Raw genomic sequence first — 56472 nt, forward strand, 5'->3', positions numbered from 1 at the left:
AATCCGAGTGCCATCACGCTTTCCCCACCAAATTCATTTTCAGGCCACTTTCTATTATCTCAACTGAAGCCTCAACAGATTGGATTCCAGTTCTTGACAAACTGCATCTCACTTTTCTGGACATTCAGCACTGAAATCTCCCCCTTGCAGTTCTTGTGCTGCAAAACTCAGTTTATATTCTTCATAAAATTTTAATAAAGATTCAGTTTACTTCTTGTAGTTGTCAGAACATCTAAAGCAGGGGTGTTTGATCTTGGTGACTTTAATACTGAGGATAAGAAGCATGGCTGGGTGGGGAATTCTGGGACTTGAAGTCTACAAGCCTTAAGGTCGCTGGGGTTAGACACTCCTGATCTAAAGTCCTTTTCCTGTAGGGAAGGTGATTTAGGAGACAGCTAAACCATTTCAGATGGTTTAGTTGAAAAAGTTGAAAAATGCTCTCTTTTGCAAGGCCTTTTTGCCTTCCCTGGCCTGCCTCACGGGAGGCACTGAGCAAATGGATGGCTTGTCTCCATCCAATCTGTTTGGCGATAGGATTGCTCAGCCAACCTTGCAATGAGAGAAAGAACTCTGAAGCACTGCTTTATTGGATTCGAAGAATGGGGGAAATTCACCTCCCCAATCGTCACCGCAAGTTGGCACAAGGTTGATGTTCCGGAGAAAATCAGGGAAGCTTCTGGTTGGATCCATAGTAGGATGAGCATTGCCTGAGCACAGAAAAGGGAGCGAGCACGGTGCTTCATTAGCAATGGCGTATTTCCAACCGCCCAAACTGCAGGATGCATCACTTCACTTCTTGCGTTGTTTCACAGACAAGTGACACTTAAGATGGGCCATTCCTGTCTGCCGCTGTTTGCTCGTTTCCTGCTAATTGCCTTCCCAAATTGGACTGGTGCTCTTGTGACATGAAAAACAACTACCAAAGTATTGTTCATCCAGATAGAGATGGAGGGTGAGAGCAGTAATTACAACCCTGGCGTTCTTTATGGGGGAATTAGAATTAACACCATGCCGTCATCATTCATAACTTCTCCACCCTCCAGCTTGTCTTTTTCACTCCAGTTGCCTTTCCCCGAAGACTGCTGAATGTTGTCTTCTCACCAGTTGAACATCTATATCCACGGACATCTTTACCACTGAAACAGACAGGATTTCAGGTTTTGCATTTATCTGAATTGCTAAAACCGCTGAGTTTTCTGCAGGGTGAAGAGAGTTTCCATTTTGTATTCCTTTCCTCTGTCTTCCTTGTAGCTGCTCCAAGAGCTTCTCTACCATGACTGGGTGGGCTTTAAATCAAAGGAGGATCTTGAAGACCAGATTCTGGTGAAGCAACTCTTGAGGCTGCTTGGATTCATTGGCAACCAGTAATGGAAAGAATAAGAAAAAAGATTAGAGAATTAAATGCATGCAAGCAATATGCAGATAGGTTCCCTGTTATCTAGATACTGCCCAATTATGTAGGACCAGTTTTGAACTGGGAAAGGATGGGTGAAAGAAGAAAACTCCTGAAGTTGATTCCACTTTGCACTTCGCACCTCTCCTGGCCTCCTTCTGAAATTCCAGGAAGAAATGCAAAAAGTTGAATTCTACTTTGCATTTGGGTTGACTTGTGACTTACTAACATGGCTGAGCCATAGAGAAGAGCCAGAGAAGTTCTTGATGAGAATTTCTCAAAACCTTGGGCTGAAGACTCGGGCTGAACTTTCACCTCTTGTGAGAATTCAGGACTCTTCTTGCCAGAAACAAACTCCCCGGCATTCATCTTCATGTTCTTAAGCAGCAAAAAGCATGGACAAAGAGCCACACTCAACACTTTGGTTGCAACTGCGGCTTTGCCCCAAACATCCTTTTTCACTCCACAACCACCTTATAAAGGACCTCAACAATTGAATTTACCTCCCAAATGCCATCCAAATCCCCCCCCGGGGGGGGGGGGGCTCAGTAACTCTTTCAAGCACAGCCCAATCAGATTCTTCATCTCATCCATTCACCTTCTCCATTGTGTTCCTGTCCTTCTGCTGTTTTCAATTTTGCATAGTCCCCCCCCCCCCCAGTCCTCATCTGTTTCTATCACACCCCCAGATAAGTGAGTTTCTGCTTGCTTTTGGTCAATTCCGTTGCTCTTTTAGTCCAGGATGCCTTGATGGATCTTTGGGGATGAGAGGAAGTAGAATATGCCTTACAGCTTCTAGCTACTAAAATAAACGACCTAAGCGATACTCCTGTGCACATCAGAATTTATAAGGGGAACTTCACCCCAATGCTCCTGCCCGCTCCACGCCATCAGTTTGCCCTGAGAAAAACATGACTGCAACCAGATAAAATAAACTAGAATTAAACTTTTTACAACTGACTGAAAAGAATGCTGAAATTTAACATGAAAATTTTGGACTTGCAGTGGAATCTCCATCTAGAGCAGGGGCTTACAACTTGGCAACTTTAAGACTTGCGGATTTCGTCTGCCAGAATTCCTTAGCCAGTTGAAGTTCACAAGTTTGGAGATCGGAGGGAGGCATGAAGAGGAACCCTACCGTTGCAGAAAATAACAGGCCTTAGATGTCTCAGGATCAAGGAGAAGTTTATTTGGCAGCCAGGTTCAGAAAAGCTAATCAAAGGCAAGCATGTAACTTCTGAACAACCCTTCTAATGGAAGCACGTATTCTTATACTTGGTCAAAAGCAGCACAACACGGAAATACTTAACCCATTTCTGATTGGTTACTGTCTTGCTTCCCCTTTTGTCTGGGCCGCAGGTATTGGAGCATGGAGCTCTAGTCTCATAATGGCTAGATGGCTTTGTAAGAACTTTATCTGAACTCACACTTCCTGTTCTCTTGCAAGCTTCAAACTCCATCTTTTACTTTATAATAACAAGAGGAAAGGGTCCGCGAGAGGCTATCCAGCCTGACCCCATATGTTCATTCTTAATGTCCAAATCTCACTTTATGTCCCACTTTACTACTTTGGACTGTTACGCTGCAGGCCTCCCCCAGAATCCTTGAAGCCTTTTCTTCCAGTTCCCGAGGGAATGAGTCTGGTGAAATTCTTGTAACAGAGGCGACTAACAATAAATTTACTATTGAGACTCTCCACAGGGGCTTCTGGTTGCTTTTGCCTGCATGGTGAATTCATGAGAGTTTCATGTGAATTAGAGATCTTGTCCAATTATTGGTGTTGGCAGGTGACAGCACTTTGACATCAATTCCTGTGGTGGCATCCTGGGAGGGGTGCAAGTCCTTTGCTAACCATATTGTGGCTTATTTGGCTTGGGACTTTAAATGTTATGTATCCCCAGCCCTGGTTAGCCAAACTTATTTTATGACCACAGTTAAGCAAATTGGGACCATCTTTCTTTTCCTTGCCACTTTGCAAAAATACGCTCAGATGTAAAGCCCGTTTAAGATTAGGGATGGTTGCTCCCCAATAAAATAATTAAGTGTCCTTTTAGGCAGTTTAATTAATCCACTTATTTCCCGGCCTTTATTTTTGCCACTTGCAGCAAGTTCATTTGCATGTTGGTTGCTAGTTGTTGGTTCAGAGGGATGTTGGGTGTCATTTGAGGGCTGCTAGATGGCAAGGACTTGAATACATGAATATGTAGCCATGCGTAATCGGCAGCTGATGCTTCGGCTTCTGACTGGATCAGATTACCAGTCATAAGAAGAAAAGCCCTCATCCAGGCAAGGAGAAAGGCTCCGGGACACCTCTCTACCCGAGAAAATGCCCTTCCTGCTTCAAAGTGGTCGAGACAGGCTCTCCTCCCCAGTTGCCTCCTTCCGATCGGTCCTGGTGCCCCTGGCTCTCCTGGGACCCCAGCAGCCCCTGAGCCAGATGGAGCCAGAGATGCAGCCATGCATAGACCACACTGGACTCAGACCAGGCTGTCCATCAGCGCCAGTCCATACATGAAATGCCAGAATAGCAGGCTAAATCAATACACGCATGTCCACGAGTTGCCCCAGCCTGTCTGCAGTTCTCCTCTGGGTCGGGTCTTTGGGGGAGCGGAGGTCATCTGCTCCAGCTAGTCTTTCCTCAACGTTTCTCAACTTTGGCCGCTTGAAGACAGAATTGAAGAATTCTGGGAGTTGTAGTCCACCCGTTTTCAAGCGGCCGAGGTTGAAGAGCACCGCCTTATGGCGCGAGTTCAGATTCCGCGCTGTCAGCACAACCTCCCTCCTGAAGAGGCCGCCAAACGCCCCGCTGGAGAGCTGGTGGGACCTCCGGGACGGGCATCGAGAGAGAGGCGGCAGGCGGCGCTAGAGCAACTTCGAGCAAAGAGTGGGCGGAGAGAAGGGAAGCCAGGGAGACAAATCCATATAAACAGTAGACAGCTGCTTGGATAGCAAACTTCCGGGTACACCTACCAGGAACAGTCCCGAGAAACTGCATTTCCTGACGTGTTGAATAGTGCTCCAATTGAGGGCGGCAGCAAATCCCAATTTTAAAGGAAGGTTTAATTAAGTTTTCCTGCACGTTGCAGAGTAAATTATCCTTGAGGTCCCTTCCAGCACCAGCACCATGTTCTGACCCAGATGCACCTGGTGGGTCCCCAATAACTAAGCAGGGTCAGGTTAAGGTATTTCCCTGGAAGGGACGCTACGAGGAAATCCCGGGGCGGGTCCCAGAATATTTTAAATGATTTAAGGCCTGAGGAATGCAACGTCTTCTTTCCCGCCGTGGGCAGAGCAACCAGGAATTGCTGCCTTATTTACACTCCCGGCAAATCCCGAGACTTTCCCATTGAGCCTTTCTGAAAGGGCGCTCGAGAGAGAAAAAAACAGAAATCAGCGAGGAGCCCGGAAATGACTGGGCGGCCGTCTGGCCCTGCCGTCCCGCGCGGGGGCGGCGCTCTAGGCTTCCATCTTTGTGCGGGCTAGGGGCGGTTGCTAGGCGGCGCGCGGGGCCTAGTAGGCCGCAGGAGCGGCGGGGCGGCGTGGCCGTCCGGCAGCCGCGTCGAGTCGGGCTGTGCGGCGTCATGGCGGCTTTGCCTCCGTCGGAGTCGCGTAGCGCGGAGGGCCCGGGCAGCTGCGTCCTGTGCTGCGGCGAGCTGGAGGTGGTGGCCTTGGGCCGCTGCGAGCACCCCATCTGCTACCGGTGCTCCGTGCGGATGCGGGCGCTCTGCGGGGTCCGCTACTGCGCCGTCTGCCGAGAGGAGCTGGCCCAGGTGAGCGGCGCCCGACGGGGAGGGCGCCGGAGGGCGGGACCGGCAACCGCCAGGCCGACCACGGCTCGCAGGGCCTCGGCCTCGTCACCCAGGGCCAGGAGGCGGCTGGGGCGGAGAGCCGCCTCCTCTGGGCGCAGGTTACCCGGCGGGCGGGCGGGCGGGCTGTGCGGCGGGGCGCCTCGGGGCGGGCGGCGCTTTGGCCGGGCTCCGCCTGAGCTGCGGAGGGCGAGCCTTGAGCCGAGCGGCGCCCCCGGGCGAAAGGGCCTCCTCGGCTGGCCCCGATTGCCGCCCTGGGACCGGCCTCGAGGCAGAGGCTGCTGCCGTGGCGGGGCCGGCCTGCCTGGGCGCTCGGGGCGGGGGCGGCAGGCTTCGGGCCCTGGGAAGGAGGCAGCAAAGCCGGGCGGGCGGTTTGGGAGGGACATCGGCCGGGGCTCCCCCTCCGGCAGGATCCCTGCGCTGCCGCCTAGGGGAAGCCTTTCCTGCCTCAAGCAAGCCCGGCGCCTCTTTCTCTGGCCTCCCCACCGTTAATGGCGGCCCAGTTTCTGCCCTTGGCCTGTTCGCTGCCTCTGGGTTCCTGGGCGTCCCCTGGCTGGGGGACTGGGACGGCTGGCTGCTTCCCGGTCCTTGCCCTTGAACCTTGTCCCGCTTCCCTCGAAAGTAAGAATCCCCAGCCGCTCAATGGTGGATCTGCTCAAGACCTGCTGGGAGTTGTACAAACACACCGTAATTCGTCTTAATTGACACTATAAAAGAACTTTTCGTGATCAGATTAGGGGAAACCTGTGGGTCTGATTTCCTTTGATTTCAGCCCAGGGCTTGAATAGCCAGTGACGTTCGGATTAACCAGGTAGGTAAACATGGCATTTTGATAGGTGGCTGGGAAGGTCTGGTCAGCCGTTCTGATCCAAGTGGAGAGAGGTTTTCAAAGGGGTGTCCCTGGATTCAGTCCGGAGACGGGGGCTCTTCAGTGTTTGCATTAATTGCTGCCCAATTTTCATCAGTTGAAGAGTGGGGAGAAGCTTGTTAAACGAGTAGATGATACAAAGCTGAGCGGGATAGCCACAGACGACAGAAAGACAGCTCCAAAGGATCAGTTAGAGATGTGGGTTGAAAGCACCAGTGAACATTAATGGACAAATACAAATACTTCATTTACAAAGACAAAATCAAAGACACGTAGCATAGGAAATATTTAATCCATCTGATCAATGTTGTAATTGTTTTAACTAGTATTATGACATTTGCTTCTCTAAATAAATACAGAATAATTTGTATTCTTTTCCTGTACTCTATCTTTTCTAAAGGAGCCTTTTTGCTTAGATGTGTCTTTGCTAGGCAAGCTGGGAATTGCCATCTAGCGCATTTAAAGGGGACTGAAGTGGAGGGAGGAGGCCCTGTTAATGCCCTGGCTGTTATTCCAGTCCAACTTTCTCTAATCATCTCATCCTTGCCACCCTCCTACTCACAAATTGAAACCTTCCCTTATGAGAATTGGACCTCACAAGGTTTCTGTTAGTGCTCATCTGAATTTTATCATCCGAGACCTACAAATGTACGGTTGTCAGATTAGGCAGGGATTATTTTAAAATAGTCTTCTCTATTCAATTCTATAATTGCTGAATGTTTTCAATATTGACATGGGGTTTGGCACACACCTCCTCAGGTGTGCTGCTCTGCTGGCCTTGGGACCCTCGGTCTCGCCCTTAGTGAGTGTCAACAGTTGATTCTGTTTAATTAGGGCTGCTGGAATTCAACAGGATGACATTGTTTTGTGTCATACTGAGGGGTCTTAAATTGATCCCTCAAGTTTCCCGAGTTGATCCCTCTCTAAGCAACTGAAGTCTTTTCTTCTGCACTGAAGAGCTCCTATACAGCCTCTCCTTGTTCAGTGGCTGCGTCCTTTACCACCATTCACAAACACAATGGTATTTTTTTTAAAAATCATCTTCTGAGTCATGGGTGCATTTATGCCCACATTTCTGCACACCTGATGAATACATACACAAATAGGAATGAGAGTAACATTGATACTGCTCATTAGAGAACTTAAATGGAATGGCAGCAATCAGTCTCACGCTCAGATTTCCCACACTCTGTTTCTCTTTTTCTCCTGTCTTTGCTTAGCAACCATTTCGCTGCCAATTTAAGGACCAGATTTCAGTCACGAAACAAAAAGAGAATAAGACGTCTTTGCCAGCCCCAGTGCAGAATCAGCCTTTTCCTTGATATTTCTGGAATATTTGGGAAGCTGCTTGATACTGTAGTTATTTTAGCAAAGAACTATGAACATGAATGGAATAAATGGCAGTGGGCTTCTAGCTATAGATAGCAATAGCAGGAGCACTTATATACCGCTTCACAGTGCTTTACAGCTCTCTCTAAGCAGTTTACAGAGTCAGCATATTGCCCCCAACAATTTTGGGGTCCTCATTTTACCAACTTTGGAAAGACGAAGGCTGAATCAACCTTGAGGCTGGTGAGATTCAAACTGCCAAATTGCAGGCAGCTGGCAGGTAGCAGAAATAGCCTGCAGTACTGCACTCTAACCACTGCGCCACCGAGGCTCATAATAAGTTAAGGCTCAGACCCATCCTTGCCCACTGTAACTGGCAGAGAGTCTTCAGAGACTTTCTCCCTGTTTGTTCCTCCTCCCCTGCTACTAGGGAGTGCTGGGGATTAGGCTTGAGATCTCTTACATAGCAGTCTTCAGTTCTGCTGCTGAACTGTTGCATCTTTAAGGAAGAGAAAAAATAAGGAGGGAGCATCGTGTGCAGCCTCTGGACCACTCATGCTGGTGGGTTGAAGGACGAGTTCCTTTCAGTCTTTCTGTGCCTCTTGGTGGAGAGGGTGTGTTTTGTGTGGGCTCCATTTCTGACCTGAGAAGTACTGTATGCAAAAGACGCTCAGTTATTACGAATGGTGGGTGCCCTTGGCTTGTGGTTCCTGTTTTTCTAGAAAAAGTTTTCTCCCCTCTGTAGCTTCTTTTGCTCCTGATTATTGTCCTCCTGTCATCTTCTATGACTTGTTCTGTCGGGGGTTTTCCCCTTGTGCCTGATTAAATGGTGTGTCCCATTTATTCCTGGAAGAGTGTGTCAGAGGCATTTCCTTTTACATCATGTTTAAATTGTGGCAAATGGAACCTTACCAAGCTCCTCATCTCTAAAGGAAGTGGGGTGAACAACAAGTGGATCTCTGTAACTTTCTTTTAGGCTCCCATGAAATTGATGAAGTGATATCTGGTTGTCTCTTCAGAATAGTGAAAGCCCCCCCCCCCCCAAATCTTCAACATATTACAATACAACAGCAGAGTTGGAAGGGACCTTCTAGTCCAACCCCCTGCCTAGGCAGGAAACCCTATACCATTTCAGACAAATGGCTATCCAACATTTTAAAGACCTCCAGTGTTGGGGCATTCATCACTGATCACCACTTAATCATTCACCACTGATTAATTGTTCTAACTGTCAGGAAGTTTCTCCTCAGTTCTAAGTTGCTTCTCTCCTTAATTAGTTTCCACCCATTGCTTCTTGTTCTACCCTCAGATGCTTTGGAAAATAGTTTGACTCCCTCTTCTTTGTGGCAACCCCTGAGATATTGGAACAATGCTATCATGTCTCCCCTAGTCCTTCTTTCTCTTAAGCTAAACATACCCAGTTCCTGCAACCATTCTTCATATGTTTCAGTCTCCAGTCCCCTAATCTTCTTTGTTGCTCTTTGCACTCTTTCTAGAGTTTCCACATCTTTTCTACATCGTGGTGACCAAAACTGAATGCAGTATTGCAAGTATGGCCTTACCAAGGCTTTATAAAGTAGTATTAACACTTCACGTGATCTTGATTCTATCCCTCTGTTTATGCAGCCTAGAACTGTGTTGGCTTTTTTGGCAACTGCTGCACACTGCTGGCTCCTATTTAAATGGTTGTCCACTAGGACTCCAAGATCCCTCTCACAGTTACTACTATTGAGCAAGGTACCACCTATACTGTACCTGTGCATTTTGTTTTTCTTGCCTAAATGTAGAACCTTACTCTTTTCACCATTGAATTTCATTTTATTAGATAGTGCCCAATGTTCAAGTTTGTCAAGATCCTTCTGTATCTTTAGCCTATCTTCTGGAGTGTTGGCTATTCCTGCCATCTTGGTATCATCTGCAAATTTGATGAGTTTCCCCATTTATTCCCTCATCCAAATCATTGATGAAGATGTTGAAGAGTACTGGGCCCAAAACAGAGCCTTGGGGTACTCCACTGCATACTTCCCTCCATGTAGATGCAGTTCCATTGAGGACTACACGTTGAGTGCAGTTGTTATATGATTGTTGTTGTTGCTAACCTGAGGTATGTGAGTCTTCATTGAGTTAGTGTGATTGTCTCCCTTGGATAACTCCTCTGACTTTCCCTCGGAGGCCAGCGGGAGGGAGGATGAGCTCATTCCTGGCACATCAAAAACTGGGTTAATTAATGACTCTGTAACTGCCAGTTGAAAGAGATTTGTGGGACCCTTCACAGGAGGATTCGGCTGGGGACAGCTTGCAGGTCAGTGAAGAGGAGGAGGAGCTGCCTTCCATGGTGGATCCGAGGGCATGCAGGGCAGAGAAAAAACAAGGGCAACAGAGATTTGCCAGATTACTCCAGTGCAGCCCTGCCCATCTTGATGGGCTACATCGGAAAGCTATTTATCACAGTGGGCAGAGGGAGGCATTGCTGGGAACAACATGTTGAGTTTATCGCGCTGTGTGTTTATTCCTGCTTGACTTGGAGACGGAACCTCTCTTGCCAACTGAGCTCTTGTGGATGTACTTTTGGTTTTGCCTGGTGGATTTAAGTTTGTTTGATGGACTTGTTGGAGCAACTGTCTATTGTTTTATGGACTATCTGCCATTGCCTTGTGGACTAATCTTGGCCTGCTTGTGGCTGGATTTATTCAGGACAGTTCTGAAGCCGGAGTGAAGGGAACTGCTGGGGAACATCAATGAACTCTCTAAACCATAATTTAATGTGTGTGTGGGGGGGGGGGCAACACAGTTTTGGGAGAATGAGATTGTAAGGGAGTGGGCTGCATACAACCCACACAACCTCACATCTGTTAGGGCCAGGCAGGGCATCCATTCCTTCCTCCACAAAATCTGTTGCACAGAAGGCAACTGGGGAAGTTGACTACAGGGTAGGCTTTCTCCAAGAAGTGGAATTGTCCTCTGCCTTTCCACACGATGGAAACATGGACGGTTCCTTTGCAAGAAAGGAGGGATGAGTCACTCTCCAAGCCTTCATCAAGAAAAGTGTTTGGAATCGGAGGGAGGGAAATAGAAAATGATGACGCCTTTTCTATTTCCGGTAGAGAAGAGCTCAAAAAGAAACTTCCATTCTCACACTCCCAGCCTTGAAGACAGAGGGATAGCATCAAGAACACAAGAAGCAGTAGTACCGCTTTATAAGGTCTTGGTAAGACCACACTTGGAACACTGTGTCCAGTTTTGGTCACCACAATATAAAAAAGATGTTGAGATTCCAGGAAGTGTGCAGAGAAGAGCAACAAAGATGATTAAGGGGATGGAGGCTAAAACATATGAAGAACAGTTTCAAGAATTGGGTCTGTCTACAAGGGGTCTGTCTACAAGGACAAGGGGTGACATGATAGCAGTCCTCCAGTATTTGAGGGGCTGCCACAAAGAAGAGGCAGCCCCTTATTCTCCAAAACACCTGAAAGGAGGACAAGAATCAATGGATGGAAACTAAGGAGAATTTTCCTAACAATTAATTGTGAGATTAATTAATTAATTGTGGGAACAATCAGTGGAGGGGGTTGCCTTCAGAAGAACTGGAGGTTTTTAAGGAGAGACTGGACAGCCATTTCTCTGAAATACTACAGGGTCTCCTACTTGAGCAAGGGACTGGACTAGAAAGACCTCCAAGGTCCCTTCCAACTAGCTTATTCTATGTTGCTAGTGGCAGTTGTCCCCCACGTTGCTGGAAAGTGTGAGAACTTATTTGCTCTGTGCTTTTTCAACGACAACTGCCCAAGTTTAACCTCCTTATTGCAGCCATGAGACAAAGCTCTAATTCATTGAAATCCAAAGTTGAATTTTTCAAGGTGCCTTTGTATTAAATAGCTGTGCCCGGTGAGACCACCGCTTCTATCCTTCTGGGCCTCTGGAGAGAAATGTGTACTGTGGACCTGTTCAGTTTTGTTTTTCCTCCTGCAATGTGCGGGATAGATTAGGATGGCAATTAATAGGGATTTGAGTTCCCTTTATTCTTCCTCTGAATGATGATCTCTCTTGGAAACATGAATTCTCTCTCAGAGGTGCCCCATGGAGCCTCCTTGTGCCACTAGCTGTTTGGGACCTGGACATTCTGTGTTCCTTACCTCTTCCTGCTTCTCTCCCCACAGGTGGTTTTTGGGAAGAAACTGCCAGCCTTTTCAACAATCACACTCAGCCAGTTACAACATGAGAAGAAATATGACATCTATTTTACTGATGGAAAAATTTATGCTCTCTATAGGTAAATGTTCTGTAGCTTACTTTCTTGGGGTAATACAGGCACACTGGCCGGTCAGCAAAAGAACGACAATGACTTTCATACCAGCTACATTTGAAAATTGTCTGCAGACTGGATGGAATGAATGAATTTTCCAGGAGATGCTCTGGGCAGCGCTGGCAGAACCTGTAGCAACTCTTAGACTCAAGAAACACGTCTCTCCAATTAGTATGATTAAGAAAAAGATAATGTACTTATACAAGAATTCCAACAGATACTTTTGCTTTCCAATGTGAAATACTCCATGTTTACATTGAAACTTCCACCTGTCCCTCTGGCTACTAGCCTTTTTGTCAGTGGGTTTAGGAGTCAGAGGCAACTAAGCAAACTGAGCGGAAGCTGCTCTTGCATTGTGCAGAAAGAATTATGCAAAATAAACTTACTTAGCTTTTGTATGCAAAAGCTTTCATTATGTATTCATTTAATAAACATCCACAGACCATATGAAAGGAAGGAAGGAAGGAAGAAAGGAGAAACGCACGTGTGCTCGCAGAGAGAAGGATGCCCCAGTGCGAGAACTGGTATCAGTAGCCGAAGCATCCTGCAGCATGTGGCTCTTGTCCTCATGTGTGTTTTTCCCCTCCTAGGAAACTCCTGCAACATGAATGCCCTCTGTGCACGGACTCCCGGGCCTTTCCCGCCATTGTGGAGCTGGAGCAGCACATGAGGAAGCAGCACGAGCTCTTTTGCTGCAAGCTCTGCGTGAAGCACCTGAAGGCAAGTGGGGGGGAGTGAGGCTGGGGGGGGCTGAGGGGTGATCCGTTGCTACTGAAACCGTGAAGGACGTTCCCTCTTACCTTCCAGATCTTTACATATGAGCGCAAGTGGTATTCCCGCAAGGATCTTGCTCGGCACAGAATCCACGGAGATCCTGATGACACATCTCACCGGGGGCATCCCTTGTGTAAATTTTGTGACGAGCGATATTTGGATAATGACGAGTTACTAAAGCACCTGAGGAGAGACCACTATTTCTGCCACTTCTGTGATTCTGATGGAGCTCAAGAATATTACAGGTCTGTGACTCCAGCTGACCACCAAGATTGACGCTAGAGAGTAAGAAAGAAGAGGCAGCTGACTTCCTAATGCACTGAATTCTAGAAAGGAGAAGGCACAGCATAATCAGTCTTGTAATATTTGCCATATTTATTGAGCCAGTCTCAATGAACAATAGGTTTAGCCTTCTGGTGGAGTTGATTTCCTGGTGTGGTCTACCCTAAGTGCAGCTGACAGCAATCTTGGTGCTGTAGTTCCTCCTCCTCCTCCTCCTCCTCCTCCTCCTCCTCCTCCTGTGATTTAGAGGTGCCTGCCTGAGTCACTTCCTCTGTGTGTTGTCTCGTTCTAGACATTGAAAATATTTCAGTAACTTCTGCTGCTGCTTCTACTTCTTTAAAATTTGAAAACTAGCGTGTTTCTTTTGACCCCCTGAAAAAATGGCTAGGCCTTCTTTTTGGAGGGTTATAATTATTGGCGCACCTCGCAGCGGTGGCACCGACAGCCCCGCCCAGTAGGAGCCTGCTGCAAGGCCTACTTCTTCTGCGGCCGCTTGCACGCATCGCCCCAGCCTTTGAAAATGGAGCTCTGCTATTGGCTGCTTCTTGGCCTTCTGGCAGGCATCTGAAGCCGAAACAGAGGCCAGGACAATGCATGCGAGTGGCGGCAAGGGGCCGCAGAAGAAGGTGAGGCAGGTGTCGGTGTGTGAGGCCTGGTAAGGAGGGGAGCTCCAAACCCCCCCCATCCCCACCCTAGCTTATTTTTTACCTGTCTGCCTTGCCCCACCACTGCACCCTGGGGTGGGCGGGGTCTTAAGGCTAATTTTGTGGGTGGGGCTTAATTCGATCGCATGTGCTCAAAAACGTGATAGGGCTTCTTTTCAAGGTGGGTCGTCTTTTTGGAGAAACACAGTAATAAGCAGAAGTTTACAGGAAACAGAATATGTAAAGTGCCATTATAGTGCTATTTTATTGTAGTGGAGATAATTAATTCAAGACTCTAGATTTACAGGAAAAGGATTTGGACGTTGAAGGAGAGACAGTGGTGTGGTGTATTAACAGAAACTTAGAATCTGGATGCAGTAGAATCTCCGGTCACAAACGCTTCTGACCACGTCCAAATCGGGTGCCAACCAAAAAATCCGCTAAATGCTTCACTGGTCGCAAACACATCATCGGGTGGCGATCAAACACCACCGCAGTCATTTCCCCTGCTGCACCATATATTTTTTGTGCACGCATGCGCAGTCAGTCTTGCTTCCGGTTACAATCAAATCGGGTTGCGACCGAAGTCCTGAAACAGATTACGGTCGTAAGCGGAGGTTCCACTGTAATGGGAAGCAGTTGTTCTTCTGGACTCTGCTGCTCTCCCTCAGTCTCCCCGTGGAGTTCTGTGCCTGGTCTTACTTCCAGAGCTGACAAACAAGCAGGTTCAGAGAAGGGCTGCTCCGAAGGTGACTGGAAAACTGGACCTATGAGGCGCACATTAGGAAGCTTTACGTAGTGTAGTCTGTGGATTTAGCAGATCCTGCATAGGAGGGAGGTTGGGGTTGGACTACCTGTCTTCTGTCCCTTCTAACTTTGTGGTAAAAACATACCTATGAAAAGCATTTTAAGATTTGTACTGAAAATACATTCCTGAGGTTGCAAGATGGTTGCAGAAACTGGCTTCAGGGTGATTTCCCTTTCCGTCACTGCCTCCATCTGAGAGCAGCGTGGAGGAGCCCACAAGCGCCCCATGGGCTGTATCTCTCTCTTGCAGTGATTATGAGTATCTCCGTGAACACTTCCGGGAGAAGCACTTCCTCTGCGAAGAAGGTCGGTGCAGCACTGAGCAGTTCACCCATGCCTTTCGGACCGAAATCGACTACAAAGCCCACAAGACAGCTTGTCACAGCAAAAACCGGGCTGAAGCCAGGCAGAATCGGCAGATTGACCTGCAGTTCAACTATGCCCCGAGACACCAGCGGAGAAACGAAGGTAGGCCGGGATGGAGGGAGGGCAGGGAGTCTCCTGCGGAAGGGTCCCTTTTTTCTGGTGGGCTCTTTACTCTCTCACCATTCCCTTCAGAACTTTACTTTCTCATAGAATAGAGAAAGTAGAGAATGCCTGCTCAGGTGTTCAGTGAAAAATGCCAATTTCTTTTTCCAAATCTTAACTTTGCCAGTAGTCCTCCACTTATGACCACAGTTGGGACCAGAATTCCCATCATAAGTAGTTGTGGTCACTAGTGGAAACCAATTTTATGACAATTTTTATGGCTGTTAGTAAGTGAATCTTGTCGTTAAGCAAATCCAGCTTCCCCAATGAGTTTTATTTCAGAGATCAGCAAAAAAAGTTGCAATTGTGCTGCAACTGGATGTAAATGTGAGCCGTTGCCAAGCGTCCAAAGTGTGATCCTGGCACTCCAGAGGTGTCCTGTGTGCAAGTTTAGACCGAAAGGCGTATTTTTCCAGGGCCATCGTAACTTTGAACCAACACTAAACAAATGGTCATAAGTGGAATAATAATAATAATAAATATTTATTTCTTAGCCGCACCCTCTCCCGAAGGACTCGGGGCGGCGTACAATGAAACATATGAAATAAATATGGACAAAACAAACATATAACAGAGACATATACCGAGACATACACAAGGAGGAGGTCGGCTGATAAATAAAACAATTAAAATACAGTATTTAAAAACCCCTAGATAATTAAATATAATTAAAATACCCAGTAAAAGCCCGTCAGGAGCGATATGATTAGATCAAAGTTGAGCCAGGCCAGCTGCTTGGAATAGGTGGGTCTTAAGCTTAATACGAAAGGAGCGGAGGTCAGAGGTATTCCTAATATCTGGAGGGAGGTCATTCCACAGGGCTGGGCCCGCCACAGAGAAGGCTCTACTCCTAGGCGCCGCCCCCCGACACTGTCTTGTGGACGGCACCTGGAGGAGGCCCTCTCTGTGCGAGCGGATTGGTCGTAGGGATGTATGGGGCAGAATACGATCCCGCAAGTAACTAGGTCCTGAGCCATGGAGCGCTTTAAAGATTATTATCAAAACCTTGAAACGCACCCGATAGACCACAGGAAGCCAGTGCAGCTCGCGCAGGAACGGTGTCACATGGGAGTACCTAGTACTCCCCATAATTACCCGCGCGGCTGCGTTCTGGACCAACTGTAGCCTCCGGGTGCATTTCAAGGGAAGCCCCATGTAGAGAGCGTTACAGTAGTCCAAGCGAGACGTCACCAGCGCATGAGTGACTGTGCGTAAGGCATCCCGGTCCAGTAGGGGGCGCAATTGACGCACCAGGCGAACCTGGTGGAACGCCCCCCTTGCCACGGCTGTCACATGGTCATCCATGGACAGCCGGGCATCCAGGAGGAACACAGTCTGTAGCATTTCAAAAGTTCATGTTTCCATCCTGATGGGATGAAGGGTTTGCCTGGTGATATTGGGGGTGCCAGGATGCCAAAAGCTCCTGCGCTAACCTTCCGACTAGAATAAATACAGTATGTTAACTAATTTGACTTGCATGTAGGGCAAGCCTAGAATTCAGCTTTCTTTTTTGAGATGGTTTTAGTGTTGTGTTTATGTTCCAGGGGTTGTAAGTGGTGAAGACTACGACGAAGTGGATCGGTATAACAGGCAGGCGAGAGGAAGCAGGTCAGGATCCCGAGGTGGGCAGCAGAACAGGAGAGGCAGCTGGCGATACAAGAGGTAAGAGCAGCGGTGGTTGTTTGGCTGTTTTCCTTCAGGTGGGCCGGGACTGGGAAGGACCTGCTGGCCTTCAGGAGGCCCTCAGGACCAGGCCAGGAGCTGCACAGAGAGGCCAGCATAGAGGAAGCTTGCAGTAAATCCTTCTCACTTCTCATGGCATCATCCATTTTATCCTTTTTTGTTTGTGCCTTGTGCTCCATGTTAACCTACAGCAATGTTTGCTTTAATGGAAAACCTGCTTTAGATGATAGTTTGCCCTTCCAGTTTTAGGCTGCAAAACCTGCCCTAAGCCTGATGTTCTGCGTGCCACTTCTGGGCTCTGCAGCCCAGGAAAAGCCCCCCGTAGCTTCTGCCTGCACAGTTGCCCATATTTTGGCCAGCTCTTCTTTTTCGCCTTCCTGGATAGTTTACAACTGCAGGCCCAACACAAGAATGGAGTAGGGTGATATTGTGGCTTGGGGAGGAAGGGCAAATTTCTACTGACACACTTGGACGAATTCTTGAAAAGTATGAACTGTGGCATTTTGGGTAACCTTTCTGGTAATCTTTGGAGTCTCTTTATCAGAGTGATGGATAGCATATAGATTTAATTAATAAATGCATATTGTCCAGATAACTGATAAAATGCTTTGTGTTTGTTGGACTCAAACATTCAGAAGCGGATAGGCAGATGCTGCCTGATTCGCTGTCATTCAAGTAGGGGACGGTGGGAGGGGAGGTTCAGCACAATTGGGTGTGCAAGATTGTGTTCTTATAGTAATTTCAGCCGTCCTGTGGAGTTATTTCCAAGTCTGGCCCATCAAGCAGGTCTGACAACAGAGGACATTGGTTGGGACTGCACAGATACAGATGTAGACTTAAGAGTTGGAAGGGACCTTGGAGGTCCTCTAGTCCAGCCTCTTGCTCAAGCAGGAGACCCTATACCATTTCACACAAGTGGCTCTCCAGTCTCTTCTTGAAAGGCTCTAGTGATGGAGCACCCACAACTTCTGGTGGCAAGCTGTTCCACGGGTTCTCGCTGTTTAAGAAGTTTCTCCTTTGTTATCATATTTTTCGGAGTATAAGACACACCTTTTCCCCCCAAAGAGAAGGTGAAAATATGGGTGCGTCTTATACTCCGAATGTAGCTGCCTGGGCCGTCTGGAGAAGGGGGAGGTGAAGCGGGCACTGCGCAGGAGGCGAGGCGTAAGACAAGGTGGCTTGCTGCTCGGACTCCTGCTTCTCCAGGCAACCCAGTTGTCAGCTTCTGCTCCTGGCCCGGGAGATGGATCTGGCCAGGAGGAATATAAGCCCCATTTTGGCCATCAGTATTGCTTTTGGTAGTCAACTAATGGTCAAGGCTAAATTGGTGCTAGATAAAGGTTGATGGAATTTGGGGGGAGGGTTAGGGTTTCTTGTGGCAACTGGTCCAGGATGTGAGTGACAGGTGCAGGCACACAATCTAAATTAGATAGTTGTTTTTAGTGGTCTGTAGCTGGGCCAGGACTTAATTAAGGACAGGACTGACCCTGTCAGGTGAGACCTATGAAGTGCCTTTGCGACACTCAGTGCAGAGAGTAGCACACTACGGGAATGTAGTCCCCTGGGATCAGGCTCCTGGTCACCTAAGCAGCTGGATTGAGTCACTCTGGACGATTGCCAGCAGAATCAGCTTCAGGGTCAACATCACAGCTCCCCCCGCCCCAGTGCTTGGAGTTTGGGCTGGGCTTGAGCCTGCATTCCAGGTGCATGTGGCCACAGCTTTCCATGGTGACCGGTGGGTCCCAAGTGGTAGATATTAGAAAACGGCTTCTGGCCAGAGGATGTTGTGGAGGCTAATTTCACTCTCTGTGCAAAGTGTTAATTATAGGGGTGTGCCTGCTGATTTGTGTTCCAGAGATGATGACAAGTTGAAAGAAAGGGCATTTCCCTTTTGCTGTCTTCGAGGGGGCAGCCATTGGATCTGGTTTTGTCTGGTCTCCCAGCTGGATTCAAAGATGGGGAGAAGTCTGGGTTCATAATTTCTTCTTGGTGTTATCCATCCCCTTCCTTCCACATAACAGGTTGCCTTTCCTGCATCTTGCCCACAATATCTTAGCATTGCTTATCCCCCATTATTGTGGCCCAGTAGCGGCCGGCTGAGCTGTTGGTGGACTCTGACAGTTCAGACCGTTATGGGACTGCTCTGGAGGATGAGGAAGACTCTGGAGGGTGTTTGGAGTCAGAGCAGGAACTAGAGAGGCCTGTTGGCCACCAGGTGGCATCTGAGGCAGGGAGCAGTGAAGAGGAACAGAGGGAGGTTGTCCCTGATGTGCGTATGCGTAGAGCTGAGAGGAGAAAGGAACAGCTGTGGAGACGATGTCATAGAAGGAAGTAGGGACTAAGGTTGTGGCCCCTCGCAAAGAGTTTATAGGTGGAGCGATGGGAGGGGAATCTTTGCAGGAAACAACAGTCCATTTTACTAGCTGTTGAGAAAGCATTCCGTAAGTTTAATCTTGGGTTCTTGAAGATAACTTTCTAGGCTCCTAGCCAAGGGGTGGCTTTATCTATGTAATTAGTCGTGGCAGACAGCCAAGCCTGTGTCTGCATATTCATTGGATATTCACGGGACAGAACCCCCTCCTGGGAAGTATGGGAAATACCGCTCTCTGACCTCTCTTGGTTTTGCTTGAAAAATTCTGCAGAGAAGAAGAAGACCGAGATGTTGCCGCAGCTGTTCGGGCCTCAGTAGCTGCCAAAAGGCAAGAAGAGAAAAACCGGGTGGAGGACAAAGGGGACAGCTGTCGCGCCAAGAAGGAAGATGCCAAAGATCCTGAGCCAGCAGCCTCTAAGCGAGGGGTGAAGCCTTCAGCCGAAGAACCAGGTGAGTCCTCGCTCTGTCCCCAAAATCCGCCCTGGGCTTTGTCTCAGACACTGGGCTTCTCCGTGTTGGCGAGGTGATGGCCTTGCCGTCTCTTGTTGGAGTTCTCGGTGGCCTTTTGGTTAGATTGTGTTCTCTGTTTTTCCCAAGTTCCTAAGGAAGTGGCTCCCAAGGCTGCCTTAAGCCAAGATGACTTTCCTGCCATTGGCTCACCAAGCGTGAATTCTGTGCCGAGGTGAGTCTTTGGTAGCGTGGAGAAATAAACTGGCCACAAGATCAGGGATTCTCCCCAACAGATGTGAGCAAGGCCTTGCAGAAAGAGGTCAGACTCTGGTCTTCAGAGGCCACTTCAAGACTCCTCTCCCTTCTCCGGTTGTGATGGTCCTTTGCTTGGTCCTCACAGGCCCCCCCTGTTTCTCCTGCTATGTTTCCTTATGCCAGCTTGAAGCTTCAGATCTGAATTGGGAGGCAAAGGTCAGTGGGTGCGTTCTGTAGGAAGCCTCCCTCTAGCCTTGCCAGCAATGGTGAGGCGGCTGCTGCTGCTGCTTTCTCCCGCGGGGGAAAGAACTTGGCCTCTCGTGCTTTCAGAGCTGCCCCAGAGACTAAAATTGCTGCCCTCTGAACCATTGTGCCTTTTTAAAGCCCCGTGGAGTGTTTGCCTTGAAACCTTCATCAATGTCCTTGGCTCTAGGCTGCCCTTCTGCTCCCTACCCTCTGAGCCCCCTCTCTCCCCCCCCCCCAACCCACAAGAATAGACTGGAATCACGGAGGGGTCCCTTTGCCTGAAGGGTGCAGAGGGAGGGGTTGTCCTGCATCAGTGCTTTCTCTTTCAGCTCATCTCAGTTGGCGCCAGTAAAGCTTGACGAAGAGGACTTTCCCAGGCTTTCCTTCTCTTCTGCTCCGCCTGTGGTCTCTGCCCCTCTGCCCTTGTCGTACATGGCTACAGCCCAAAGGACGGGCTTTCAGGAGGAAGACTTCCCTGCCTTGGTCTCTAAAGTACGACCAAGCAGTAAGACGGTGTCAACCCTCGCCTCGGCCTGGAGTGGTGGCTCCAGTAAGAACATGGCCCGAGCCATCACGGCCACAGCCAGCCAGCCGGCCAGAAAAGGGCCCCCTCCCGGCAGCAGCAAAGCCAGCAAAAAAAGCAAGGTGGCATTCCCTGGTAACTCTCAGGACGGCAGCGGCAGCATTTCCACCCAGGAGATCCGTAGTGCGCCAACCATGGTGGACGTCTCCTCCTTGCTGGCAGCTTCCAACTCTCAGACTTTTGCCAAAGTGGGTAAGAAGAAGAAAGTTGGAACTGAGAAGCTGAGAACAGCCTCACCCCCCGTCTTGCAGGAGGTGCCAGCTACCCCCCACTCTCTCGAGAAGGTAGATGATGCTGAGCAGCCCTCGCCCATCACTGCTGGTCCCAACACATCTGCCGCTCTGGTGAACGGTCATTCAGAGAAGCCCAAAGAGCCCCCTGGCCTTAAGAAGCCCCCCGGAGATGGCCAGTGCCTGTTGCCTCAGGAAGACTTTCCAGCCCTTGGGAGTGCTGGGCCACCTCGCATGCCTCCACCCCCAGGTAAGGGCTGCGGGTGCTCCTCAGTCCTGGGTTTGGGGAAGGGCCTGGTGGGAGCTGTGGGAGGGCAAAATGTGGCAGTTGAATTTGGCTTTGGGAAGCAAGATGGGTTGAGGACATTTGGGCCTTTCCTCGGCCCTTCATTGAGAGTGGATACAGCTGCTGGGTCAGGCTTTGACCCTTCACTCCGGGTCATCTGCCTGGGATCCTTTTACCAGGAGCCACTCTGGGATCTTGCCACATGGCTCAGGCATTCTCCACCACTGAATTGCATGTGCTTCTTACACCTCTTTGCTTTACAAAATCTTTACTGATTGGGATTTGGATTGGGCAGGGGGGAGAGACGCAACAAGAGCAAGAGTGGTGAACAACAGGCACCTGCGGGGGCTGTCAGTGCCTGCTCTAACTGCTGTCTAACTTCCTCCCTCCTGTTTTTTAGGTTTCAATTCTGTGGTGCTACTTAATAGCCCCCCACCCCCTCCTGGGCTGTCGGTGCCTCCTAGTAAACCACCCCCTGGCTTCACTCCTATTCCAACCACCAGTACTTCAGAAAATGCCCCAGCTTTGGTGAAAGAGTAAGTATGAGAGTGGCAGGGCCAGGTTTCTCGGCTTCGGGCCATGGGACCAGGAAGGAAGGCCTTTGGGGATTGGGGAGAGGCTCTCCCCACAAGGATCAGCCTGGCTTTTCTCCTCAGTGTTGCAGAGTTTATCTTTATGCTTGTCCGTTTTATATTTATACTTGGCAGCTTAAACAGCTGCTGCTAATATTTTGCAGCTTCTTTATTCAATTTCAAAAAATATCAAAAATGATAAGGGAGCAAGGAGGCTTCCTTGAATTTTGAGGACTGCATGGACAGATCTCAGATTTTTTTAGAATAGAATAATTATTTATAATTGTAATTATCCAGCACACTATATGAAACCAATCAACGAATGTATAGCACAGCTGCCGTTATAACTGCAGAACTGGATTATAAAAAGTCAAAAAAGAAACCCGCTGGAACACCAAATGGAAAATTTGACTTGAAAATAAAATTTAAAAAACTACGAGGGGATGTCAGCAATCTGAAGTATTTGAAAGGAGGAAAACTAAAAAACAAAAAGCTGAAAAATTGTTTACACAAAAAATACAGCCTGGAGGAAAAAACAATAACGGAAATCATGGAAAAACTAAAGCAATGTGTAATAGCAACAACAAAGAAAATTGAAAAATAGGAAGAACCAATAAAACAATATCGTGACAAATTTAAATATGGCATGGATTGATTACAAGAAGGCATTCGACTCATTACCCCACAGCTGGATTAACACCTGTCTGGAAAACTCATGGACATGGCTTAAGATTGGAACCATCAAGAAAGAAACGGAAGGTTTAATACTGGCTGCTGAAGAACAAGCACTACAAACTAATGCCATGCAAGCAAAGATACAAAAATCCACTGACAATCCAAGCTGCTGACTTTGCAACAACAAAGTCAAAACTGTTTCACTGCATTTAATATGTGAATGCAGCAAAATTGCACAAAGTGAGTACAAAGCTAGACACAACTGAGTTGCTAATCCATTGGCCATTATGTAAAAATATGACTTACCTGTATCCACAAAGTCATGGGAGCAAAAAGTGGAAAAAGTTACCGAAAATGAGAAACGGATCGTCATTTGGAGCACAACACGCCAGATATCACAGTTGTAGAGGGCCAAAGTGTACAGTGTTCCTGGAGATGCCAGAGTCGAAGAAAAAGAACTAGAAAAAAACCACGAAATATCGCAACCTGGCCATCGAAACTCCATGGCTATGAATGAAACATGTAACAGTGATACTACCCATTGTCATCGGGGCACTTGGCACCATGTCCAAGAATTTTACAAAACACATCAAGAAATAGCAGCTTCCTGCAATAACACCAGTGGAACTGCAAAAACCTGTGCTGCTATATTTTAAGAAGATAATTAGTTGATGCCTAGGACGCTGGTAACAACCCGTATCAACCATTAGCACCAGTCAGTGGTATTTGTGACACATCTTTAAATGTTCACTTGAGTTTCTTGTTTAATGAGTAAAAGAAATAATAATAATAATTTTGTCAACATCATACCATTGCAGCCTTCTACAACTTCCTGGTTCTAAGGCCTGTAGCCTTAGAATTTCTGTGTGGTCTCCCATCCAAGTACCAATTTGCTTTGCTTCCAAGCTCAGACAGTTAAGCAACTTCTGTCACCTGCAGAGAGTTTCTCGCTGTCTCGGTCTACACGCCATGATGTACCAATTGGCACCTCCTCGAAACAAATCCATAGTTTTTCTGGGAGATGTGTGACAGCAGCTGCATGAGCTTGTGGACAAGTGCCCCCCAGGGCTTCCTTGCTGTCACCATTTGAGTTTCAAATCCTCCACAGCTCTAACTTTTTGTGCCTGGTTTTGTAAACATTTTACAGTGAGGATATAGGTCATTAAAATCAAGCCAGTGTCTGGTCTTTCCCTTTCTTATAATGGGTTAGAGGGATCTGTCACAACCGGGGGGGGGGGGGGGATATTGCAGAGAAGGAACCCTGGCACAACAGAATCCTGAGCGCCCCCCCCCCCCCTCAAGGAAGGCCCCTTACAGCAGAACGTTGACAAGAGTGCTAGCTGTGTTGCTGCTCTTTGGACAGGCATCTATCTGAGATGTTTGGATTCTGGCCCTGGGCAAGTGGTGGCCTCTTCCACCTCTAGGAATCCTGGATCCTGGACTCTGGTTTAGGAATTTCTGGCAGGGGTATTCATGACGGCTTCAGAGAACAACAGCAATAGATTACTTGGCGTTTCTCTGTAGAGATAGCTATGTTTTTCTTTTTCTGAAAACAGGCCCAAACTCTGTCAGGGACCCTATCTGATCCTGGAAAACTTCCAGCAACGGAACATCCAGCTAATTCAGTCCATCAGAGAATTTCTTCAAGAAGATGAATCTCAGTTCAACAAATTTAAGATGTACTCGGGGCAGTTCAGGCAGGTGAGTAGCCAGGAAATTAATTTCCCAGTAATTTCATAGCAACAGCTGACGCCATGTGGTGTCTTCCCGGGAATTGTGAATCTGCCTTTAGATGAACATTTCTTTGTCAGAAACTATTCATTATTCTGGGTAGAAGTGAGACTGGCATTGTGAGCAACCAGCCAGCACTCTGGAATATTGCTTTTCCAAGAGGCTGATTGGCCTTTGGGCTCTTTAGGGGTTTGGCATTATCCTCAGAAATGGGGCCAGAGCTTGTTGTGCCTCAGCAGAAGACCCGGGGGGGGGGGGGGACTTTTGCCCTTGATCCTGAGCAAGATCTGTAAGCGAGAATCTGACCTGCCTGCTGAGGAGGAGCCATGCTTCAAAGCGAGGCCCGGCAAGAGGCACGCGGTTCTCCGTGGCGTGGGTGACAGCGGGGGAGACTTCTCCCAAGCGAGCCTTTCTCCATGCTCAGAGGGTGATGCCCCTTAACCTCAAGAGGAGACGGAGAATGACAACTACTGGGGCTTCACTAAGGTTGAAACTTTGGCCCAGAAGTGATGCACTCTAAATGTCATTTAGAACCTAGCAGGAAAATTTGCTATCTGTTGTTTTTATCTGCTTCTACTTCATTAAAAAAATAGAAAGCGATGATGTGCTTCAGATTTATGAATTACTTTGTAAGTAGAAGAGAGTTGAAACTTTGACATGCAACAAACTGCAGTTGGGGATGATCCGCCTCTTTCTGAGTTCAATACATAAAAGGTTCTGGAAGCTCTCAGGATTGAGGCATTCTGATTCCAGAGAGGATCGGGAAGCTTTTTTGCTTGCTTTTAGTGCCCTTCTCTGGTGGTTTACTTCTGGGTCTTGTCTTCCTGACATTGTATTCCAAGGAATGGCTGGAGTTTCCATGGCAAATGGTATCTGCCCTGGTCCTGGCCACGACCAGCACACAGAGACAAGGGGCTGTCTAACCTGCAGGACCTGCATCACCTCGGCTGCTCTTTGCCCTCTTTCTAGGGGCTCAGCATCTTTTTTGTATTGTGGCACCCAGAGCTGGACCCAGTATTCCAGCTGTGGCCTCAGCAGTGCAGCATAAAGCGGCACTAACACTTACCATGATCTTGGTTCTATCAATGCTGCCCCGGTGACTGCATTGACCTTTTTGGCAGCTGCAGTACACAGCTTGCTGGGACGGAAGAGGTGGTCCACTGGGACTCCTAGATTGCTGCTGTTCCAGGTACCGTGCATTCTATACCTGTGCGTTGGTTTTCCTTGCCTAAGTATAAAACCTTCCTTTTTGCACCACTGAATTGTGTTGAGTTCGATATAGGGCCCAGTGTTCCAAGTCTTCTACAGTGTTCCAATTCCTTCACCCAGCTTAGTGTTGTCTACAAATTTGATGAGTTCGGTCCCCTTGCTTTCTCCTGCCGGAATTGCCAAATCCTTATGCAAAGTGGGAGAAGGATCTGTTACTGGATGATTTCCTTGGCTATGGAGAAAAAACTTCCGTGGGATCTCTTTTCTTCATTCTTGCACATAGGGATTGTGTTTGTGATCTAATATGTTTGTGCCACCCACAGATCTGAGCTTCCCGTTTGCCCTAGTGCCAATTCAGGCTGAGCTTTTTTCATTTCTTTTTCCTAAATGTCCAATTTCCCTTCCTAGGGTCTGATTTTAGCAGAGCAGTACTACAAAAGCTGCCAGGAGCTCTTGGGCGAGAACTTCAACAAGATCTTCAACGAGCTCTTGGTCCTCCTGCCAGACACAGCCAAGCAACAGGAACTGCTCTCTGCTTACCAGGACTTGAAGGCCAAAGCTCCAGCTGGCTCCTCCTCCCCCTCCTCCTTGACCAGGTCCAAGAAGAACCGAAAGGGGGTCTGGCACACAGAACCGCCTTCTGACCTTGACTGCTGCGTCTGCCCCACCTGCCAGCAGGTGCTGACCCAGCAGGACCTTGTTTCTCACCAAGCCCTGCACCTGGAGGAGGAGGAGTTCCCTTCCTTGCAGGCCATTAGCCGGATCATCAGCTAGCTGCCCCAGGTGACCAATAAAGTTAGTCTCCCTCTGAAAAGTGGCTCTTCTCAGGCAGGTTCTCTACCCAGGGGAGAGGAGCCAGCTGTGTGTGTGTGGGCCAAAGGGCCTTGTGACCTGAGGAAGAAAAGCAGGGGGAATTCAAAGGAAGCCATAGCTGTAATCGAAACCTGGGGCAGTCCTTCTCCCCTGCAGAATAGGATGGAGCAGCTGGGTGACGGACACTTGGTTTACTGCTGTGGATAAGAGTTTAACTCCTGGCTGGCCACAGCAGAGATGCTGCTTTCTGAAGAGGGGAAGGTTGGGGTTGGCTGCTGAGACATAACGGAGAGCGGCTCCCAGGGTCTGTCCATAAGGATTCCAGAAGATGGGAGAGAATAGTGACAGGTTTGGGCAAAGAATGCTGTTGGGCCTTTCTCTCTCCTTCTTTCCCTCATTCTTCACAGTGGACTTTGCGGCTTGTCCCAGCAGGGAAGAGTCCTCAGGCAGAAGAGTTGCCCAAGAACTCAGAATCTGTTGCTCTCAAGTTGTTCCTAAAGGAAACCTTGGCTTTTTCCTTTTGTTCCGTTAGACTTGCATGCGGGGAAAGGTACCATTCAGTGCTTTCTTTACTTCTCACTGTAAGTGTAGGTTTCTGTCCAGTGATGTGAATTCGGTTATTTCCATGGTCTTGAGTGGTCGTGGCTCATTAAATGCTGCTCAGCAGTGACCCCTTCCTGATGCCTCAGTGCCACCCTGGCACCTTCTTGAAAAGGGCTGCTTGCCTGGATCTCTGTCTTTGGATGCCCTGAGGGTTGCCAGCTGCTATCCATGAGTTCTGTCCTCTTCCTTCTCCAGATCATCTCCAGCAGCAGAGTTGAGTTGCTTCCACAGAAAGGTTCTTGAGACTGTAAAGTTGGTCAGAGGCTCCACTAGCTTTTTACATTCAAAAGTAGACATTATAAATATGATTTACGATTTTCTGTTGTGTTTTTCCTCTCTCTCCGCTCTGTCTTCTCCCCCTCCCTCCCTCCCTTCCTCCCCCTTCCTCTCTCTCTCTCTCTCTCTCACACACACACACATACACACAGCCACATGTGAGTATTCAGGACCTAGCACAGGCCCCTTGAATTTTCATTTTGTGTACATGTATATGTATGTGGCATACAATTGGATTGTGCTACTTCCCACTGCCTCTATTTAAAGAGGGAGGGAGACGACAGAAACCATTTGATGTCTTGCGAAGCAAAACTCAGTACAATCTACAGATCTGCGACATTCATTTTTGTGGGCTGCCTTTAATTCCTGAGGATTTGGTGTTGCAGCCTCTCAATTTTAAAGAGCAAAAATGGTCCATTCGTGTTTTTTAAAATCACTATTTGCAGAGCGCTTTGCTGTAGCAAGTTGGTTGTTGACTTCCAAAGCTGAAGGGAACGTTCTTTTATGTTGGCAACGCTTGTAAGAAGACCTGCAGCCTCAATCTCAGACAAGGTTTATTTTGTCGTTAGACGAAGTTCAATTTACTGTTTCTGAGTCTTAAAAGTGGCTCTTTTCAGCCAACATTTTCCAGTAATTTCCACATTTTTCACTGCAAGCATAATAGAACGTAGGGCTCCTTTCAACTTAAGCCAAGGCCTGGGAGGGCAAATCAGTTCAAGGGAGTCCTCTCACCCGTAACATATTCATGGGTCTTCTTTGCCCCCACCCCCACATTAGGCCCTTTTCTCACTTCCTGGATGCCCTGTGGGGAGACTTTGTGGGGGCTGCCCAAAGCGGGGGTCCTGAGGATTCTGTGGTGCTGTTTTTTGCCCCAAGCTCCTCCTGCTCCTGCTCCTTTAGGCTCTCCCTTGAAAGTAATGGCTCACCTTGCAGAGTTTTCCCATTGAGCATGAATGGAAGACAAAGAAGCTGCTGCTGCTGCTGCTCCTCACAGCGGCACCCCCCAACTCAGTTTGACTGGGGATCAGTCTCAGCCTGGGTAGGACAGCTCAGTTGCCCGGCATCCTGGAATGGATGACATAAAAAGGAGCCCTACCGGCCTGAGAGGATGGCTCTCAATAGCCCTGCGCCAGGCGTTTGGATCACCCGGTGGCCACCCTTCCCCAGGAGCATTTTGACACGTTTCAGGCTCTTCCTTTTAAGCTCTTTATTGGAAAATAAGTTGTAATCGCAACACCAACCATTAAATTAGCACAATCACAGACTAATCTGTTGTTCAAAATGTTCAAAACTTATATACATAAAAATGTAAACATTAAAAGAAATTCACATGGTCGGCTTTTCTGTCACAGTGCATGTTGGATGACTTCAAGTGGGCACTTTTTTCCTGCTGTTGGTGATGAATGGAAGCCTCTTTGATCTCCCAATTAACCTTGACAAGAAAGAAGGAGAAGCCAAAATGGCATTGCAGCAACTCCGGACTTTGCTCCCCCCTCCGACCAGGCCTCTGCCAACGGGGGTGGTTCGGCCAGCCACAGAATTGGAACCTGCTTGAGGCAGGAATCCCCTCTAGGGAAACTGGCCGCCTGCCCTGCCTCAAAGGAGGGTTTCTTGCTGGGCCATGGAAAGGGAGGCCTTTTGCAGCTGGGATTGATCTGAAGGGAGAATTAACCTGTTGCTGCTGCTGCTCCATTAACAAGGCAGAATCATCCCTGAAATGTCCACTTGCCCTTGGCTGGCTGGGCTGAGGCTGCTGCTCGGGAGTCCCAAAGGGCTCCGGTTCCACTTGTATTGGCCGTGGGGCTCCCGTGTCCCTGCCTGGAACCCCCCCCCCTCCTGAAGTGCTGATGGTTTGTGTCGTCATGCCCCTCCATCCCTGCAGTGCTCTCTGGGGCAAAGGCAGAAAATAGTTGAGGGTCGGCTGCTCTTCTTGCAGCCTCCAGGACCTGCTTCAGCTGGGGAGGCAGATCCTGCCTCTCCTCCACGGGGCTTAGAAGGGCGGGCCAGCCTCTCTCGCCCCTTTGGCAGTGGGCGAGGGCCACAGGACCTGGCTGTAAATCCTCCTGCCTGGGGAGGGTGAAACCCTTCGGCTGCTCAAGAGCAAATTGGGTGCCCTGGAGCTCTCCTCTTAGGACATTATTTGGGAAAGTGACCACAGCCCCACAAAAGAGTTTTAGAACTGGGACAATCCAAACATTTCAGGTTATATTGGGGGTGGGGGGGAGGGGATTGTTCAGGGTAAAACTGCCATTTTCACCACAGCTAAGGAAAGAATTGCTACAGAAAGCAACATGGCTGCTCTGACCCATTTGCTACAAGTTTGTGCTGAGGAATTGTGCCTGGATGCCCTCAGCCGCTTGGCCCTTGCTGGGCGTGGGGAGGGGGATCCGGAGCTCCCACACTTCCAGCCCACCAGCAGCTGCTTCCAGTGCAGTGCTGGCCCAGCCACCATCTTGGGACGATCTAGCTCCATCCCCCTGAGCCAGAATCGGGCTGAGGTGGGCGCAGTGGAGCTTCTGGCTTGAGCCAAGGCCATTATTTTGGGTTAGGCTGGCTTTGCTGCTGCGCACACAACACCGCGTGTTCCGGTCCACTCCCTGTTCAGAGCCAGCCTTGAGTTGTGAATGCTGCATGACACCTTGACGCAGCTTTGCCCAAGCCACTGAACCGGTTCCTGCCTCTCCCCTTAAGCTCGGGAGGCTGAAAGGAAGGAAATACATGCGTAGGCAGCACGCGCATACATTCAGAACGGTAATCGATAGCACGTTAACAGGGACCACGACGTTTCTACCACTCCACAAAACATCATTGCCTATTTTTTCTTTTTTCCTCACAGTTAGCACAAGGGTAGTCTGAAAAGGGTTTCTTCATAGTTAGGAAAAAAGTACACTACTGAACAGACATTTATTTCACACGTACAACCGAGAGAAACATTTACATATTTGATAATTCTGCTTCCGAGTCTGCATGGTTTCTTCCTAAAATGCTGAAACACAAGTTTTGTGGGCTGCTAATATCACAGTGTTCTCTCTAAGGAAAATACTGTATTGCTTCAATTCTACCCTGTTTTAAAAACATCTTCAATCTTGCACTGCTTTTGAACTGCCAAGGCTGCCTTGATCACCTGGCAGAATCAAACCTGGTATGTTTTAAGGCTGAAATATGTCCATGGCCATTTTAACGGTCTGTGAAAATTTAGCGTATTGGTTATTTACTATTTCTGTTTGATTTCTGCCTTTCCCGCTCCAAGATATCTTGAGGCAGCTAAAATATACATTATCCCACTTTCATGTTTTTTTGCACTTGGAATTATATTATAAATACTTTTGCTTTGAAACTTAGGGGTCTCACTGTCCCTATGCAACTGTTACTTGATTTGCAAAGGAAAGAGGGACTTTTCTCAATGTTATAAAGCTTATTATGCCAACAGGTATCTTTGTTTCAGAGGAAAGCATAGGTAGCCTCAAATGAGACATGGCTTTTTAAAGGAGTGGCAGGAATAACATTTTGGTCTCATTCATGTTGAAAAGGAGTATGCCAAATGTCAGTAATCTTAACCATTGGGGGCCACCCAGTGTCTGGATCAAGACTCTACTTTTGTCTTTGAGTATCCTCCCAACTTTCCCCCCCCCCTTTCTGATTTCTCAACAAGAAGGATGGTTCTTCAGAGAAGAGGAGATCATAGGGGGCCACCAAATCTTGAGATGGCACCTAAGTTGGCCAAATGCTACATTTCTTGCTGTTGAAGGACTTTTGTTGGTTTGTTTCCTGTCTGGAACAAGGTTTAGTTTTTTGGTGCACAATTTAAACAACAAAGTGTCCTGGAATACCAGAAACACAGGCGTGCAGCATATATACACATTTATTGTCCTAAATATAGCATTTATATACACCCAACTGTACGTCAGAGAAGATGACCACAGCTATTCTTTCTGGTAGTTTAATTTGGCACATTCCTTTTTAACAGTTCTAAGTTCTTTCTAGGAGGAAAGAAAATTAAAAAGGAGGGAAAGAGAAGACTTCTAAGAGTGTCTGGGAGAACTATTGTTTTGTGATTACCTTGGAAGTACTTGAAGTACCAGCTGACCAGGAAAGATGGGCACTCTATCTGGCTGGTCCCTTGGGTATTCATGGCATCTACAAGCAAGGAACAGGGCTTTGATCACGCAGTGGTGGCTGCCATCTTGTTTTGGGGGGGGCACCCACACCTCTCTAGCACCCCTGTGTCTTGCCAGGGTTTTTGTGCACTTGCAGCCAAGTGTCACATTAGTAAATGCCACTGCAGTCAGGGAAATGGGAGCTTTTCTAGAGTTTCCTGCTTAGAGGGAACACTGTTGCCCTTCTCTCTCTTTTTAATATAAAAATATCCTTGGACAGATAAGACAAGAACCACTGTACAGAATTCACTGCACCATTAGCTAAGAGTAAGTTTAACCCAGCACATAACTCACCACATGTAAAAAAAAATTAAAAAGGAAAAGGAAAGTACTTTTGAACACACTTGCAACCAATCTGTTGACTATACTTGCATCTTGTGGTATGTCAGCCCATTTTTCTGGGTCTGGTTTCAGTTTGCTCTGAAACCCCATTTGGGGGAGGGTCCCCTGCCCTTTCAGTAAGCTGGCACCTGGTAACCTTTGGGGCTGGTGTTCAGGGTCTCAGAGAATGGTGGGCTCTGATAGGTTTCTGTGCTCTCGATGCCACCGCTGGTGGGAGGGTGTCCCGGGTATCCTGCCATGGGATCAGGGCCAAACTGATCCGTGGCAAAGAGAGACATGTCAGTCCCCATCCGGTATCTTTGGAGGGCTTTTACCGTCAGGGCAACCTGTAACAGCAAAGAGAACATTTAGATTCTGTTTTAGGCCCAGGACCCTTCAATATCTTCATAAATGACTTAGATTAGGAAATAGAAGGGGAACACTTGAGATTTGCAGATGACACTAAACTGGCAGGAACAGCCAACACCCTGGAAGACAAACTCAGGATCCAAAAAGATCTTGATAGACTTGAACAATAGGCCCTATCCAACAACATGAAATTTAATGTGGAGAAAAGCAAGATTTTAGGCAGGAAAAACCAAAGGTACAATTACAGATTAGGTGAAATCTGGTTCAAAAACAGTAACCATGAGAGGGACCTTGGAGCCCTAGTGGATAATCACTTAAACATGAGCCAGCTTTGTGCGGCAGCAGTCAAAAAAGCTAATACAATCCTTGGTTGTATAAACAGAGACATAGAATCAGACTTATCTGAAGTATTAGTACCACTTTATAAACCTTAGTAAGGCCACAGCGGTATAGAAGTCTTAATTGCTATTGCTAGCTATATCTTGAACTTATCTGAAGCCCCACCAGGCCTTGTTCACTGGGATTCACACAAAGCCCCAAAATATTAAACAGACTTGTGCAATCGGAGCCCCAACACACACACACACGCACACACACACACACACACACACACACCCCTATGCATCATATGGCACAAGTATGTATACCATCTTGACTTTGACACACATGCACCAATACACATACAGATGCCTTTCTTTTCAGGGATCATGGAGGGTATAAATATAGCATTTAAAAACATTAACACTTAAGGCACAACTAGCGCCTGCAAGGCTATTAGCTTTGGGCAGGGGAGCCCAGAATGTGTTATTCTTACCCAGGAGATGATGGAGAAGAAGGAGAAGGCAATGGCTGCTCGGGCAGCATCTCCTCCTTGTGATGCCCCTTTGCTGGCAGGGGTCCACTGCCACTGGTTGGCCAGAAAGCAGAACGCCACAAACCAGAGGAAGGACCAGAAGCCTGTCGAGCAGAAAAAAGAGTCAGCACCCCTGGTTGGTTGGATAGATTTCAAGGTAGACCAAGGGACTCCCGGAAGCGGAGACCTTGCAACCCCTAGGAGGGCTGCTGGCCTCCGGGAAGACCAGAGGAGAGCAACTATCAACTGTGGGGTTGTCAGCTTCACCTCGGAGCAAGGGCCTCTTTAGGTGCACTTGGACAACATGCTCCAAGGAAGAAGGTGAAGCAAAGAGGTCTGTGGCCATCACATTGTGCCTGGCCACCCTTCTCTCTTTGGGCAGAATTTCTAACGCGGCAGCTCAGAGGATGCGTTTAGACAGGGCATCACTGGACCTTTGTTGTAGCTCCTCTAAATCTCTCCTAAAGTCTCTGGGCTAAATTAAAGAATCGTTAGGTGGCCCCCCAGTTGTCTGAATGAGGACACCCAGCGCCTCCACTTCAGCTTTAAGCGCAGTTTCCAGTAGTGCGCTGCCCCTCTCAGTCCTGGGCTCTGTCCGGTTCAATTGCCCATCAGAGACCTGGATGAGGGATTGGAGGGTCCGATGCTGGTAACGTCTGCAGGGGACTCTGCTGAGAAGAGTGGCTAAAGCAGACGTTGAAAAGATCAAAACCTCCCATCCTGGGCCAAAATGAACAGAGAAGGGGAGGCCCTGTGCTGCGGTCTGCCCTGCCCTGAAGAACAGCTGGAGAGGCAGATGCTCTCTCAGAGTGGACAGAGAGGAGCAGGGAAAAAAGCAGGCTGCCCTTCTCTGCCCTGGTCAGACCCATTTGGAACACCTGCTCCAGTTTGGGGCACCCCAGTTCAGATGAACAGGGACAGATTGGAGGAGGGAAACCAACCCCTGTAAGGAGCAGTGAATGCCCTGACTCTACTCAGCCTACAGAGAAGGGGTCTAAGGGCAGGTGTGGGAGCCCCCCACCAGATATCAGCCGGGTTGCCAGGTAGAAGAGGCCTCTTATCACAAAGGACACAACCAGACCGCAGCTAAAAGCCCTCGGAAGGAGGTTCAGGCTAGACGTCCGGATGGCGCAAGCTGTCAGCCAGGGAAAGAGAGCCACCCCATGCCGACTTCCGCTCTGCGAGGAGGCAGGGCTCCGATCATAGGCCCATGCCCACCGAGGGGGCCTTTTTACCACTCTGTGTTGCCCTCTGTGTTATTTTTAACAATACTGCAATATTCTTTATTTAGAAGTTCTACTCCTGGCAGTCCTCGACTTACAACATTTCATTTAGGGACTGTTCAAACTTACAATGGCAGTGAAAAAAGTGACTTATGACTGTTTTTCACACTTATGACCATTGCAACATCCCCACGGTCGCGTGATCAAAATTCAGACGCTTGGCAACTGGCATGTACTTATGCCAGTTGCCCTGTCCCAGGGTCACATGATCAGCTTTTGCTGACAGGCAAAGTGGATGGGGAAGCCAGATTCACTTAACAACCATGTTACTAACTGCAATGATTCACTTAACAACTATGGCAAGAAAGGTCATAAAATGGGGTGAAACTCACTTAAAGAATGTCTCAGCAACATAAATTTTGTGCTGAATTGTGGTCATAACTTAAGGACTGCCTGTACTGCTTTGTGTTACAATTTAGAACCTGTCAAATTCGCCAGGCTGAGCTTGGCATCTCAGAGGCATCCTGCCATCCAAGGCTGGAAATAAGGGGTGGAAGGGCAATAAAAGGGCTTTGTGCGCATATGATGGGAAAGAGGGAGGGGGGAATGACAAGTGATAAGCTCAGAACCAGTTTGTACCAGCATCCAAGGCCAGGCAGCCTGAGAAAATATGTGGATTAACCCAAAACATTTCAGCGTTCTCAAAACACTTCAGCGAGTTCTGATTGGCTGAAGATGAACTGGTCTGTATCTTTTGAGCGCAGGAAACTCAGAGCTTGCCTGACTTTACTGCAGTCAACATCTCTTAGTAAAATAACCTTTTGCTTCAACCAAATGGAGTCGAGGGTCTTTCTTTCCTAAGGGACCAGATTGGGCAGGTCTAACATTAGGTGAGCTCTTGGGTTCCCATGCTCAAAAGAAGTCTGACTAAACCTTTGCATTATCTCATCAAAAATAAAGAGTCCAAGGGCATGCAGGAAGGTCCTGGGTCTCGTTGATCTGCAGCCCTCTTGGCTTCCCAGCCTTCCTTTCAATTCCAAGGCAAGCTTCAAAGCAAAAGCACCCCCACCCCACATCATCACCCAGGAATGCAGCCAGCTGGAAAACACCCCCAAAGGAAACATCAAAGCCATTCCCAAACGCCTTCAGAATACACTGAGAAGATGGAAAGAAGGAGGAGGAAGAACATCTGAGAAGTTATAAAACAGATTTTAACACAATAGCTTTATTGCCTGGACCAGTGGTCGGCAAGCCGCGGCTCGCGAGCCACATGTGGCTCTTTACACATTTTAATGCGGCTCTTCTGTGTGCCGGACGCCCGCTCCCCTCCCTCCTCTCGGGCACTTCAAAACAAGTGCCCCTTTCCCTTTTTTCTTTTCGACCCACAATGATTAGGGAGGATCCTGAAGTCGGGCGGGGAAGAGAAGCGAGGAGGCAGAAAAAGAAACGGAGGCTAAGGAGCTTCCCCCCCGCCCCCTCCCAGCAAAAATCTAACCGGGGAGCCGGGCGGGCAGTAGCAAATTAGCCGATCAGCGTGATCGGCTAATTTGCTACTGCCCGCCCGGCTCCCCGGTTAGATTTTTGCTGGGAGGGGGCGGGGGGGAAGCTCCTTGGCCTCCGTCTCTTTTTCTCCCTCCTCGTTTCTTGGGGCTCCACCAATGGGGGAGCAAGGCCCGCCCAGCGCCAGGCTTTGGGCTAACACAGAGGTCTGCAAAGTTGGCTGTTTTAAGACTGGTGGACTTCAATTCTCAGAATTCTGGGAGTTGAAGTCCACCAGTCTTAAGAGCCAATTTTGCAGATCCCTGGGCTAATATGATTGATGCCCTTGGTGGATTTCAATTCTCAGAATTCTGGGAGTTGAAGTCCACAAGTCTTCAAGCTGTCAGGTTTGAAGACCCTGGGTTTTTTTTCCTAAAGGGTTAGGGGTGCAAGGGTCTTGCAACTTGACAGCTTTAAGACTTGCATGCTTCAATGCCAGAGTTCCTGAGCCAACATGACTGGAGGAGGAATTCTGGGAGTTGAAGTCCACAAGTCTTCAAGCTGTCAGGTTTGAAGACCCCTTGGGGTTTTTTTCCTAAAGGGTTAGGGATGCAAGGGTCTTGCAACTTGACAGCTTTAAGACTTGCGTGCTTCAAATGCCAGAGTTTATTGAAACTAAAAACAGTGTACCATCCTATGTATTTTCGGTTTTAAAAATGTGGCTCTCAAAATAAATTTCAATCGTGGTTTTGGCGAGATTTGGCTCAGTTGAAAAAAAAGGTTGCCCACCACTGGCCTGGACTAACTGTTTTTGCTTTTCTTTGGTTGGATTTCCATCAGAATTGAGCAGGACTAAACATCGTCATTCCTCACACACCTGCAGTTCTTCAAGCACTTTGTAAGACACGCTTGTGCCAGCCCATCCGGCCTTTGTCGATGGGCAGTGTGGCACAAAGCCATGCTCACTGGATTCACTAGGTCAGGCTCATGATGTGTGATTTAGCCTGTCTGGGGAGCCAGGCTGTTATGCAGAGCCATGATCTTGTTTGTTTGTTTGTTTTGGCACCACATGCTGTGTGGATACAGGAATGTTTGGTGAACCCAAGTCTGGGTTGACTATGTGGTGTGAACCAGCCCCTGGGTGAGTCAAGCTCCTTGCTCCATCCCAGCGACATACCAGAAAAGCCAAGGTCCAAGAGGACAATGCGCTTCCTGTCCTTCACACTGCTGATCTGCTGGAAATAGAGGTCCATCACCAGGAAGAAGCTGCAGGCCAGGAACGCCAGCAGCCCTATTGCGATGCCATAGTTGCAGGCTCCTTCATTGCTGTTGAAAATGCAGTGCAGCACCGGGGACTTATCTGTGTTCACATAACCCTCATTGATGATGGAGCCAAACACCACAATAGAGAACACCTGCAATTGGGGAGGGGGGGGGAGGAAGGAAGGAAGGAAAGAGAGGAACAAGGTGCAGTTGAAACCTCAGCTTTTTCCAAAAGGGTTCATATTATATACCATGTTTCATGTTGGTCTCCACCCTCTGCTTATTGTACAAAACATATGACACAAGGGGGAAAGTTCCGGAAGGGAAGAGTACAACTACAAGCTCATCCCTATTAAAATTTGACCCGATGAGAATACCGCATGCCTCTAGGACAGGGGCAGGCAGAGTCAGCACAAAGCAGGTGCCATCACCCTGCCTGGGTCTTCTCAGTGAGAGATGCCATTCACTGAGGGTCAAGGGCAGAGCAAGATACTTTACGGAAACAAAATTTGGATAGATGATTTTAAAAGCAGATGTTAATGTGCCCCTTCCACTTTAGTCTTGCTCCATGGGGGGGAACCAGGAGGGGGTGTCAAATCAAGTGGTGATCTCAACCCCATGATCGAACATTACAATCACAGAACCTAAGCCTTGTATGTGAATGCTGTGTACGTCCCATGTACCAAAGGCTTTGACATTGCCAGCATCCTTCATGGATGTTCCACTCCACCCGAGGCCCCTGGCCTTTTCTATTCTAGAATCCAAAAAATCAGCCCATTACTTACGCTTTCAGAACATAAGAGAGGAAAAAGGAGATTTACCAGAAATCATGGTGGAAATATTAGCAAAAGCACTTGGAATAGAGAAGGAAGAGATGTTGATGGGTATAGACGAAACTTATAGAGTACAGACAAACTATGTGAGAAGACTAATTTACCAAAGGAAATACATGTTAGATTTGTGAAAAAATCAATCCGGGATGAAATACTGAAGAAAACAATTAGTAATCCTAAATCAAATACCAAGAAGGGTCAGAGAAATGCGAAGACCTTACCAATTTTTTACTTCAAAATTAATCAAATATAACATCAATTTCAGATGGCTGATACTGGAAGGCATCGTGGTCTTGTGGCAGGATAAAAGACATAGAATAGACACAGTGGACAAGGCGGAGGAATTCTATAATCCATATGTTGTAGTATCAATCAATATGTAGTAATGAAGAAGAAGTAGAAGAAAGGGAAGAAAGGGAAGAAAGAGAACAGAGATTGGTGGAAAAAGAAAAGAAAATATTACAAATTAAAGAAAGGCGAGATGGAAAAGAAGAAAAGATGGAGAACTATGAGAGAAGATACCATGAACCAATGGTGGGTTCCGGATCCCGTTGCAACCGGTACAGTTGCAACGGTGCCTGGCGTCCTCCACATGAACGCACAGGGTGCGCGCTTGCATCATACCTTCCAGCGATGCCTCCGCAAGCCTCTGCGACACTCCAGCTGCTTGGCGGAGCGTCGCACAGGGGCTGTACATGCCATGCCCGTGCGCAGAAGTACTGAAGGCTTTAAAGGACAGGTAAGGAGCTCAGGTGGGCAAGTGGGAACGGTATCCGGTGCTCCGGGCAGGCTCCGGTATGCCTGTCCCAGGGAGTACCACATGCAACCCACCATTGCCATGAACCAAAAGAAGTTAGAGCAACAAAAAGCACAAACTGAGGTATAGATAGAGAAATGCAGGAAGACAAAAACATTTTATCTCTCAACATTAACATACTAAACTCACCCTTAAAAAGAAGGAAAACATTTAATAAATTAAAGAGGTTAAACTTGGATATAATTGCAATACAGGAAGTCCATATAAAAGAAAAAGAAAAACTACTGTTAGAATATACCAAACTAGGGATCATATATGCCTCATTAGCACAACAAAAAAGAGAGTAGTGCTATATATTAAAGAGGCGATTTAAGCCAAGCAAATTTATGAAGATGAAAGGATCCTGATAGTAGAGATAGAAATAAATGAGAAAAAATTCTATTAGTAGAAATCTATGCTCTGAATGGAGAACAAGAGCAATTTTATAGGAAATTACATAACATTATTCGTGATATAACATGACAACATTTGCATTTTGTGAGAGTACAATGCAATAACTGATAAAAAATTAGACTATAAAAGCAGTAAGACAAAAAAAGGGAAAGAGAAGAACTTTACCAAAAACTTTTTTTTAATGGTGGAGGAACTGAAAATAAAAGACATTTGGAGAGAGAGAAATCAGGGTATAAAATAAACCAATACACATACTACTTGAATAGACATCAATCATGGTCCAGAATTGACATGCTCTGGACATCACTAGAATTGCAATCAGACATGAAGGAAGTTGAAATTGACATGAACCTCTGGGCAGACCATAACCCCATGATAATTAGTTTGATAGGAGAAAAGAGGACAACAGGGTGGACATTGAAAAGATCGATTTAAAACATGAAGAATTAAATTAATAATGGCCAAGCAACTACATCTCTTCTTTAAAGAAAACAAAAAAGAGGATACATCTCTACAAAGTTTATGGGATATGGCGAAGGCATATATGAGGGGAGTCACCATATCTTATATGGCAAAAGAAAATAAATTTAAAAAGCAAAGATGGAACTCTCTGGAAAAGGAATACAAAAGACTGGAGGAAAAACTACAAGATAAGCCACAAGAGAGAAATACAAAACAAATGGACTTAATTAAACATAAATTAAACATAAAAAAGCAAAATCACCAAAAATCCCAGAAGAAATCAAAAATATGTTAAATGAAGAAAAAAGGATGTCAAATTAATAGATGCAATCAAAAAACAAAAAAATAATAAGACACCAGGCCCTGCCGGTTTACCAATAGAATTACATAAAGAATTGCAAGATAGTCTAGGACAGTGATGGCAAACCTTTTTGGCTGCCGTGCCAAAAGCGGGGGGAGCACAGGGGGGTTGTGCGTGGGTGTGCCACACCCATAATACTATGCACAAGCGCTCCCCCAGCACAAAGGCATGTGCGCAGTCAGCAACCCCCCCTGCTTTTGCCTCTGTTTTTTCACCTTCCCAGGCTCCAGAGGCTTTCTAGGGCGAAAACAGCCTCCCCCCCCCACACAACCGGAGTTTCCCTGAAGCCTCCAAAACGGACCTAAGGGGAACCCAGAAGTTCGGGAATGGTGACTTCCGGTTTGTCTGTAGGGCCGATTTTCGACATCCGGAGCCTTCAGAAAGCTTTCCTGAAGGCTCGGGAGGGCGAAAAATGGACCTACGGACAAACCAGAAGTCACTCTGGTTTGCTTGTAGGGCCGGTTTTTGCCCTCTGAAGCCTTCAGGGAAGCCTCCTGAAGGCCCCTGAAGGCTCCGGAGATCAAAAATCGGCCCTACAGACAAACCAGAAGTCACCATTCCCAAACTTCCACTTTGTCCATAGGGCTGTTTTTTGACCTCCAGAGCCTTCAGGGGCCTTCAGGAGGCTTCCCTGAAGGTTCCGGAGGGTGAAAAATGGCCCTACAAGCAAACTGGAAGTACGTCCTGAATGCCTGATTTGCCTGTAGGGCCGGTTTTTCACACTTTGGAGGCTTCAGGAAGCCTCTAGAGGGCAAAAAACGGCGTCAGAAGAAGGCCAAAGTCAGCTGGCCAGAGCATCCATGCGCGCTGGCCACCTGACACGACAACGCCTCACAAATATTGCATTGATACCAAAAGAGAATTCTGACAGGACGCTAATTAAAAACTATAGGCCTATATCTCTCCTAAATACAGATTATAAGATATTCATATTAATAATAGCCGAACATTAAAAAAGATTCCTAAATGAGTTTATACACACTGACCAAAATGGTTTTCTACCAAAAAGACAAATGAAAAATAACATAAGAATAATATTAGATGTCTTAGAATATTATGAGATACACAGTGGTATACAGGTGGCATTGTTATTTTTAGATGCCCAAAAGCTTTTGACAAAGTTAAATGGGGATGTATGCTATAGCGCAGCAATGGCGAACCTTTTTTGGCTCACGTGCCATAAGTGGGGGGAGCGCAGGGGGGTCGTGTGCGGGCGTGCCGCACCCATAATGCAATGCGCAACCCCCCCAGTGCACATGCGTGCACTACAGGCACGACCCCCCCCCCATTTTTGCATGCTTTTTTGGCCCACCCCAGGCTCCAGAGGCTTTATGGGAGCCTGGGGAGGGCAAAAACAGCCTTCCCCGCCCCCCCGAAGCCTTCCAGAGGCTTCAGGGACTTTCAGGAGGCTTCCCTGAAGCCTCCGGAACAGTCAAAACGAACCTCTGAACAAACCTGAAGTCCGTTCCCGAACTTCTTGTTTGCCTGTAGGGCTGGTTTTTTGCGCTCTGGAGGCTTCAGGGAAGCTCATGAAGCCTCCGGAGGGCCTTCGGGGGGCGGGGGAGGCTCTTTTCGCCCTCCCCAGGCTCCTATAAAGCCTCTGGAGCCTGGGGAGGGTGAAAAATGGCTTTAAAAAAGGGTGAACTCAGCTGGCCAGTGCGCGCATGCACGCTGGCCAGCTGACAGGGCAGCGCCTTGTGTGCCCTGACAAATGGCTCCGCGTGCCACCTGTGGCACGCATGCCATAGGTTCGCCATCACTGCTATAGCAATTAAAATACATGGAATTTGGCAATAGATTTTTATATATGTTCCTGGTGATATACTCTTAGCAAGATGCCAAAGTAATAATGAATGGAGAGGTGACAAAAAAAGTTCAAAATTCAGAAGGGTAAAAGGCAAGGGTATCCCTTATCCCCATTGTCATTCATTATGACTCTAGAAATGTTAACGAGGATAATGTAGAAAGAAACACAAATCAAAGATCTGGAAATTAGGAAAGAAGTTTATAAATTGCAAGCATTTGCAGACGATTTAGTTTTTATTCTTGAAGAACCACTAAATTTAGGTTTGAGGCTGATGGCAGTATTAGAAGAATATGGAGACGTATCCGGATTGAAAATTAACAAAGATAAAACTAAAATGACAGTTAAAAAAACATGCCACCCCGCCGAGGCCCCTGGCCTTTCCTATTCATCTCTCCAACCTTCAGTCTTTCACCAAATGCTGCATCAGGGCATCTTCACAAACCTTCTATCCTTCATGGGGTGAAGTTCCAAAGAGCATTTTAAAGAATCACAGATGGGTTTCTAGCATATGTGGCAGAAGCAACCAAAGCACCCAAGAGGTTCTACAGAAAGTCCCTGGGCCCACGGGACAGGAGAAATGGCGGGCTTTCTGACAGAAGAGACCGGCAGGGCGTGGAAGCTGCTTGGAAAGAAGCCCTGGAAGGCTGGGAAAAGCCAGGGCCTTGCTGACCTCTGAGTGGAGGAGAGCAGATGTTCCAGGGCAGCAACAAGGCAGCCTCAGTTCCCCACAGAAAGCCAGGCAGGATTGTTAGGTGAGCTCCCCGTTAGGAGAGCGAGTGTGCAGAGAAGCGTAATGAGAGTGGTGTGGAAGAACACGCACAAACCAGCATACAGGGACACCGAATAGTAAAAGTAATAGCATTTTACTTATGTGGAAAATACAGGTATTCAGAGTTCAATTTACACACGGTTCAGTCAGTCAATTATCAATGTTCTCAGTTAAGGAGTGATCCATCAAACACAGTCCAGTATCATATAAGTTCAGCACACAAAGTCACTAACAGTAGCAAAACGCACAGTAACTCACAAGCAGTATCCACCCATCAGCATCTAAAGAAAAGAGAGCTAACAGCTCCATCTTATGGCTGAATGAGGTAACAGCAACAATCCCATTTTGCAGCAGTACTTAAAGCTAGAGTGCTACCATCATGGTTTATATATTGCTGACCCAACTGTTAGCTTACATTCCTAACAAGGATGGAAGACCGTTACTCTGGGGATGAGGAGGACTCCCAAGGGGGAAACGTCTAAGAGAAGACAATGGAGGGGCAGTTGCCCATTGTGGCCAGGATAACCCTATTGAAGATGTCTAGGTAAGTCAGAGAGACTTGATTCCCTTTCGGAAGCCAGGAGAACTTCTAGGCTCTTCCTCAGAAGAGGGAGGACAAAAGAGAGAGGAGAAGAACAGGGAAGCTTGAGGAAAGGTCCATAAGTTAGAAGAAAACAGATTACGGTCAGCACAGGTGTCCTTGGCCACAATTCTATAAGCTAAGAGTTGGAAATAGCAATGAAAAATAAAACCGGGCAATTTTGCCTCCATCATGCAAATCAAGATGAAGTCCATTTCAAGCCTTCCCTGCCGTGACGCTTTTCTCTCCCAGACTTCCCTGTCCGCAATCTCCTCCCGTCGGAGCTCCTGCGAAGCCGAGCTTCTTAGCAGGACCACAGCAGAAGCTCTCAGGCGCAGCAAGGAAGCAGCTCTGGCCTAAGGGCAGCTAAGGGGCTCTGGACTGTGAAGTGGCTGCCAGGGATCGAAAAGCAACACACGAGCTGTTAAAAAGAGGGACACCTGGACAAGAAGGAAATACTGACCAATACTGTCCTCCCAATGGTTAATATAGTAGAGAGGCCCTCGGCTCTCCTATTCTCCATTCCTAATAGCCTCGGGGTTTTTTATTTACTTATATCCCACCTTTATGATGGGATATAAATAAAGCAATAACTCCAGGCAGTGAAGATAGCTAATACACCTTCCTTCTCCTATATTTCACAACAACAACAACAACAACAACAACAACAACCCTGGACTGGCCCAAGACCCCCAGCTGGCTTTCATGCCTCAGGCGGAACTTGAACTCCCCGTCTCCCAGTTTCTGCCTGGTGTCTTCAGCCCTACGCCAAGCTGCTTAGCAGTTCTCCAGCAGTTTGGGTCTGCATTAAATTAGTGCAAGCTTCGGCATCAGTCAAGATCCTGAGATCTGCAGGAACCATGACATTTTTAACAATCTTCTAAAAAGTGCAAAAGTGTTTGTTTAGCTCAGTTCAAAGCCCAGGCAAGATTAGAAAGGGGCACATTTTAATTACAGCACCAATGCCGTGTTCAGCGCATTGCGAGCAGAAAATTCATCATTTAAAATTCCTAATATAGAAGTGTGCTCTGGATCATAGACAAACTGGATATCCGGTTTATGTTAATGATCAGATGAGATAAGCAGTTTAATTTACCTGAGGTGCATTGGATGGCCTCAGACGAAGAGACCTGCAGAAATGAAAGGCAACTTAAGATCTTCAGGGTAAATTAAGGCCATAACAGATTCAGTGAGACTCTCTGTATGGTAACAGGCATCAAGTAGACACTTTCATGACCCACCCACCCCCCACCCCCGAGGAGGGGAGAAGGCAGTGTACAGCCAGTCTGAAATGCTTTCTGCATCAAGCAATAGGTTGCGACACGAAGGGTCTCCCAATTCTGTGCCACAGTTGTGTGGTGGTGATGGGAAAAGGTGAGTTGGGGCAAATTCAGGAACAAAGAAGAACTTGCAAGATGGCAGGGACCTTAACGTGTGCATTTCAACCCCCTGTCCTGCTGCTCCTTGCCTTGGGTTGCTTCAGAGCCTATATTTAAGTAAAATGATCGTTTTTGAAAAAAATCACATTCTTGCAGAGATAGATGAGATGAATCCCTGCCTGAATTCCTACTCCACTGGACTTTCACTTTTCAAAGCATGTCTGATTTTGAAACTTGTACCAGTGATGCTTTGCAAAGCAACACATTTATTTCATGGAAGGCCTCTGGTCTTTTATTCCAAGGAAATAACCATGGTGGGCAGCAATGACTCTTCAAAGTTACAATGACTGGAGGCTAAAGGATATGAAGAACACTTGCAGGAATTGGAGATGTCTAGTCTAATTAAGAGAAAGACGAGGGGAGACATGATAACAGTATTCCAGTATCTGAGGGGCTGCCATCGAGAAGAGGGGACCAACTTATTTTCCAAAGCACCTGAAGGCAGGAGAAGAAGCAACCAGTCAAGGAGAGATCCAACCTTGAACTAAGGAGAAATGTCCTGACAGGGAGAACAATTAATCAGTGGAAGGATTTCTCTCCAGAAGTTGTGGGTGCTCCAACACTGGAGGCTTTTGAAAAGAAACTAGAGAGCCATTTGTATGGAATTATAGCGTTTTGTGCTTGAGCAGGGGGTTGCCCTAGAAGACCTCAACGGTCCCTTTCAACTCTGTTCATCTGTTATTCAGTCACTGATGCTTCCTCTTCATTGCATCAGGTGAATCCTGGCCAGTTAAATTCTCCCCTGGTTAAACAGAGGTGTTTCTCTTCCTAGGAATGTCAGCCATGAAACCTGACAAAACTGTAGCTGTTCCTTCCTTGGAAGAAAGTGAAGGACGACCCAGCTAGGAAAAAATGGCCCTACAGGCAAACCAGAAGTTTGGAAATGGACTTCCAGTTTGCTCATAGGGTTGTTTTTCACCCTCCGGAGGCTTCAGGGAAGCCTCCTGAAGGCTCTGGAGGGCAATAAATGGCTTCCGGTTTAGCCGTAGGGCTGTTTTTCACCCTCTGGAGCCTTCGGGGAAGCTTCCTGAAGGCTATGGAGGGTGAAAAATGGCCCTACAAGCAAACCGGAAGTCCATTCCCAAACTTCCGGTTTGGCTGTAGGGCTGGTTTTTTGCACAAAAACTGGCCTCAAAAGAAGGCCAAAGTCAGCGTGCGCGCACTGGAGTTGACAGGGCAATGCCTCGCGTGCCCTGACAAATGGCTCCACGTGCCATCTGTGGCACGCGTGTCATAGGTTCGCCATCACAGGACTAGATAATCTCAAGAAGCATTCCAGCCTTTACATTCTGTGATTCTAGATATACACCTTACCCAGAACCAGGGGTGAAATCTACTTATCTTTGCTATCAGTTGGCAAATGTGAGTGCATGCGCCACTCCTGCCCATGCGTAGAGCGTCAAAAACGGACATGATGACATCCGGGCAGGTGGGTGGAGCCTGCTACTGAGCACACCTGCAAAGGTAAGTAGAACAGCGGGGTTGGGGGGGAATGTGCTGTGCCACACGATTTAGATTAGCTAGAAAGCAGGAAATCCAGCTTTCTAGCTAATATATATTGCGTGTTACAACTGATTGTCGGAAATACTGGTTCGTCTGAACCGGTAACCATTTTTTATTACCAGTTCACCCCTGCCCAGAATCCAACTCTGCTAGTATCATTGATGGAACTGATTTGTCTCCAGTTCTTAGGTCACCGTTTCTTTCTCTGGTGAAATCAACAAACTTCTCAAGACAGAACCACAGCTCTTTTGCTTAAAAACAACTATGATTTTATGATCTTTTCCCCACAATTGTTAACTGAATCACTGCAGGTAGTCCTTGACCTACTATCACAATTGAGGCCAAAATTTCTGTTGCTAAGTGAGACATTTGTTAAATGAGTTTTGCCCCATTTTACGACCTTTCTTGCCACAGCTGTTAAGTGAATCTGGATTCCCTATTATCAGAAGGTTGCAAAAGATAATCACATGATCCCTGCACACTGCAACCGTCATAAATATGAGTCAGTTGCCAAGCATCTGAATTTTGATCACATGACCATGGGGGGTGCTATAATGGTTGTAACTGTGAAAAATGGTCATAAGTCACTTTTTGCAGTAATAATGTAACTTTGAACTGTCACTAAGTGAACTGTTGTAAGTTGAGGACTACCTATAGTTGTTAAGTGAATCATGTAGTCATTAAGCAAATCCAGCCTCCCCCATTAACTTTGCTTATTGGAAACCAGCTTGGGAAGACTGCAAATGGCTCAAACATCATCAATACCTGCTGGTTGCCAAGTACCACATTTTCATCCTGTGGTCATGGGGATGCTGTGCCAGTCGTAAGAGTGAGGACTGGATGGAAGTCACTTTTTAATTTTTATAAACTTGTACAGGGGTCTATTTAATCCGATTTTAATTATATTTATTATTGATTGTATGGTTTTAATTTGGTACCTGTACACCGCCCCGAGTCCCTTCGGTCTAGAAGTCTAATAAACTAAACTAAACTAACTTTTTTCAGTGCCATTGTAGCTTCAGGTGATTGCTCAATGAGTGGTTGCAAGTCAAGGACTAACTGTAGCACTATTATGGCAGCCATTTTTACATAGAAGAAAGAAGCCGCTCTTGTGCCGGAGGCCATGCGGGGGAAATTCTCCCTACCAGAATGTTACCTGCTTCAGCACGAAAGCTCAGAAAACTAAACATCTGTTCCCAGTGACCCACCCAGACTGGATTCCAAGCTTCTTTGTTTTGGCCTCGGGAACGTGTGAGTCCTTATTGGAGGTTTTTAAAAAAGAGACTGGAGAACCATTTGTCTGAAATGGACCAGGGTCTCCTGTTTGAGCAGCAGGTTGGACTAGAAGACTTCCAAAGCCCCTTCCATTATTCTGTATATTTTCCTACCCCCAAAATGAAGCAAATTCGATGTTAAGGAAAGGCTGCATTTGGAGGGAAGAAATAGCCAAGGTCAGAGTATGTCATTGCATCAGAATTGCTTCACTGAGGACCTGAACATTGCTGTTCTCAAGCAGAGGAATTTCTGAGGGAGATTCCTGTTACATACAGACATACATTGTTAAAATTACATGTTTTCACATGCTCACCGGGGATTGTGACCTTTCCGCAGATGCCAGAGGAAAGGCCACATTGCCGAGGCGTGCAGAGCATCCCAGCCCACCCCGTCCTATCCAAGACCCATGGCTCTGCAGGGGAGACAAAACAACCCACGACCCGGCCAACAGCAGAATAGAGGAATAGTATCAAGCCCGGAGGGAGATCCATCACACCACTGTGGGCCACTCAGACGCCTATGAAGGGGGAAAGTTTCATGCCACAGTGACCATTGAAGGGGCACCATGCAAGATGGAACTGGACACAGGATCATATTTCATGTCCTGGCAGACCATTAAGAAATTGAATCCGGAAAGAGAAAGGAGCTGACGTCACGATGATACGACATGCGATCTCGGGGCTCCAAGATCGCAGTCGATACTTTTGCCGCTGGACAGTCCATCTGGACCTAAACCGTCCTGAAGAGATGGTGACATGGAAGAGTATTTCTTGCTGATCTCAGGGACATCGCAAAGTCCCTGATTGATCCAAGAGAATCTCTTCTAGCCGGCGACAAAAAGCACAGCCTCAAGCTGCTGAAGTCGGGACAGCTCCGCAACGGAAGGAAAAGCGGAAAGAGAAAGTATGTCCATCTGGTGAGGAAATGTTATTTTTATAAAAGACTGCCCAAAAAAGATTGAAGTTAAATTAAATTGGTAAAGAAAAGGAAAAAAGTGGAGGAATTAAGCATTCTTGGACAGTGTGTTATCTTTTTTTTTTCTATCGATGGAAGTTTTGTGAATATTTTTTACTTTTTAAAGTGAAAGTTTCGGATTTTCTTCTTCTATTTCTTTTTTTATCTATGGATTAAATTTTTTCCTTTACTTCTACAATATTGGTTGGGATGGATTTTTTCTTTTTATTTGGTTTCATTTAAGAACTTTATTTCTTCCAAAGCCTGAAACATAAAGATGATTTTAAAGGTATATAAAGATGGTAGCAACCTTAGAGGGGAAAGAAGTTACACTGCCACTTGGAGGTTGGAGGTTGAGACCTGGAAACATTGCTTTTTCTTTGTTCTATTTGATCATTTTGACCTTGCACTTCAAAGGCTTCAGCTTGTTTATAAAGAAGGGCATGGATAGTTTGGTGCTCTCTGGATGCTTGTTGCTAGCTGGAAAGAAGCGAAAACAAAGATTTGTTTTTAAACTAGAGTGGCAGTGTTTATTAAATACAAGGATGACACGACTTCAAAAAGAAACCACAACACTACAATAGATTATGTCGGGAATTCAAAAATTATTAGAAACAACAGAGAGAATTGAGAAGAGATTTGAAAATTTTGAAAATATAAATTTTAATGTGGCAAAACCTGATGGAAAAATGGAAGATACTCAGCAAATAGAAGATATTCAGCAAATGGAAAAAGTGGAGGCTGGAGTTCTAAAAACCCAGGGGAAAAATGAACAAAGAGGCAAGATAACCATGGATATTGACAGTGAACTGAGTGTGGTTGGAGATGGAAAGAGTGGAACAAGGAAAGGGAAAATAGATGGAAAGGTGCTTTACTACAGATTTCATGGTATGGAAGAAGGAAAAAGAGAAGAATTGATGGACTTAAGTAGAGTAATTTTGACCAAAACACTACTGATAACCAAAGATAAACTGATTAAGAAGCTGATGGAGGATTTTGAGATTTTATAAGATATGTAATAAGCAACAAGTTGAGAAGAGAAGTCCAAACAAATTTGATTAAGGAAATAACCAGAAGATCAATTCCATAAATGGCAAAAGAAATAGGACTACACTATTACTGGAAAGACACAGGTTGAGATATGAATACTAATAATAAAATGCTAGTCAAATTTAGTTAAAATTAGAGCATTATGTTAAAAATGTAGTGATAATGATAAAGTTAGGTAAATAATTGATAATGATAACAATGTATACATATGTATTGGTTTGATAAGAGGAAATTTGGTATAAATTTTTAAATGGTGAAAAAGGGGGAAAAAGTAAGTTAAACATAGTTAAACTAAATGACTGATAATGATAATAATGTAATAATTTGTACTGACATGATAAAAGGGAAAATTGGATATAAATTGTAAATGATTAAGAGGTTTAAATTTTTTGTTAAAATTAGACCATAATGTTAAAAATGTAGTCTTAATGGATAAAGTTAGATGAATAATTGATAAGGATAACAATGTATGTATTGGTTTTATAAGAGGAAATTTGGTAAAAAAAATTAAATGGTGAAAAAAGGGGAAAAAGCAAATTAAACTTAGTCAAAATATCATTAAATAAATGACTGATGATGATAATGTAATAATTTGTATTGACAGGATTAAAGGGAAATTGGATATAAATTGTAAACAATGATTACAAAAAGAGGTTTAAAAACTTTGTAAATTTGGTATAAATTTTTAAATGGTGAAAAAGGGGGAAAAGTAAGTTAAACACAGTCAAACAAAATGACTGATAATGATAATAATGTAATAATTTGTATTGACATGATAAAAGGGAAAATTGGATATAAATTGTAAACAATGATTAAGAAAAGAGGTTTAAAAATTTTGTTAAAATGAGAGAATTATGTTAAAATGTAGTGTTAATGGATAAAGTTAGATAAATAATTGATAAGGATAATAATGTATATACTGTATATATGTATTGGTTTGATAAGAGGAAATTTGGTTAAAATTTTAAATGATGAAAAAAGGGGGAAAATTAGGTAAACATAATCAAACTATTGCTAAATAAATGACTGATAATGATAATAATGTAATAATTTGTATTGACAGGATAAAAGGGAAATTGGATAAAAGTTGTAAACAATGATTAAGAAAAGAGGTTTAAAAACTTTGTTATTAAACATAATTAATGTTTTATTTTGAATGTGTTATAAAGGAATAATGTGATTGGATGATATTGAAAATAGATAAGGGAATGCCACTATGTGGTTTTGTTTTAAATTTTGGAATGTTTGTTATAAAGGGACGTTAAAACAATTATAGTCATATGAAGGATGAGGTATGATGATAACAACCATATATAAATATATGTGATGTAAAGTAGATAATTTGATACGAATTAGAGGTGATGACGGTGGAAGGGATGCACAAAAAACGCTGTGTAACCAATTGATACACTTTCTACAACTTTGTAATGGAGGATGGTTTTATTTGGGGGAAAAAAGAGAAATTGAACCTGACAGCCAGCAAGAAGCTGCTCAAACCACCAAACGTCCAGCTCAACAACTACCAGGGGAATCAGATCCAAGTCCTAGGAAGAATGGAGGTCAAGGTGGTGTTCCATGAATTCCAGGGCCGTCTACCCCTCATGGTCGTCGCCAGCCACTGACCATCCCTACTGGGAGTGGAATGGTTCAAGCCCCCAGGGCTAGACATCACCGGCCTGCATCGAATCTCAACCCACGACCTGGATCGGCTACTGGCAGAGTTCACGGATGTCTTCGATGGGGGCCTAGGTAAATATACGGGGAAACCCATTTCATTTAACCTAGATCCCCATGTAACCCCCATCAGGCTCAAATCCCGAAAGGTCCCCTTTGCTCTACGGCCCAAGGTGGATGAGCATTTGGACAAACTAATTGCTCAAGGAATCCTTGTGCCGACCGACCATGCGGTATGGGAAACCCCAATAGTCACCCCCGTGAAGCCAGATGGTTCTATCCGCCTCTGTGTGGATTACAAGTGTACGCTGAATAAGGCCTGACAGCAAAGCACGTACCCGGTGCCAGTTGTGCAACATCTGTTGCATTCCTTAGAAAGCGTGAAAATATTCGCAAAACTGGACCTGGCCCAGGCATACCAACAATTGCCTGTAGACGAAGCCACCACAGAAGCACAGACAATTGTGACCCACAAGGGCGCTTTCAAATGCACCAGACTGAAGTTTGAAGTCAGCGTAGCCCCAGGACTGTTTCAGTGTTTAATGGAACAGCTACTGCAAGGAATCCCTGGGGTGGTGCCATACTTTGACGCCATATTCATCTCAGGGGACTCCATAGAGCAGCTGATGGAACGCTTGTGCGAGACTTTGGGAAGGTTCAAGGAGAAGGGACTTAAAGTGAACCCAAAGAAATGTAAAATTGGCTTGAGGCAGGTACAGTTTCTGGGATACAGAGCTCCAAGCCTTCTTAGGACTATTGAACTTTTATAGTATTTTTTTACAACAGAAGGCCATCGTTGCTGAGCCGTTGCACAAGCTCCTGGGAAAGACAACGCCGTGGACCTGGGGACAGAAGGAAGACCGGGCCTTCGCAGTGGTAAAAGAGCTCCTATCCTCCAACAGCGTGCTCATCCAGTTCAACCATACTTTGCCGGTTCGGATCACCTGTGACGCCTCCCCCTTCAGAGTCGGAGCGGTCCTCAGCCATCGCCTACTGGATGGATCGGAAGCTCCCATAGCCTATTACTCCAAGATCTTGTCCCCGGCTGAACACAACTACAGCCAGATCGACCAGGAAGCCTTGGCTGCAGTCGCAGGGATCAAGAGATTCCATGAGTATGTGTATGGCAGACATTTCGAACTTGTCACGGACCATAAGCCAGTGCTGGGGCTCCTTGCCGGGAACCAACAAACTGTACATGTCCCCAAGGATGACCAGATGGGCCATTTTCCTCACAGCGTATGACTATGAGCTGATCCACCGCCCAGGGAAGGACATCAGTAACACCAATGCACTCAGCCATTGCCCATTACCAGAGCTGGTGGAAGCCCCTGCCCCCACCGCCATGGTACTGCTAATTGACATCAACCCAGCTAACCCGGTCACTGCCAGGGACATTGCCAAGTACACACAAAAGGACAAGGGGTTGTGAAAGGTTCTGAACTGAGTGTTGGGGGGGTGGCCACAGGAGAAGCTGAGTGAGGAGTTCCAGAGCTACCAGAGTAAGCAAGGTGAACTATCAACTATCAAGGGTTGCTTGTTGTGGGGGGAGAGTCATTGTACCCTAGAGGCTGTGGAGGCAAGCCATTGAAGCCCTCCACGAGGGTCACCCGGGAATAGTACGGATGAAGGCACTAGCCCGGAGCTACATCTGGTGGCCCAGTATGGATAAGGACATCACGGAGTGGGTAGCCACTTGCAGATCCTGCCAGGAGACATGAGCAGCCCCACCCCGGGCACCCATGCGAGAGTGGGAAGCAGCCAAGGGACTGTGGTCACGCATCCACGTGGACTTCGCGGGACCAATGGAAGGGCAGACGTTCCTGATTGTGGTGGATGCTTACTCCAAATGTCTGGAGGTCGTTAGCATGCAATCACAGCAGAAGCCACCATCAGAGCTCTCTGGAAACTTTTCGTGACCCACGGCTTACCCGACACCCTAGTTTCCAACAACGGCTCACAACTGACCGCCAAGATGAAGGAAGCATTCCTTGCAGAGCAAGGGATCAGGCAGGTTCTCATTGCCCATTCAATCCGGCGAGCAATGGACAGGCCGAGCGAATGGTGAGGCTCACAAAAGAAACCTTCACCCGAATAGGACCAGGAAGCTGGCAGGAAAATGTCGACCAATTCCTTTTCATCCAATACATCACCCCCCATGCGACCACCAACAAAAGTCAAGCAGAGTTATTGATGGGGAGAAGACTGAGGTCTAGACTCAACCGGTACCACCTGGCCTACCTTCCAGAGAACCTCCTGGATTCCGCTCGACCAATCCAGGAGTTCAACATAAATGACCAGGCATTCGCCCACAACTACACTGGGTACCCAATTTGGCTGGCGGGCCGAATCGTGGCCATCACCGGGCCGAAGTTGTACCGAGTGGAGCTAGAGGACAGACGAATCTGGAGGAGGCACATCGACCAGCTCCGACACCGCCTGGGGGATGCTGAACTGAGGAACCAGGGTGATTGGACCGCACCCGCCAGCTTAGAACTCCCAGAGAACCCCAAATCTCCGCCCCGCGGAGCATGCTCAACAGCCAGCCGGGAAGCAGATGGGCAGGAACCAGCCCGATCAAGCCAAGAAATCAAGGGACGACCGTCCAACCCGAGCCGCGAACACGTAGCTACGTCCGAAGCCGTCCCATGAAGAAATGGCATCTCAGGAGCTGAAGGAACCAGGCCAGAGTTTGCAGGCCGAGGAGCTCCAGAAAGTTCCTTCCCAGGCAGCTGGAGGAACAGCAGGCTTGACCGCACTGGCCGAGCTCTGAGGGACAAGTGATCTGCGCAGGTCAAGTAGGAGACCGGCATGCCCCGCCTACCTGAAAGACTACGTCACCTACTTAGGCGGGGGATTGGACATTGTTCATTCTAGGAGGGGATGGGTGTTACGCACATACGGACGTTGTTAAAATTACATGTTTTCACATGCTCACCGGGGATTGGTTGCTCAAACCCCTGGAAGTTTAAACTACTGTCATTGGCTGGCTGGTCTACCGGAGCTCCTTAAAAGGCAAGCTCCAGCAGCCCAGCCGGCAGAGCACAGTCACTTACTCTTGCAATAAGAAGTGCTGAAACTCATTTGCGCCTCTTGCCTGCTGCTTCTCGCCGACCTAACAATTGCAGCTTGTGAAATTGCTAAATTTGGCTTCCTTCATCACTTGAGCTCAGTCAGCGTCCACATCATGGAAGCTCATCAACTGCAGGTTGGATGACTCAAGTTATCCTTGCATCTTGTGGCTGAGAACAGCATCCTTAAGAATCGAATGAAGTCCCCAGCAAAATCCTTGTTGGCAAAGTAATAAACTTTGTACTACATGTAGTACTAATGCAAAGTTTAGCAACAGCAAGCGAGCAATTCCATATGACACAGAGTAAGCTTCAGGGCCTGCAGAAACCATTTGGGTGAAGTGAGGCTGGGAACGCACACACGCTCTGGGCTGCTCAACAATGCAGGCCTCAAAACACAGAAGTGCTGCTTGCCCCATTTGCAGCTGCCGCAGCTCTGAATACAACAAACAGCTTTACAGAAGAAGGATGGGCAGACCGGTGCCAACCTTCACCAAGTATTGATGAGTTACTTATTTCCCTTCTGATAAGCAGGCATTCGGGGAAACGGTCACGGCCGTTTTGGAAGCTCAGCCATTAATAAGCCCAGCCCATGGCAGCCATTTTGTGAGAGTGCCCACAAAATAGAAGATAGCAAGTGCTGTTCAGAAACGGGCAACCAGATTCAGGAAGTGGATGGGTGGGCGAGTTAAAATGAGGGCTGCTTGCTTTATAGCCTGACTCTGGCAAGAGGATCTTTCTAGATTTGATCAGCCTCAACTTGCAGTTGCTTCTGAGTGTCCAGTTCCTCTCTGGGGCTGCCGGAACCCCCTAGTTGCACCCTCTTTATAGGTGCGGCCTGAGCAGGGCAACAGTGTGAACAAGCTTATCAAACCTATTTTATTGGTTTCTACTGACCCTCTCTCAAAGTACAGAGAGATGAACAAGAACTAAAGGCTGAAAAGGTGATAAAGAATAGAGCCCCTGGCTACAAACGGGTTGCTGTTCACACGACACAGAAGCCTTTTCAACAAGGTCACGGTGTTACTGTCACGGATAATTGTCTTTCTTTCCATGATCATAGATCACTTCTCCCTCTCCCCTGTCCATAAACACATTTGTTTTCCAGAAAATAATCCATACCTGAATAAGGCCAAAACATTTACATAGGCCAGGGAAAGGTCGAATGAAGAAGTATTTCTCAATCTTGGCAACTTTAAGCTAGGTGAACTTCATCTCAGAATTCCCCAGCCAGCAAGCCGAGGTAGGAAATTGCGAGTTGGGGAATTCTGGGAATTGAAGTCCACACATCTTAAAGTCACTAAGCTTGAGAAACACTGGCCTGGCGACTGCATGCATTCAAATGCTACTCTTGGCTAATTTTAATCTGGTTTATCATATTGCTTAGGCCCATCCCAATTTAGTGCATTCATGATATTGTTAAATAGTAAAGAAAATGGGTTAATGAAGGAAATGAGTTTCCTTGTGAATGTGGCCAGTGGTCTGAGGAAATGGAGAATATGCAATACTCTGTGTATGCTCAGATGACAGCCTCCTCTAGATTATATTTCAGTCTGAGTTAACGCAGCCAAAGGAGGTTATGAAGGAAAACCTGCCTTCAGAGTCCTGTGTGCTTCACGAGAGGCTTTCTCCATTGACTTAAAACATTAAACTAAAAATTACAGGTGTCCCCAACCACCAGCAGCAGCAACCCACACATCCGGGTCTTTTCCCAATATAGATTTCCAATCCTTTTCTTTTTCATTCTCTTGCGGGTAGCATTTCAGATAATTGCCGGTAGCCTATCAATGACATTAGCTGAACGCCCAGCGCCTTCCTCACCCAAACCGACGCCAGGAAATCACGGCTGCCCTTCAAAAGAGGCAGCACCATCGCAGCAGCTTTGGGGGCCTCGGCAGGAAAGCCCACCTAAGGCGGGAGGAGACCGCAGGAGAAGCGGCCTCGCAAAGGATGGGCCGGGGGCTCCCACCGCCGCCAAAGCTGGGCAGGAGAGCAGCTCTTCCCCGAGCCCGCTCCCCCGAAGGCGGCCGCTGCCCTCCTTTCCCCTCGGACCGGCGGGAGGCCTCCTTCGCTTGCCCGCCGCTGAGCCGGCAGCCCCGAGACGGGAGCAGCCCCCTCGGCGGAGTAATCGGCGCTTCCGTGGCGCTTGGCTTCGGGGATGGCGAGCGGCAGGGCCGGGCTGGGCCGGCGGGCTGGCCCGGCGGGGGGAGCGGGGCGTCTCCGGCTGACTCCGCAAAGGGCGCCTGCTTGTTGCTCCCCAGGCAAAGCGGGCCGAGGGGGCAGGGAGGGGTCGGGAGACCTGCGGGGACAGCTGGGGGGCTGGAGGAGCGGCGGGAGGCGGCTGGCCGGCTCTCCCCTTCTCCCATCAGTCACCTGCCCGGCTCCCGCTTGGCGCCCTGCAAGGACCAGGCTGGCTGCGGAGGATGGGACGCGGAGGGCGCCTCGGAGCCCCCGCGCCAAGGAAGGCGAGAGGAGCCAAGCGGCCCCCGCGCTGTGGCGTCGCTCCCTTTCCCGGGGGCAGCAAAGGGCTTCGGGGGCGGAGGAAGGGGCGCTCTTACCCCGGCGAGGACCCTGAGGAGGGTCTGGGGCCGCTTGGCGAATTCCGCGGGGTCCACCGCCACGCCCGCCCGCCCAGCTCCGAAGGAAGCGCCCTCCATCGTCCCGCCGCCGCCTCGAGCTGCGAAGGCAAAGAGAGGAGGGGGCGGCGGCGGCGGCGGGTGGGGACGGACGAGCTGGCGCCACCACCTGCCCGCCCGCCAGCCGCGCAGCCCGCGATCCTGCTGGCGCTGCCCTGGCCGCTCCGCAGTGCTGCCCCCCCCCCCCGCCCGGAAGGGCTGCCCCGACGCGCCTCTGCCCGCCGAGGGCTCCCACTTCCCACGTTCATGCCGACACGAGTGGAAGACCTGCACCGAGCTAAACCTCGGCGACGCGAGGCGGAGGGAAACGGCTCTTCCTCGGCCCCACCAAGCTAAGACGCCGCCAGCTTTGGCCAGCCTCATTGCCCGCCCCAGTTCGACTATCCCGGCCCATCATTTTCAGTCAGTTATGAGCTTTGTAGTCCGGCCTACTTTGGACACGGCTGCCGACCCCTATTGGGTTACT

At 47.5% G+C, this 56472-nt stretch overlaps 2 protein-coding genes across 3 annotated transcripts; one reads left to right on the forward strand and one right to left on the reverse strand.

The window, feature by feature from the left end:
• Nucleotides 1-4839: 4839 nt before the first annotated feature.
• Nucleotides 4840-26758, forward strand: ZNF598 (zinc finger protein 598, E3 ubiquitin ligase). 2 transcript variants are annotated; one of them, XM_081965998.1, is made up of 12 exons: nt 4840-5163; nt 11554-11666; nt 12290-12419; nt 12507-12718; nt 14457-14674; nt 16279-16396; nt 19060-19238; nt 19386-19470; nt 20069-20802; nt 21239-21374; nt 23642-23786; nt 25434-26758. In XM_081965998.1, the coding sequence occupies exons 1-12, from the start codon at nt 4975-4977 to the stop codon at nt 25797-25799; spliced, it is 2625 nt and encodes an 874-aa protein (XP_081822124.1). In that variant the 5' UTR covers nt 4840-4974; the 3' UTR covers nt 25800-26758. The 2 variants fall into 2 exon arrangements, with proteins under 2 accessions (XP_081822124.1, XP_081822125.1); XM_081965999.1 differs by lacking the exon at nt 4840-5163 and adding an exon at nt 5892-6010.
• SYNGR3 (synaptogyrin 3) lies at nt 26251-56112 on the reverse strand. The gene is made up of 4 exons (XM_081966000.1): nt 55929-56112; nt 36297-36534; nt 32379-32521; nt 26251-31542 (listed from the first exon to the last, which is right to left on the reverse strand). The coding sequence occupies exons 1-4, from the start codon at nt 56025-56027 to the stop codon at nt 31330-31332; spliced, it is 693 nt and encodes a 230-aa protein (XP_081822126.1). The 5' UTR covers nt 56028-56112; the 3' UTR covers nt 26251-31329.
• Nucleotides 56113-56472: the final 360 nt, after the last annotated feature.

The sequence above is a fragment of the Natrix helvetica genome (genome assembly GCF_964273705.1).
Source record: "Natrix helvetica genome assembly, chromosome: 13".
NCBI lineage: Eukaryota > Metazoa > Chordata > Lepidosauria > Squamata > Natricidae > Natrix > Natrix helvetica.

Coding starts and splice junctions, on each gene's coding strand:
- ZNF598 (XM_081965998.1), top strand. CDS start 4,975: ATGGCGGCTTTGCCTCCGTCGGAGTCGCGTAGCGCGGAGGGCCCGGGC. Junction 11,667..12,289: donor AAAATTTATGCTCTCTATAG/GTAAATGTTCTG, acceptor TTCCCCTCCTAG/GAAACTCCTGCAACATGAAT. Junction 16,397..19,059: donor GGCAGCTGGCGATACAAGAG/GTAAGAGCAGCG, acceptor AAAATTCTGCAG/AGAAGAAGAAGACCGAGATG.
- SYNGR3 (XM_081966000.1), bottom strand. CDS start 56,027: ATGGAGGGCGCTTCCTTCGGAGCTGGGCGGGCGGGCGTGGCGGTGGAC. Junction 36,535..55,928: donor TCCTCAGGGTCCTCGCCGGG/GTAAGAGCGCCC, acceptor CCCCAATTGCAG/GTGTTCTCTATTGTGGTGTT. Junction 31,543..32,378: donor TCTTCTCCATCATCTCCTGG/GTAAGAATAACA, acceptor TTGCTGTTACAG/GTTGCCCTGACGGTAAAAGC.